This window comes from Schistocerca americana, chromosome 2 (genome assembly GCF_021461395.2).
Source record: "Schistocerca americana isolate TAMUIC-IGC-003095 chromosome 2, iqSchAmer2.1, whole genome shotgun sequence".
Taxonomy (NCBI): domain Eukaryota; kingdom Metazoa; phylum Arthropoda; class Insecta; order Orthoptera; family Acrididae; genus Schistocerca; species Schistocerca americana.
This window is the reverse complement of record NC_060120.1, coordinates 537,748,701-537,820,789: the sequence shown is the minus strand read 5'-3', so window position 1 is coordinate 537,820,789 and position 72,089 is coordinate 537,748,701. Positions and strand designations below refer to the sequence as shown.

Here is a 72,089-nt window from a genome sequence, read left to right as displayed (position 1 = left end):
CATTTTCATTTGACACATATACACCATCATCATTAGTAACTTTTCCTAAAGATGGATTTCTAACTATACAGCCATTAACCATGGTTTGTGGAGGTACATTTATGGCTTCTGATTGCTTGAAACCCAGTGGGATGGAACCATTTTCAACTGTGAACAGAAAGAAATATTTTTACTTATCTAAATAGGGCACTTTAGTATTACAAAATTTAAACTGATCACAATCTCAATGCACTTTTGCTTTTATCAGAATACTTCTATATTGTTTATAAAAACAGTGGTATAAAAATTACACAGTCAGCTACTCAATAAGAAGACTATACAGTCGTTAAACCAACTCGGGATCAGTTTCCCCTAATTTAAGTACAGTACAAACAGTTGGAAATATCAGCTTTTCAGTTTTTTCACCAATAAACCACATACATGCCTTATCCTGTGGTCATTTAGTGTGCAAAAGTATCCATTGTCTAATTAAGTATTGTGCAATGTGTACTTAAAAAACCATTTCCCACAGTATGACTGAAGGACAAACTGATTGCCCGGAAGATAATCCTAAAGTTTATATACAGAGCCCTGTTCATTGCACTTATAGTCGTCTATTTGTACATAAACTGACCTGTTCTGACACCTTTCTGCTGTTTATATTCTGTTGCCTACTTCATTTAAATGAGATTATTGAATGAATTTGCTTAGTTCTTAGCTTTGTTCAGGCAACAAAAACACCTCCTTTTATCGCAAACTTCCTCCAAACAGATTTTTCTGATAAAATATTGATGTCAATAGTCAAATCATGATCACCTGTAACAATCTGCGACCCTTACAGAATTTGATTAATGGAAGAAAGAGAAATTAAAACAGCATCTATGTGATTCATCATGGATTTGTTTAGCTACAATTAGCGTGCCATCGAAATGCTAAACAAACTGCAGTGAGAGACTGTTGCAAGAGAAATGGTGTGCATCACAGTGATCCTTATTCACAAAATTTCGAGACCATGTTCCAAACTGACTCAAGAAACACAATCTCTCATAATGACTAAGATGTTTTTTAAGGTCCTTCCTAAAGAGTACTGACAGTCAATCTTCTTGAGTGCCACCTGTGAAAGGGACAGTGGGGAAGGAGGGTGGGATGGGGGAGGGGAGGATTGATACATAGGGTATGACCTTCAGCATGCAACACACAGTGGCTTCCAGAATACAGATATAGAACAGTTGTTTTAAAAGTCAATTTTATAAAATCAAATCTGTAGAAACTGTTTGCTTACTTTTAAGATTTCTTTCATTGCAATGATGATTTCATGGACTTCAATTTTCTGCAATTCCCTATATCTACTTCCACATTGCTGTCACATGTGTGAAGCGCACACATGTTCATGAAATTCGGATAGCTACAGAACCAGATACGAATCTTGGTGCCTTGTCATATATATATATATATATCTATATATGCTCAAGTTGTACTTAGTGTGATTCATGGGACAGGCCTGCAGATGATGTGACTGAAATGTCAAAATTGGTTGCCTATAAAAACAATATCAAAATAATAGCTGTTGGTACAGTATTATTACATTTCATACACCAGCTGCTGTCCCATGCTACTGAGTCCAAGACAGAGTCACATTTACTTCTATATTTAGTTCTGAAAATAAAATACATCATGCTTGAGACTCATTTTTTCCTCCTTATGACACTGGCACTAGATACTCTCAATAGAACAGTTATTTCAAATTCTTATGCAGACATAAATTAAACATTACATTTGTACGCTTGCCACCATTAACAGATGAAAAATGCAGTGCAACGCCTACCAAAAATTGTTTGTGTGGCAAAAGGCACTTTATATCATCATAGTGTTTTAAACTTGTCAAATACTAAGTTACATATAATGGCCAGGTACCAACATTTGAGTATGTCTGTAGCATATACTTCAATACACACTTTAAATTGCTATCCCTAAAGAAACTGGGTAATCAGTATTTCTGTACCATAATGGTTGCCAGAATACACACACTTTTACTTATGGAAACGCTTGAAATCTAGACGCAGTTTTCTCAGAGCAACCAAAGATTTTAGTGACCAACCTGGATCTAGGGTGGAGAGATGGAAGCGGTCGGGAGAAGGGCACTGGATGGAACCAAAGGAAGAATTGGCACCAGGTTACGATGAGGACTGGGTGGTCTGGAGATCACTAAACAGGCTACGCACCAACACTGCACGGTCAAGAGATAACCTTCTGAAGTGGGGATATTCTACTACATCTAATCTCTGCGACTGTGGAGAGGTGCAGACGACCCAGCACATGTATAACTGCCCTGAATGTCCTTCACACTGCACTTTAGAGGATCTGATGTTGGCAACCCCAAATGCTGTCGACGTAGCCCGCTTATGGGCCAAATGCCTACAACATTTTGTTTCTGTGCACAGATATTTGTACATATATTTTCATATGCCTGTAATTAATTTTTGTTTTCCTGTGTGCTATTCACTTTTTTATATTCCTGTATCCATAGTGCTTCTGACACGAATAAAAAAAAACTTATGGACATATTGTGTGTGTGTAAATAATGGTTACTTGGACAATAGTTTGCTTTTCATGTTATCTCAAATTGGCAGTCAGCTTAAGTGAACACTAGTTTTTCCCACTGATATGATTGACACTCATTAACATTTAAGTTAATTGGTTGGTTGGTTTAAAAGGGTGGGGGGGGGGGGGGTGATGGGGGGTAAGGGGCCTAACTGCGGGGTCATCGGTCCCTTGTTCCCAGTAGAATAATTACCCAAGAGAAAGAAGAAAACAAAGAAGACATATGGCACAATAACAGGAAAAAGGAAGAACCAGAAGAATGACAGAAGGACAACAAACATTACACTGGACGAAACAGGACACGAAAAGCAGAGAGAGATGCAAAAAACAGGGAGAAGAGACTAAAAACAAGAAAGCAGATTACCATGGCTGGCTGACCATGAGAATAAAAAAGGAGTAGCCAGCCACTCTACAACACATTAAAACCTCTACCCTAAAACTCCTAAGGTGGAGGACACAGAGGGACAAAAGGACATGCACTAAAACTCAGATCAAATGATAAAACCCACCCTCACGAATAAAACTTAAAACTAAAGCTGTCATTGAGACATTGTTGCCCAACACCGAAGGTAAGGTGCTGGGAAAGTTAGAAGTCCGCCACAGGTAGGCTAAAAGTGGGCAGTTCAGCAAGAGGTGGACGACTGTCATTTGGGAGGCACAGCAACACTGAGGTGGATCCTTACGGCGGAGGAGGTAACCATGTGTGAGCCATGTACGGCCAATGGGCAGCCGACAAAGGACAACTGATTCCCTGTGAGAAGCCCGCAGAGAAGACTTCCACACATTCAGTCCCCTAATGACACATAGTTTGATGTGCATACTGTTACGCCACTCCCTCTCTCAAAGCCGAAAAACCTTGCGGCGTAAGACAGAACGCAAGTCAGTTTCAGAGATGCCCGTCTCTAGCAGCGGTTTCTGTGTATTCTGTTTGGCCAGCCTGTCAGCTAGTTTGTTGCCTGGGATTCTGATGTGTCCTGGGGTCCACACAAACAACACTGAACAGCTGGACGGTTCCATGGCAGAAATGGACCTGGACGTTTGCTACCAAAGGATGGCGAGGATAGCACTGGTAGATAGCTTGTAAGCTGCTCGGGAGTCAGAACAGAGAAGAAACGACTCACCAGAACAGGAACGGATGTACTGAAGTGCATGAGATATGGCCACAAGCTCTGCAGTGAATACACAGCAGCCAACAGGCAAGGAATGCTGTTCAATATGGCCTCTGTGGACATAGGCGAAGCTAATACTACCATCGATCTTGAAAGGGATGGGTAGTGTAACACACACACACACACACACACACACACACACACACACACACACACACACACACACACACACACCTTACAGATGACCCTTGCAAACAAGTGTGACTGATTCTTCACCATTTGCTGTTCCATAGGTGTTGCTAAGATTTTTCTTTAGGGGCTTCAAAAGTTAAGGTGAGAATGTCCGTTCTGCAAGAGACTTTTATCAACATACCTCCTCTGGCTTCTCACTCAAGTGCCAGTGAAGTAGGGATCCTGGGGAAGGGGGGTGGGAAGGGTTTTCGCTGTCTTTGGGGGCTATCTTCTTTTCCTCCTTAGATCTTAGCAACCATCTCTCTTTTTTTCTTTCTTATTTCTCATCTGAGTACCAGTTAATCTTTCCCTCTTTCCATATGCATATACTTCTATCGCTGAAGTCATTCTCTTTCCCTACAACTTATTTCAAATAAGTAGGCCGAAGAATCAGGCTGCACGAACACACATCAACACACACAAAATTACACTTAGATGCAAGCATGAAAATTACGGGCTAGAAACCTAAAGCGATGTCAGAACCGCCAAGGGATGGAGGGGAATAAAGACACATGTACATGTGGGTAGATGCACATATTGTATGGCTGATATATGACGGTTCTGCATCGCCCCTTTTTTTCTTCTGTCGCTCCTTATACATAGGTATAGGAATAGAGATGGTTCTATATCACACAAGGAAGTATGACAAATGAAGGAGAGTAGAAACTAAGGAAGAACTAATGAGCATAAGCCAGGGAGGAACTAATGGTGGTGATTATTTAGGAATATCAGTCAAATATTTGTTCTGATGACTCGCAGGATAGTGGGACAAGTATAGAATAAAGAAAGGTATGATACATTGAATTATATGTTAATATGAGGTCTGCTGAAAGCATATAAGTTGAAAAGTAGTGGAGGACTCTAGGGGATCAAATAAGGCACAAAGAAGTAAGAGAGAAGTGTGAAGTAGAATTGAATTTTGCCAGGTAATATTTAGCGACAGTACACACGAAGATGTACACTAGGGCAATGAACCATGGGGTATACTCACAAAGGATAAGGAGGGGGGGGGGGGGGCACCCAGCTTTTACTGAATGAAGAAAAGGGCGGATAAGCTGACTGAAGACAGGCTGACCTATACTGTGCGGGCAGGGGCACCAAAAAGGGGATTTACCTGTACCATAGAATATAGGAATAAGAAAGGGGAATACGTACCAAAACCAAAGGAGGTAGTGCATCCATAGGATCAATCCTTTAGGTAAAGTGTACGTACTGTACCTAAAGGGAAGGACAGTATTGTGACAGAAGTCATACAATTTTAGATAGATTATTCTGATAAGTTTAGATTCTTTACAACGACAACATTATTAGGAGTTATGAGTGTCGGAAAGAACACACTCAGTTTTTTTCCCAGTTTCCTCCAGACTACAAGTTACTGTAGGAAATGAGACTTAAGTACTAAAGAAAAAACAGTTTAGAGAATTATACTAAAGAATGAGGCAATAAAAGTCTATGCCACCTGGAGTTTGTGACTGGAAATCAAAAATGTTGTCCGCACGATTCATAGATGTAAAAGTACTCACTCCAACATTGGGTGAAATGCTTAGATAAGTATTGGCGAAATGAACAAAAACAAAAAAGGGAAATCTAGGTATTAAGTACACAAGGACTAAAAGAGGTATATTGTGTATCAATTTAAATATAAATTAGTGTTTCTTTTTGTTTTTGTTTTAGGGCGCAAAACTGCTACGGTCATTAGCGCCCTGTCTGTGACTTAGGAAAAGGTAAAAAAACGAAACTGGATACCAGCAGCAATGGGAACGAAACTCAAAAAATTGGAGAAACTAAAAACAGAAGGAAAGCTTAAAAAACCACTATAGAAGGGGGTTGGTTGGCCCCAAAAAGAGCTTCAAATGACTGACGTCATCTCACTGGAACTAATAAACTCAAGAACGCGATCGGCTGAGCGCGTGTCATCTGCTAAAATGGAAGATATATCATGCGACAGCAGTAGACGGGCGCGTAACGGAGTAAAATAGGGGCACTCACTCAAGTAAAAGGTGTCTTACCATCCACAGCTGAGAGCAGTGGGGACAGTGTGGGGGAGGACCGCCACTTAAAAGATGTCGATGGCTAAAAAGACAGTGCCCTATCCGGAGTCTAGTTAAAATTACCTCCTCCCGACAACGCGTTCGGGAGGAAGAGGTCCAAGCACAGGGAAGAGCAATCACGTACCGCAATTTATTATTGGGAAGTGTTGACCAATGTGCGTGCCATAAAAGAACAACACAACGACATAAAACACTCCGTAGATCGGCGAAGGGAATCGTGCGAATAGCTGGCCGAAGAAGAGAGACTGCAGCCTTGGCCGCTATATCGGCCGCCTCATTTCCACAGATACCAACCTGTCCTGGGATCCAGAGGAATGCCACAGAAACGCCCCCCAAGTGGAGCAAGTGTAGGCAGTCCTGAATCCGGTGGACCAGAGGGTGGACAGGGTAGAGAGCTTGGAGACTGAGGAGAGAGCTGAGAGAATCTGAACAGATAACACACTGCATCTGCTGATGGCGACGGATGTATTGGACAGCCTGGAGAACAGCGTAAAGCTCTGCAGTATAAACCGAACACTGGTTGGGAAGCCGAAATCGATTTGGGGTGTCGCCAACAATATAGGCACTCCCTACACCAAACGATGTTTTTGAGCCATCAGTGTAAATAAATGTGGCTTCCTTCATTTGTGCACATAGAGCAGCAAATGCCCGACGATAAACAAGTGAAGGGGTACCACCCTTGGGAAACTGGCAAAGGTCACGGAGCAGGCAGGTCCGGGGACGGAGCCAAGGCGGTGCTGTACCCCAAGTTGTCAATAAAGTTTTAGGAAAGCGGAAGGAAAGAGAATGGAGCAGTTGACAGAAGTGGACTCCCGGTGGTAGTAGGGAGGAAGGGCGGCCTGCATACCCTAAATCCAAGGAGGTGTCAAAAAAAATGTCATGGGCAGGATTTGCAGGCATGGAAGACAGATGGCTAGCGTAACGACTCGGAAGGACAGCTCGCCGATTGGACAGCGGAGGTTCAGCAGTCTCAGCATAAAGGCTTTCCACAGGGCTGGTGTAAAAAGCTCCAGACACTAAACGTAATCCACGGTGGTGGATCGAGTAGAGATGCTGAAGAATAGACGGCTGAGCAGAGGAGTAAACTATGCTTCCATAGTCGAATTTCGACCGCACTAAGGCCCGATAGAGGTGGAGAAGGACCACTCAGTCCGCTCCCCAGGAGGTACCATTCAGGACCCGGAGGGTGTTGAGGGATCGCAGACAGTGAGCCGAAAGATAGGAAACGTGGGAGGACCAGCACAGTTTTCTGTCGAACATAACACCCAAGAATTTAGCGGCGTCCGAAAACGGAAGGTTGACAGGTCCTAGATGTAAGAAAGGTGGAAGAAACTCCGTACGACGCCAAAAATTAGCACAAACGGTCTTACTGGGAGAAAAGCGAAAGCCTGTTTCGATGCTCCAAGAGTGGAGGCGATCGTGACATCCTTGAAGACGACGTTCAAGAAGGCTAGTACGTTGAGAGCTGTAGTAGATTGCAAAATCGTCCACAAAGAGGGAGCCTGAGACATCAGGAAGGAGACAATCCATAATTGGATTTATGGCAATGGCAAACAGTACAACACTTAGCACGGAGCCCTGGGGTACCCCGTTTTCTTGGGAGAAAGTACGGGAGGGAGTAGTGTTCACCCGCACTCTAAATGTGCGCTCTGCCATAAATTCACGAAGAAAAAGGGGCAGCTGATCTCAAAAGCCCCAAGAGAACAGTGTGCGGAGGAAAAATTAGTGTTATGATAGATATTAATGCACATGATGAATATCCGTAAAATATTGCGTGCTCGAGCCAAGGGGAGGGATATGTAGTGCTTCGAGAATTTTGGGGTAAATTCTAGAAACACCTGGCTCTCCGCAGTCTAGAACATCCGATATTTTAATGACAAGGGTGAGAGAGCCTTCTTACTGCGCCACACATATCTGCGTGTGCGGGAAGGACAGTTGTCACGAGAATCCAGGAGCTGCATCACACAAGCGGCCCCAACAAGTGGTTACCAGCAGCGCCTTGGAATTTATATAAAAAAAGTCAAATAGTGTTTGTATAATGTTCCGTGGTTTGTGGTGTCGTCAGGATTGGTAGAGAGACAGATGAAGTGTGTATTGTACAGAGGCTCTTACTCCATGTCTTGGCTCTACAAGAGGCAGAATGTATGTAATTGTATGAGTGTTTAGTCGATTCTGACATTTATCTTGGAACCAGTTTGCTTGCTGGAGTTTGTACAGAATAATTGTTACTTTGGTTGGCTCTGAGCACTACGCGACTTACCTTCTGAGATCATCAGTCGCCTAGAACTTAGAACTAATTAAACCTAACTAACCTAAGGACACGACACACGTCCATGCCCGAGGCAGGATTCGAACCTTCGACCGTAGCGATTGTTACTTTGGGATGAGAGTTGAAAATATATTGTTGTTGAACTGACAAGATTCTATGAGTACAATTTATTTCAAGAATAGAGAATTGGTTAATATTATTCCCTTTAACCTGATACAGTCTTTGGAGAAGACTTAAATGGTGAGAGTGACGTAGCTGATGACCCAAAGAAGAGGATCCGCTGCCCTCACAACGTATGAGTCAACTGGAAGAGAGATGTGAGTCGTCCAACCCAACACAGCACTGTCTCTTGTCATCCAAGAAAGCGTTAGAACCCCAGCTGGTGTTGCTCAGGCAGTGGAGAGCTTTGAGGTGCTGCCAGCACTCCTGCTGAAGTTGACAATGGTGAGGTAGCCACGTCAATCGGGTGTTGAAAACCAGTCCTAAGAGTCAATACGTCTCCACTACAGTAAGTGGATCAACATTAAGGTAAAGTTCAGGTTCCGGATGAATGGTACGACGCCGACAGAAGTGCATGAGACACGACTTCATGGCTGAAAACTAGAAGCCGTGGGCTAGAGCCCATGACTGCGCCTTGTGACCGGCTCCCTGGAAATGCAGAAGTCATCCGCATAAAAATAAGGGGAGACCAACGGCTCTACAGCTGCTGTTAGGCTGTTAATGGCCACTAAAAATAGAGATACACTCAATACGGAGCCCTGCAGAACACCATTCTCTTGAATATGGGGAAACTATGGGCGGCACCAACTTGGACACGTAAAGTACGGAGTGACAGAAAGTTTTGGATAAAAATTGGGAGTGGGCCCTGGAAAACCCGCTCATACAATGTGGCAAGGATATGATGTCCCTAGGTCATGCCTTATGCTTTACCTATGTCAAAAAAGATGGCAACCAGGTGTTGGCGTCTGGAAAAGGCTGTTCGGATGGCACACTTGGGGGACACAAGATTATCAGTGGTAGAGCGACCCTCGCGGAAGCCGCCCTGACATGGAGCCAGTAGCCCATGTGACTTAAGGAGCCAACCCAAAACTGCCAACACACCATACGTTCCAGAAGCTTACAGAAAGTGTTGGTGAGGCTGATGGGCCGATAGCTATCCACATCAAGTGGATTTTTACCGGGTTTTAGCACTGGAATGATGGTGCTTTTCCAACACTGTGATGGAAAGACGCCATCACACCAAATCCAGGTGAAGATGGTGGGGAGATACCGCTTGTAGTCAGACGAGAGATGTTTAATCATCTGACTGTGGATCCGATCAGCCCAGGAGTTGTGGCTGGGCAATGTGCAAGGGCACTGAGAAGCTCCCACTCTGTAAATGGGGTGTTGTAGGGTTCACTGTGGCTTGTAGTGAACAAGAGTACTTTCCTTTCCATCCGCCTTTTGAGAGTGCAAAAAGCTGGGGGTTAGTTCTCCAATGCAGAGGCTCGAGCATAGTGCTCAGCGAAGTGCTCGGCATTCGCATTTGCGTCGGTAGAGAACACGCCATTGATGTTAACGCCAGGGACACCTGTTCGGGTCTGGTACCCAAAAAGACGTTCGATCTACGTCCAGACTTAGAAAGGTGACTTATGGCACCCAATGGTCGACATGTACCTCTCCCAACAGCCCCACCTTTTTATAAGCAGGCGAACGCGGGCATGGAGTCACTTAAAGTCTATTAGGTGCTCTAGGGAAGAGTGGCACTTATGTTGCTGTAGAGATCACCGACACTCTTCAATCGCCTCAGCAACTTCCGACTACCATCAAGGGACTGTTTTTCGATGGGAACACCCTAGAGAATGAGGGATCGAATTTTCTGCCACAGAAATTATTGTTACGGTGACTTGCTCAATCACAACATTGATGGCACCACATGGGGGAGATTCAATGGTGACAGCAGGGGTGGAGGCTATCCAGTCTGCTTTGTTTAAAGCCCATCTGGGTAGGCGTCCATGGGCATGGCGCCGGGGGAGTTTTTTTTTTTTTTTTTTTGTTTGTGGTTTTAGGGCGCAAAACTTCTATGGTCATTAGCGCCCAGCCCGTGACGTAGAAAACAGGAAAAAAACGAAATTTAAAATCAGCAGCAATGGAAACATAGTCAGAAAATTGGAGAAACTAAAGGCAGAAGGAATGCTTAAAAGTCCACTATAGAAAGGGGTTGGTTGTCCACAAAAAAAAAGCTTCAAATGACTGACGTCATTTCACTGTCACTAATAAACTGTAGAACGCGGTCAGCTGAGCGCGTGTCATCTGCTAAAATCGACGATAGATCAGGCGATAGCTGTAGACGGGAGCGTAACGGATTAAAATAGGGGCATTCGATTAAAAGGTGTCTGACCGTCCACAGCTGAGAGCAGTGGGGACAGAGTGGGGGAGGATCACCGCTTAAAAGATGTCGATGACTAAAAAGACAGTGCCCTATCCGGAGTCGAGCTAAAATTACCTCCTCCCGACGACGCGTTCGGGAGGAAGAGGTCCAAGCGCAAGGAACGGCTTTCACTTCCCGCAATTTATTGTGGGGAAGTGTTGACCAATGCGCATGCCATAAATGAGTAACTTGGCGACATAAACCGCTCCGTAGATCGGTAAACGGAAGAGACTGAAGAGCTGGCCGAGGAAGAGAGACTGCAGCCTTGGCCGCTATATCGGCCGCCTCATTTCCACAGATACCAGCGTGTCCCGGGAGCCAGAGGAACGCCACTGAGACGCCCCCCAGGTGGAGCAAGCGCAGACAGTCCTGAATCCGGTGGACCAGAGGGTGCACAGGGTAAAGAGCTTGGAGACTTAGGAGAGAGCTGAGAGAATCTGAGCAAATTACGTACTGTATCCGCTGATGGCGGCGGATGTAGTGGACAGCCTGGAGAACAGCGTAAAGCTCTGCAGTATAAACCGAACACTGGTCGGGAAGCCGAAAGTGATTTGGGGTGTCGCCAACAATATAGGCACTCCCTACACCTAACGATGTTTTCGAGCCATCGGTGTAAATAAATGTGGCTTCCGTCATTTGTGCACATAGAGCAGCAAATGCCCGACGGTAAACAAGTGTAGGGGTACCATCTTTGGGAAATTGACATAGGTCTCTGAGCAAGTCGATCCGGGGACGGTGCCAAGGCGGTGCTGTACCCCAAGTTGTCAAGAAGGTTTTAGGAAAGCGGAAGGAAAGAGAATGGAGCAGTTGACGGAAGCGGACTCCCGGGGGTAGTAGGGAGGAGGAGCGGCCTGCATACCCGACATCAAAGGAGGCGTCGAAAAAAAGGTTATGGGCTGGATTAGCAGGCATGGAAGACAGATGGCTAGCATAACGACTCAGAAGGACTGCCCGCCGATTGGACAGCGGAGGTTCAGCAGTCTCAGCATAAAGGCTTTCCACAGGGCTGGTGTAAAAAGCTCCAGACACTAAACGTAATCCACGGTGGTGGATAGAGTCGAGACGCCGAAGAATAGACGGCCGAGCAGAGGAGTAGACTATGCTTCCATAATCCAATTTCGAGCGCACTAAGGCGCGATAGAGGCGGAGAAGGACCACCCGGTCCGCTCCCCAAGAGGTACCATTCAGGACACGGAGGGTGTTAAGGGAACGCAGACAGCGAGCCGAAAGATAGGAAACGTGGGAGGACCAGCACAGTTTTCTGTCAAACATAAGACCCAAGAATTTAGCGACGTCGGAAAACGGAAGGTTGACAGGACCTAGATGTAAGGAGGGCGGAAGAAACTCCTTACGTCGCCAAAAATTAACACAAACGGTCTTACTGGGTGAGAAACGGAAGCCGGTTTCGATGCTCCACGAGTAGAGGCGATCGAGACATCCTTGAAGACGTCTTTCAAGAAGGCTGGTCCTTTGAGAACTGTAGTAGATCGCAAAATCGTCCACAAAGAGGGAGCCCGAGACATCAGGAAGGAGACAATCCATAATTGGATTAATGGCGATGGCAAACAGTACAACACTCAGCACGGAGCCCTGGGGTACCCCGTTTTCTTGGGAGAAAGTACGGGAGAGAGTAGTGTTCACCCGCACCCTAAATGTGCGCTCTGCCATAAATTCGCGAAGAAAAAGGGGCAGCCGGCCTCGAAAGCCCCAAGAGAACAGTGTGCGGAGGATGCCTGTCCTCCAACAGGTATCGTACGCTCTCTCCAGATCAAAAAATATTGCTACCGTTTGGCGTTTCCGGAGAAAATTGTTCATGATATAAGTGGAGAGAGCAACAAGATGGTCAACAGCAGAACGATGCTTTCGGAATCCGCATTGGGCTGGTGTTAAAAGACTGCGGGACTCCAGCCACCAAGCTAAACGGTAATTCACCATACGCTCCAAAACCTTACAGACACTACTCGTGAGAGAAATGGGGCGATAGCTAGAGGGGAGATGTTTGTCCTTTCCAGGTTTCGGAACGGGAACGACAATAGCTTCCCGCCATCGCCTGGGAAAGGTACTGTCGGTCCAAATTCGATTATAAAGGCGAAGGAGGTGACGCAGGCTATGGGTTGATAAATGCAGCAACATTTGGACATGGATACCATCCGGTCCTGGGGCGGAGGAGCGAGAAGTAGAGAGTGCATGTTGGAGTTCGCGCATGGAGAAAACAGTATTGTAGCTTTCGCGATTTTGAGAGGAGAAAGCAAGATGCCGCACTTCTGCTGCACGTTTCTTCGGGAGAAACGCTGGCGGGTAATTTGAAGAGCTCGAAATCTCAGCAAAGTGCTGACCCAATGAGTTAGAAATTGCGACGGGGTCCACTAAGGTATCATGCGCGACAGTGAGCCCAGAGACCGGGGAGAAACTAGGCGCGCCTGAGAACCGTCGAAGCCGACTCCAAACTTCCGAGGAGGGAGTGAAGTTGTTAAATGAGCTAGTAAAGAATTTCCAGCTTGCCTTCTTGCTATCGCGGATGACGCGACGGCATCGCGCACGGAGCTGCTTATATCGGATACAGTTGGCCAAAGTTGGATGGTGACGGAAAATGCGAAGAGCACGTCGCCGCTCACGTATTGCGTCACGGCAGGCCTCGTTCCACCAAGGAACTGGAGGGCGCCGGGGCAATTCGGAGGTGCGTGGTATTGAACGTTCCGCAGCTGTGAGAATAACGTCGGTAAAATGTGTGACCTCATCGTCGACGCTGGGAAAGCGACGGTCATCGAATGTCGCTAGAGACGAAAAAAGTGTCCAATCGGCTTGGGCAAACTTCCAGCGTCGCGAGCGCATATATGGCAGTTGAGGCTGCAGTCGAAGAACACATGGAAAGTGGTCACTCGAGTGTGTATCATCAAGGGCGAACCATTCGAAGCGCCGAGCTAGCGGAACAGTACCGACCGCAAGGTCCAAATGGGATAAATTTGCCGTGGAGGCAGACAAAAATGTAGGGACCCCAGTGTTGAGGCAGACTAGATCCGCTTGGTGGAAGACGTCTAGCAATAGTGAGCCACGTGGACAAGGATGTGGAGATCCCCAAAGCGGGTGGTGGGCATTGAAGTCCCCAACCAGCAAATAGGGGGGTGGAAGCTGATCAAGAAGATGAAGGAGATCAGCTCGTGCCATTGGTGTAGACGATGGAATGTATACCGTACAAAGAGAGAACGTGTATCCAGAAAGGGAAAGACGGACGGCGACAGCTTGGAAGGAAGTGTTTAAGGGGATTGGGTGATAATGGAGAGTATCATGGAGCAGAATCATGAGTCCTCCATGGGCTGGAGTGCCTTCAACTGAGGGGAGGTCATATCGGACGGACTGAAAATGAGGGAGAACAAAGCGGTCATGGGGACGCAGCTTTGTTTCCTGAAGACAGAAGATGACCGGCGAGTAGGATCGTAAGAGGATCGACAATTCCTCCCGATTGGCGCGAATGCCGCGGATATTCCAGTGGATAATGGACATAGGGTGAACAGAAAATGGAGGAACGGCACCAAGGGTGCTGTCAACTCAACGACTGCTCAGAGCTTGCGACCGACAGCATGGAATGGCATTCAGTCGAAGGCAGAAGATCCTGATCCATAGGTTGGTCAGGAGCAGCTCCTGCCACCAACGATCGGCCAGTTGACCGGCCACCAACAGTGCGCCTCGGCGACACAGAAGATGGCCGAGGGCGATTTCCGCCAGGTGGTGCTGTAGATGGGACACGCCTTGGCGGAGAAGGAGAGGAACTGTGTTTCTTCGTAGCCTTCTTGGAGGTATGTTTAGATGAAGGAGGAACCGATGGTTGTGAAGTTGCAGTACGTAAAAACTCTTCACGAGAATGCTCTTTTTTTGTAGACTTGGCGTCTGACTTTTGGGCTCGAGATTTAGCAGAACCCGACGAAGGGTGAGCCATAGAGTGGGCAGGCGAAAGAGGTGAGGTTGAACGGGCGATCTTTGCGCTGGCCGATCTGACGACCGTGGTACTAAATGTGAGGTCGCAAGTCTGCGTGGCCGCCTCCTTTGTTGGCCGAGAAGAAGCAAGGACAGCGCTGTATTTTCCTTTCTGAGGCACGGTGGGCTGTCGACTGGCGAGTAACTTTCGAGCAGCAAAGGTCGACACCTTTTCCTTCACTCTTATTTCCTGGATCAGCTTTTCGTCCTTAAAAACAGGGCAATCTCGAGAGGAAGCAGCGTGGTCACCCATACAGTTGATGCAGCGAGGGGATGGAGGTGGACAAGCACCCTCATGGGCATCCCTGCCACACGTAACACATTTGGCCGGATTGGAACAGGACTGGCTGGTGTGATTAAACCGCTGACATCGATAGCAACGCGTAGGGTTTGGGACATAAGGGCGAACGGAAATTATCTCATAGCCTGCTTTGATTTTTGATGGGAGTTGAACTTTGTCAAAAGTCAAGAAGACAGTGCGGGTTGGAATGATGTTCGAGTCAACCCTTTTCATAACCCGATGAACAGCGGTGACGCCCTGGTCAGACAGGTAGTGCTGAATTTCTTCGTCAGACAATCCATCGAGGGAGCGTGTATAAACGACTCCACGCGAGGAATTTAAGGTACGGTGCGGTTCCACCCGGACAGGGAAGGTGTGGAGCAGAGAAGTACGCAGCAATTTTTGAGCCTGGAGGGCACTGTGTGTTTCTAACAACAGGGTACCATTCCGTAATCTGGAACAAGACTTTACAGGACCCGCAATTGCGTCGACACCTTTCTGAATAATGAAAGGGTTGACCGTGGAAAAGTCGTGACCTTCGTCAGACCGAGAAACAACAAGGAACTGTGGCAACGATGGAAGAACCGTCTGTGGCTGAGACTCAGTGAACTTACGTTTGTGAGCAGACATAGTGGAAGGTGAGGAAACCATTGCGGAAGAATCCCCCATGATTACCGGCGTCTCCGATGGCGCGCTCCTCCCTTGTGGGGGCCCTCACCGAGGGCACACCCGCCTTAGGTGATTGTTCACACCTCAGGTCACACCTCCCGACATACGGACGGAGGGACCAATCGGCACTTTCGGAAGGTATCAGCTCGGGTAATCACCCCTCCCTGGGCCTGGCCTTTACCAGGGGGTACGTACGTGTCCTACCTGTCTACCCGGGGCGGGGAATTACGCGTTACCCCGTCACCGGCTACGCATGGAAGTGCGTGGGTCGGCCTTCAGACACGCACAGGGAGGAAGAAAGAGAAAGGGAAAGGAAAGAAGAGGGGGTCTCAAACGCCGCAGCGGAGAAAAGGGTAAAGAGAAGAGGTAAGGAAAGGAGATGGACAAAGGAAGGAAGAAGACATACAAGCAAGGAAGAAGAATGCGGTACATTTACAAGCGTCCGTCTCCGGACGTAGGCGCAAACCATACTCCCAGAGGGGGAGAAAGTGAAGGAAAGAGCAAGAGGGGAGGGGGGGGGGTGAAGACAGGGGATGGGGAAGGATGCGGAAAGGGAAGGTATGCAGCCCGGAAAGGAAGGAAGGCCACATTAGCTCGGGGCCCCGTGCTCGCTACGCACGTATCCACAAAAGAGTTGTGGATCCCCTGGGGGGGCGCCGGGGGAGTGACAGGAAGATGGGGAAGTGGTCACTACCACACAGGTCGTCATGTGCTCTCCAGTGGGTAGATGGAAGAAGTCCTGGGCTGCAAATTGATAAATCAATGGCTGAGTAACTACCATGACACATACAGAAATGTGTGGCGGTCCCAGTATTTAAGAGGCAGAGGTCGAGTTAGAACAGTAAATTTTCGGCATCTCTGCCATGGCCAGAAAGCATGGTATTATCCCACAAGGGGTTATGGACATTAAAGTCTCCCAAAAGTAGGAAAGGTTTAGGGAGTTGAGCAATCAGTACAGCCAATGCGTTCAGGGGTACTCCACCATCTGGATGAAGATACACGTTGCAGACAGTAATGTCATGCGCCGTTCGTATCCTGAGAGCCATAGCTTCAAGAAGAGTTTGAAGGGGCACAGGTTCACTACATACCGAGTTCAGGAAATAAATGCAAACTCCACCTGACACACTATTATATTTGCTAGGATTCTTGTAATATCCCCTGTAGCCACGAAGGGCAGGGGTCCGCATTGTTGGGAACCAGGTTTCCTGGAGGGCAATGCAGAAAGCAGGTGTAAAGCTTAACAGTTGCCGTAGCTCAGCCGGGTTGTGGAAAAAAACAACTGCAATTCCACAGAAGGATCTGTTAGAGCGAACGGAAATCAATCCAGAATTGTTGAGCCGTGTTATCATTGGTGATGAAAATTGGTTTTTTCAGTACAATCCGGAGACAAAACGCCAAAGTCTGCAATGGTGCTCAAAGGGATCATCCAGACCAAAAAAAGCTCGCATGTAAAAGTCAGAAGTGAAATGCATACTTGTGTGGTTCTTTGATTCAAAGGGAATTGTTCATAAACTGTGGGTGCCTCTTGGACAAACAGTTAACCAATATTACTACAAAGAAATTTTAGAAAGACTTCGTAAAAGACTTCTTCGTGTCCATGCCAACATTGCTGATAATTGGATTCTTCATCACGATAATGCGCCCTCCCATACTGCTCTTTCAGTACAGCAATTTTTAACCTCAAAACAAATTTTAGTACTACCACAGCCATCTCATTCACCAGATATCGCTCCACGCGATTTTTTTTCTATTTCCAAGAGTTGAAACGGTGGTCAAGGGACACCATTTTCAAACAACACAAGATGTCCAAAAAGCTGTGACGAGGGTCTTGGAGGATATTACAGAAGATGAGTTCCAGAAATCTTACCATCAATGGCAGAAGCACTGGAAAAAGTGTGTGCAATAAGAAGGGAACTACTTTGAAGGACCCAATGCTAAACTTGACTAAAATGGTAAGCAACATTTTTTTCACATCAGTCTCATTACTTTATTGTCGCACCTCGTAGGGCTCAAATTTCCTCTTACCCTCACTGTAGGTCAATCGGTCCAGGGTCTTGTATTCCACTATTTTCCTTTCTCACTGTAAAATCCTGCTGTCTGGTGAGCAAGGGGATCCGATCGTAACCTAACCTAACCGATGCTCTCTGCAGTTGACACAGATGGGAGGTGGGGCACATGGAGTACTGGGATGGGATGGACGTCCACAATCTCAGCTTGTGATGCTGGAAGTACAGCGGGAAGACATATGCCTGAACTTCCAGCACTTAAAGCACCGCATTGGAGGAGGGATATAGGGCTTGACATCACAGCGGTAGACCTCACCTTGACCTTCTCGGGTCATGTGTCACCCTCAAAGGGTAAGATGAAGGCACTGGTGGAAACCTGATTATCCCTTGGACCCCCAATGGATGTGCTGGGTGCTGGATGAAATGAACTCCTCATTACCCTAAGTTGGCGCGCAGCTCGTCGTCAGACTGCAAAAGAAGGTCCCTGTGGAATATAATGCCCTGGACCATATTTAAGCTCTCGTGAGGGGCGATGGTAATGGAAACATCCCCAGCATGTCACAAGCGAGTAATGCCCATGACTGGGCAGAGGATGCTGTTTTTATCAAAACTGACCCTGACTGTGTTTTGGACAAGCCCTCCACAACCCCAAACTTGTCCTCTAAATGCTCTACAAAAAACTGAGGCTTCATCGAGACAAAGCAGTCCCCATCAGCTTCATACATAAGAGGTACTGGGCCGAATAGGTTTCGCTGCCATTCTTAGCCTGGCATTCCTCCCACAGTGTTGCCAGGGAGGAGAACAATTTAGGATCATACTTCCTTGCTTTGTACTGAGACTTGGAACACTTAGAGACTGCTGGCGTTTGATCACCAGCAAGTGAAGATGTGGCATACTTCATTGCATGTCATCTGCCCTGATGCCACCCACTCTGACCAGGGGCCCTCCACAGGGATGCCAACCAGTCGCAGCAAAGGTCACCTGGCAGGATGGACAATGCCAAGAGTCCTGATGTCCAAGGATAATGGTATCTACTCCTTGGCATACATGGGGAGTAAACGGCGCAGGCATCAGCAGAGCAATCCCTGTGTAGTCAGGGGGCTACAACCAACAGGGTACATAGTGGCCCCACCACAACGGACGGGCTACCGTGTTGGATATGAGGTGCAAAGAATTCCATGGTCATTGTCGGTGCAGAAAACAACACTGCATAGTGGGTGGAGGAAAACACATCCAGAAATGTGTCCTCGCTCAAGAGATGGAGGATAAGAAGGACTGCAATCCCATGACGAAAAAGTGGGCTAAAGATCTCAATGCATGATGCACCATGTAGGGTGCCCTTCCCCAACTGCCTCACTCTTCAAGAGAATTTTGAAAAATGGAGGTCAAACCTTATAGGGGACCATCACATAAAGGCTGAAAGGTGTGACACTCCTTTTAACCGTCTCTTACGACAGGCAGGAATACCTTGGGCCTATTCTAACTCCCCCGCCTGCAGGGGGAGCATTTAAGTTCAAACCAATGCATGCTCTCTGACATTTATATGCGCGGAATTTAAGAATCAGTTAGTAGAAAATCGATAAACAGCATCTGGGGGCGGGGTGGGGGGTGGGGGAGAGAGAAGGAAGATCTACATAAAATTTGATATTAGGTTGACATGTTTGTATGTTCTATTTATTATCCTATACTGATAAAATCAATATTTATCTTCTCAGGACTGTTACATATACACCCATTATACAGTCATGTGTACTTTAAGCCACTGTCATTTACTCTTTTCCTCTTCTGTATGCAAACTGTGGATGGTAAGTACATTAGCAGTAAGCTCACCGCGTGCGGTAGATGCGCGGTCTGAGGTGTCTTTTCACGGTCCGCGTGGCTTCCCCCGTCGGAGGTTCGAGTCCTCCCTCGGGCATTTGTGTGTGTGTGTGTGTGTGTGTGTGTGTGTGTGTGTGTCATCCTTAGCATAAGTTAGATTAAGTAGTGTGTAAGCTTAGGGACCAATCACCTCAGCAGTTTGGTCCCATCAGACCTTACCACAAATTTCCAAATTTCCAGTAAGCTCCATATAATCTGTTTTCCCAGCATGGTCATTTTGCAAGATGTGAGGGGACAAAGTTATATTTTGCTTGACTCTACTTGGAACATAATGCTTATGTTGTTTTAAGAGATTAGTTATCTGTGACACACAATGCCTCTTGTTTATACCACTGAAATTTAAATAACATCTCCAAGATGCTCTTGTACCTAGTACATGAATATGTGATGAACATCAACTTTCCTGGGGAACTTCTCTATCTTGTACCTGGTGAGGATCCTCCACTGATGAGAAATGCTCAATAACAGATCAAAGAACTGTTTTGTAAGCTATCTTTTCTGTGGGTAAATTACATTTACAGCCACATCCTGAGTCACTTTGACTTTCAAAGGCCACATCAATAAATAGAACTGTGGTACTGCCATAGGTACCCACATGGCACCATCCAATGTGAATTTAGTGATAGGCCATCTGGACGAATCCTTCCTATCCAGTCACCACCCAAAATCCCTTCCTTCTTTCACATTCATTGATGGCATTTTCAAGATCTGGACTCATGACAGGGGCAACGTTCGTTCACTCTTACCTCCATAATCTCTACACCTACTCTTAAATCCGCTTCAAGCGGTCCTTCTCAACCCAATGAGCCACCTTCCTTGATCTCTATCTCCACCTCTCAGATGGCGGCTTTCATATCAAGTGCACTAACCACATACAATACCTCCACTTTGACAGCTGTCACCTGTTCCATGTCAAAAAGTCTCTCCTCACCATACCTTTTCAGTCATGTTTTGTGTGTTGCTACTGTACTTTGTATGCAAGATGTGTTTTCAATTACCCTGTGTCAGCATATTTTTACTAATGAAGAGATTTTACATATTTTGGAGAAATCTTAAAGCGAACTAGAAAGTGGCTTACAGGATTCTGATTACGATTTTCTGTCAGATGCAACTAATTATGAAAATAGAAAATAGTGAGATAGGTAAGGTTATCATGCGTAGATATCTCTCCACAATAGTATCAGCAGTCAACTGAACCAACAGTGAAGCTGGTTGCTAGAGACGAAACGGAATGGACGGTCATTAACACGCTGTCTTCTAGACCTGCTTTGAACATATTAAAGGAGAGCCACAGCATATTCTTGCTACCCATGGGATAATTCCATTATCAGTGCTACCTCACTTCTTTTTTATGAACTGGTTCTCTCTCTCTCTCTCTCTCTCTCTCTCTCTCTCTCTCTCTCTCTCTCTCTGTGTGTGTGTGTGTGTGTGTGTGTGTGTGTGTGTGTGTGTGTGTGTGTGGAGGGGGGGGAGGGGGGCACACATAAGCTCAGAATGAAATAAAAATACTACTTGGGTCCTGTCGAAAGAGGAATTAAAGGTAATGAATGGTGTCATGTACGTCAGACATGCATTTTTTGCTAAAAATGTTTCCTTGGATGATCTTTGGACACATTCTTGAGGGCTAATTATACGACACAGTTTCAGTGAACTTATAGATTCATCTCCTTTGATAAGAAGTCATTCCAATTCCAGCACATCCCAACTGATGAGTTCACTATTATTTCTGAAACATGAAATAAGTTTCTTGAAAACTCTCTCTGCTGTTACTGCCCTGGTGAAATATTGCAACTGAAGAGCAGTTACTTAAAAAAAGGGGAGAGAGAGAGAGAGAGAGAGAGAGAGAGAGAGAGAGAGAGAGAGAGAGAGAGAGAGGAGGAGGAGGAGGAGGAGGAGGAGGGGGAGGAGGAGGGGGGGGAGGAGGGGGGAGGAGAAGGAGAAGGAGAAGGAGGAGAAGGAGGAGGAGGGGGGAGGAGAAAGAGAAAAAGGAGGCGGAGGAGAAGGAGAAAAAGGAGGGGGAGGAGAAGGAGAGAAAGGAGGGGGAGGAGAAGGAGAAAAAGGAGGGGGAGGAGAAGGAGAAAAAGGAGGGGGAGGAGAAGGAGAAAAAGGAGGGGGAGGAGAAGGAGAAAAAGGAGGGGGAGGAGAAGGAGAAAAAGGAGGGGGAGGAGAAGGAGAGAAAGGAGGGGGAGGAGAAGGAGAAAAAGGAGGGGGAGGAGAAGGAGAAAAAGGAGGGGGAGGAGAAGGAGAAAAAGGAGGGGGAGGAGGAGAAGAAAAAGGAGGGGGAGGAGGAGAAGAAAAAGGAGGAGGAGGAGAAGAAAAAGGAGGAGGAGGAGAAGAAAAAGGAGGAGGAGGAGAAGAAAAAGGAGGAGGAGGGGGAGGAGGAGAAGAAAAAGGAGGAGGAGGAGGGGGGGGAAGAGAAGAAGAAAAAGGAGGAGGAGGAGGGGGAGAAAAAGGAGGAGGAGGAGAAGAAGAAAAAGGAGGAGGAGAAGAAGAAGAAGAAGAAAAAGGAGGAGGAGAAGAAGAAGAAGAAGAAGAAGAAAAAGGAGGAGGAGAAGAAGAAGAAGAAGAAGAAGAAAAAGGAGGAGGAGAAGAAGAAGAAGAAGAAAAAGGAGGAGGAGAAGAAGAAGAAGAAGAAAAAGGAGGAGGAGAAGAAGAAGAAGAAGAAGAAGAAGAAAAAGGAGGAGGAGAAGAAGAAGAAGAAGAAGAAGAAGAAAAAGGAGGAGGAGGAGGAGGAGGAGAAAAAGGAGGAGAAGAAGAGGAAAAAGGAGGAGAAAAAGAGTAAAAAGGAGGAGAAAAAGAGTAAAAAGGAGGAGAAAAAGAGTAAAAAGGAGGAGAAAAAGAGTAAAAAGGAGGAGGAGGAGGAGGAGGAGGAGGAGGAGGAGAAAAAGAAGAAAATTGTTATTTTGCTGTCTCAGCTGCATCTTTATTTTTATGATGACTGGCTTGGGTCAAAGCTGATTGTCTTCAGATATATGTAGTTGCATGAGCAACCCATTATGTCCCTGTGGAATCATAGATTAAAACATAGATACTTAAAAAAAAGTTTATTCATCATACACCAAAAAAATCTGACAAATACTGACTCAAGTTTTGGACAGCTGCAGATGTGGGATCAAAGTAAATTTTCAATGTTTTTCCATGTACAATGTATGAACGGAAACTGACCAGTCAACCAGCCACTGATAAAGAGTTCAAATGGCTCTGAGCACTATGGGACTTAACATCTCAGGTTATCAGTACCCTAGAACTTAGAACTATTTAAACCTAACTAACCTAAGGAGATCACACACATCCATACCCGAGGCAGGATTCGAACCTGGGACCATAGTCGTCGCGCAGTTCCAGACTGAAGCACCTAGAACCGTTCGGCCACACCGGCTGGCTTGATAAAGGGTTTTACATTCTTTGCCTCATGGAACCATTTATAAATGAAGGAATGAACTTCACAGACAACTTTGTCACATCCCTTCAGCTTGCAAATAAACTTTAACAGACCAAAACATCACTAATTAGAGCAATGAACTAGATTCACCGAGAAATCCCCAACAACTTGAGCAACAATTCTGACACATTCCATCATTATCTTGAAACAACTGAAAAATCAGAATGCACCATACAGTATACCAAGGGAAATGGAATACAAATTTCATTATCTGAAATTAATCTGAGTCGAAACAAGGCCCCGGGAGTAGACAACATTGCATTAGAACTACTGACAGCCTTGGGAGAGCCAGTCCTGACGAAACACTACCATCTCGTGAGCAAGATGTATGAAACAGGAGAAATACCCTCAGACTTCAAGAAGAATATAATAATTCCAATCCCAAAGTAAGCAAGTGTTGACAAATGTGAAAATTACCGAACTATCAGTTTAATAAGTCACGGCTGCAAAATACTAATGCGGATTCTTTACACACGAATGGAAAAACTAGTAGAAGCTGAACTTGGGGAAGATCAGTTTGGTTTCCGTAGAAATGTTGGAACACGTGAGGCAATACTGACCCTACAACTTACCTTAGAAGCTAGATTAAGGAAAGGCAAACCCACGTTTCTAGCATTTGTAGACTTAGAGAAAGCTTTTGACAATGTTGACTGGAATACGCTCTTTCAAATTCTGAAGGTGGCAGGGATAAAATACAGGAAGCGAAAGACTATTTACAATTTGTACAGAAACCAGACGGCAGTTATAAGAGTCGAGGGACATGAAAGGGAAGCAGTGGTTGGGAAGGGAGTGAGACAGTGTTGCAGTCTCTCCCCGAAGTTATTCAATCTGTATATTGAGCAAGCAGTTAAGGAAACAAAAGAAAAATTCGGAGTAGGTATTAAAATCCACGGAGAAGAAATAAGAACTTTGAGGTTCGCCAATGACATTGTAATTCTGTCAGAGACAGCAAAGGACTTGGAAGAGCAGTTGAACGGAATGGACAGTGTCTTGAAAGGAGGATATAAGATGAACATCAACAAAAGCAAAACGAGGATAATGGAATGTAGTCGAATTAAGTCAGGTGATGCTGAGGGAATTAGATTAGGAAATGACACACTTAAAGTAGTAAAGGATTTTTGCTATTTGGGGAGCAAAATAACTGATGACGGCCGAAGTAGAGAGGATATAAAATGTAGACTGGCAATGGCAAGGAAAGCGTTTCTGAAGAAGAGAAATTTGTTAACATCGAGTATAGATTTAAGGGCCAGGAAGTCGTTTCTGAAAGTATTTGTATGGAGTGTAGCCATGTATGGAAGAGAAACATGGGCGATAAATAGTTTGGACAAGAAGAGAATAGAAGCTTTCGAAATGTGGTGCTACAGAAGAATGCTGAAGATTAGATGGGTAGATCACATAACTAATGAGGAGGTATTGAGTAGAATTGGGGAGAAGAGGAGTCTGTGGCACAACTTGACTAGAAGAAGGGATCGGTTGGTAGGACATGTTCTGAGGCATCAAGGGATCACAAATTTAGCATTGGAGGGCAGCGTGGAGGGTAAAAATCGTAGAGGGAGACCAAGAGATGAATACACTAAGCAGATTCAGAAGGATGTAGGTTGCAGTAAGTACTGGGAGATGAAGAAGCTTGCACAGGATAGAGTAGCATGGAGAGCTGCATCAAACCAGTCTCAGGACTGAAGACGACGACGACGTGAAAATTTGTGCCAGACCAGGACTTTAACCCAGATTTCCCACCTACCGCAAGCGGTCACCCTGACCACTTCGGCTAACAATGCAACTTCACAGACCTACCCAAACTTCCACATGCCATGCTGCCTACATCCGTATATCAGAGTGTTCAGTAAATTCACAGTCAGCAAATTAATTTTGAAGTATTTCACACACTTGTAGACTATCAACAGTGTTCTTTCAGACAATCATGTAAGCAATGTCATTATTCTCAGCCGACTGCATCCTGAAGCTGCAGTAAATGAAGAAGGAAAGAAACCAGAAATGGTTACCTTCTATAGTGCTGAGAAGGATGTTCAGATACTGTTTATCACATGTTTAATAAATGTGTCAGTTCTTCAAGCAGTGAATGAACTCGTGAATGGGGAACAACAAAGAACAGGACAACTGCTACAAAACCAATCAACCAAAGGTGCGACTGTAGGACCAGACAAATAAGTGTCAAACTGGAATGTGGAAAGATAGCAAGACCAATGACATCTGTGGGGGGAAAAACCTTCCTGTGGAAAATATGCACAAAAAGTACCAATAATCTGCTAAAAGTGGGATTCCAATGTTTGGAATCTAGAACTGGAATAAATGAATACATGTTTGAAACTTTATGAATAGGGTGCATTACTGAACAGATAAGCAAGAGTTTTGTATCCAAAACAGTAATCTAAAAGTGTTGAAACTTGACAAAGCTTTCACTGAAATTTATGCCTGTCATATACATGAATGGTAGTAAATGGGTCTTAGATTAACAATCTTTATTTTTAATGTGATACCCATATAAGGTTAAGCAACCCCTTCCTGCTGTTCTAGGGCTGTAACATTTTCCAGGGTCCTGGTGTCAATATTTTTCACTTAACGTATACCTCTGCTCCACAAAACTTTGACAACGTTACAGTAGTGTTACGACAAACAGAATAAAATAAAACAAACTAAATTAAAATTTTATTATTTGCTCTTATTTTTTTACAAACTTGTTTTATCCTCAACCTTACCTGTACGTGTGCGAGTCTGGGAGTTTGCCAGTTCATTTTCAAACGTAACACTCAGTGTTCCTTCTGGGTACTTTTTTGTGTTAACTCGTTGCCTGCCTATACGGTTATGTGAAATCCTGTTACAATCCTCGATTTCAGAAAACCTTTGTAAGGCAAAACACAAGAAATAGCATGATTACTCTCAGGAAAAAATAAAAAGTCCCAAATAATACTGTTTATGATGCTTTTAACAACTAGTGACATGAAAATCATATTATGTTTAACTCAAATCTAGTTATATCATACATATACTTATGCAAGATGAAGTTATGGACTTATGTTGCTGGTTGTAAACTGTTTGTTATTAAACATACAGTATCAGTTGCATAACAACAGAGAACTCTTGCCTGCACAGAGCAGATACTGCATAATGAAGAACTTAAAAAAAAAGATAATATTAAGTATCCTACTTGCACCCGTTATTCAGTTGTTAGGGTAACACACAAATCTGTAGCAGTAATACTACAAAAAACAATATATGATTGTATGGCATCCCTTGCTCGGAGACCCCGTTTGGGGTTGTTCGGCCGTGTGGTGCAAGTCTTTCTACTTCACACCACTTTGCTAAATTGCACATCAATGAATATGTGATGAAATGTTGATAACAACACAAACACTCTGTCTCCAAGTGAAAAAAATCTCTGATCCAGCTGAGAAATGAACCCTGTAACTCTTGACACTAATCCCTACCACTAACCCGTAGACCATGAACTGCAGACATTAGCAGTACAACGTGGTAGTCTTGATAAAATTTATGGATCTAGACATGGGCTTTTTAGCAGTCTACACAACAAAGTATGGTTAGAACAATGTTTAATAAGAGTTGCTATTAATCTTTTGTTATTTGGCTTTCAACCACTGATGGCATCTTTGTAGAAATTTTTAATGAACAAAATTATACTATAAAACGAATAATCAGTAGCCTCTCAGAACATGACATGCAGTTCCTTTTGCTGAACGTTACTATCGATCAGGATATGAATTCTACTTAATCTGAGTTCAAGAGGATAGTCAGTAAGCCAAATATTGATTATTTATGAAACTCCTCCAAGACATGAATAGGAGGATGCGTACAGTGCTCATAGCGTGGATGACAAATACAACAGTTTTATTAATAATGATGTTAACTTATTTGAAAACTATTTTCCTCCAAAACTGACTCAAATTAGACCAAAGTCTACAACAAAGCCATGGATTCATGGATTACTCAAGGAATAAAGGTATCCTGTAAGACAAAATGGAAATTGTACCTATCAGTCAGAAACAGCTATGATGTACATGATACAGATCATTACAAAGCATACTGCAAAATATTGAGGATACTAATATGGGTATCAAAGCAAATGCATTATCAGAAAAGGGTAGTCACATCAGATAAAATAAAGACAATATGGGACACAGTTAAGGTAGAGACTGATAGAACCAGAGATGATGAGGAGCACGTAGCATTAATAGTAAATGATACATGGGTATAGATGTGTGCAGTGTTGCTGAACTTCTCAATAAGCACTTCATGAGAGTTACTGAAAAGATGGGGTAGTCAGGTTCATTCGATGCTGATATGGAATATCTCAGATCAGTCACTACAAGTAACTATAATAATGAGAGTACGGCTTCCACAACGCCAGCAGAAGTAATGTCTACCATACAATCCTTAAAATCAATAAATTCTAGTGACTATGATAATATATCAACAAAGTACATTAAATAATGTGCCTCTGACTTTAGTGACATTTTAAGTTATTTGTGTAACTAGTCATATCAGTGGAACATTTCCCAAATGGTTGAAATATGCAGAAGTTAAGCCTCTGTATAAGAAGGAGATAGATAAATACCGTCAACGTCCAATTTCACTTTTGCCCATATTCTTAATAATTTTTGAAAAGGTAATATACAGTCATCGTCTTAAACATCTGACCACAAATAAAATATTATTCAAGTCACAATTCGGATTTGTAAAGGTTCCTATATTGGAAAGGCTTTCTATACACACAGTGAGAATGTACTTAATTCATTAGACATTAATTACATGCTACTGGTATATTTTGTGATCTGTCAATGCCATCTGACTGCATTGATCACAATATCCTTTTAAGTAAATTAGAATATTATGGCACAAACAGCAGATTCAGCAAAATGGTTGAAATCCTGTATCTCTGACAGAAAAACTACAACGAATGAGGAAACCTTTCTCTTTATCAGCAGGCTAGTTGGCCAACCTAATACTGCAACTGGTCAAATGAATAAGACAATGACAATAAATTTGAACATTCAGTATACTATGTTAGTAAAGGAAATGTTGATTTGTGGGTCCTACATAGGTGAGAAAACAGAATAAAACAGGATAATGTATGGGGTGTTAGCACTGAAATGGGTCCAGCTGAAAGTATATGTTTATAATGCAGGGAAGGCACTCCCCATGTGTCTGCTCAGGTGCAACAACTAGAAAGAACACTTAATTTTATTATGAAATCTGCTTTCTCTCAAATTCATGGATCTGTTTTGTTGTCTTCAAGTATAAGGTATAGGGAAGTGTAACGCTGGTTCCCTCTCCAGGTTGGCCAGGGTGGCATATACTGCAGTTATATGGTCCATGGTCAAGTCATCAGATTCAAACATGAGTTGAACCTCTTGTAATAGGATCAACTTATGAGAGTACTTCGAATAGCACATCCATTGTCTGCATAGCATAACTGACTCTGAACAAAGTCCTTGACGCAGTGGTAGCCTTCTTAATTTTTTGACAGTTTTTTCATCCCAAGCCACTGACATTCTGTGCCTTAATAGCAACCACAGATCAACCAAAGGGATTCTGAGATTTGATTATCTTCATCACAGCTTCCTTCACCTTCCGAACTGCAGATTCATTTTCCGAGATGTCAATGTGATTCAGAGTCCAAATAAATGTTATGACGACATGATGCTCGACCAATCTAACCTGGATTGTTTGATAACAGCGTGTTCAACAAGTAGCACTGATCAATAGCTGCTAGGCAGCTCATATAGTCCAAGCATAATACGATATCAACTTTGCAGTGAGAACACTTCACGCACTCTGCAGTTTGTGGCCTTTAGCACACACACAAAAACAGGGAACTCTAAACTGGCTCCAGAGTCATCTGTACATGTCTGTTCTGAACTGGGACACTCTCCGCATTTACCTGATAAGACGAGGTTTCCCCCCCAAATTCATCATTTGAAAAATATGAGGTCGTCTCATATTCATAGATTAAACTATTCCTGTTGAGATAAATGTTTTTACAATATTTTCGTCTTATATTTACAGGTGAAGCTTTGACTATTTATTTTGAAGAGTCCCAAAGAGTAGAGCTTAAGAAACAATACATCCGTTCCAATTGGCTCGAGATTTCCCAATACACAGAAGCACTCACTCAATGAAAACCTATGAACCAGGCATAACAGTCTCGTAATTTGGACATTTATCAGATTAGATAAATGGGAAGGTGAATAGTAATCTCTTTGGCTTTAATGTCAATTCGTGTGAATATTTAAATGCTTTACTGAACTGAGAATTTTAACCGGATTCGGACTTTGAATTGTGATAGTGGGAAACTAACTTCACCTGACTAGTGATCATAGTTAATGACAGTTTGCGGATATTAAATAGAAATAACTTATTTACTGAAAGTGACAGGATATTATCTAACATCTGTGATGCTAGTGGGAATCCTACTTAGACATCTAATTGAAGAACTTCTTTGAATGAGATCGTGTGAGTGAACCTATTTATTAATAATTCTTGTCAATAAACTGACATCATTAATTTGAAACATAATACAAGTCTTGAACATTAATTTAACTTAGATTAATAAACGTTAAGGTTACGCGATCTATGCCAAGAGCAAACTAGCGATTTGTAACTAAAACAATTGAACGAAAGGTTAAAGTATCGTCGTCTGTAAACATTGGTAGTAAAGCTACTAAAGATTTTTTCTCTCAGAGTTGGGAAGACTGTGTGTGTAGTGACCCACGTTTAACCTTGGGTCTCGAAAGTAATCAAACTGATACTTAGCCAGGACAATATTAAATAAAACGTTCAAGGACAGTCAATGTGTAAAAAATAAAATCAAACTTTCACCTATTAGATGAAAAAGTGAAAACAGAAAAAGGGCTGCTACAATGTCCATGAAAGAAGAAAATTTTACAACTGTTGAAACCATGGTTAAGGGTTGTTAATAAACCTTTATACCTGCAATTCGCTGGCTGATTTTCTCACATAATTCATTTAAAATAACACACATTAAATATTGAGCTGAAATTCATCTGCTTCTTCAGCCAAACCCTCCAAAGCCTTTACGCAGGCATTACACATTGTAAAAATGTTGCAATTTCTGATGTTTGTAGGTTGTCTGCCTTGGTTCTCCTGGACAGCACTATCTGAAAACCTGAACACTTTCTTATTGATGTTAGGTCCACCTGATCTCAACATAAGCCATTTATTTATGGACAAGTTGGCTTCAGAAACTGCTTCACATAATTTATGATGTAACACATCACTGTGAAATTTGCTGACTAAGAAAGCTGTTGAGTGATGTGTTGTTGTGCAATGCAAACTTCCTGACCTAAATTTAATGGCTGCCTGGAATTTTTTTATCTTTGATACTTTGGAGACCAAGCCAGAGCATTGCTCAGACCACAACTTTGTGTTAAAAAGACTGCACCCATGGTACAGGTCAGGAAGCAATTTTCCCAGTGCATGAGCCACCTGTGGCTTGAAAACTGCACTCATTTCGCATGAAAACAATGTACAGACATCTCACTACCTGTGCCTTGACTGAAGCTGCTTTCTGTTGTCAATTTCTAGAATTATTTCAAAAGAAAGATAAGAGAATGTCATAGCTGCTGTCAGTATGATCATATTGACAGAATTGTGCGTTTACTTGTTAGGTTTCACAGTTTGCTGTAATCCTGCTACAAAAAAGTCATATTTGTTGAATGAGCAAGAACTTTTGGAAGTTTAAGAGGAAGAAATTGCTCAAAAACTCACCCTACACCAAAGAACTAAAGTATATTTGAAAAATACATCTTGGAACTTGGCTCTTTTATTATGTATTACTCTTGGAGATACATCAATTACATATGTGCTAGTAACGCTTTAAATAACTGCATAAATGGCTGGTTTCTTAGGCCCAATATTCTTCCAAGTTTGCAGTTTTCCAAGTTTTAAATTGATACTTTCATCAAAACTCCATGTGTAATATGATGAACATGCTACTTCTAACATATATTCCTAGAAATATGGTGCCAGTCCATCAGTCATTAGGCATTTCATTTTCTTAGATGAAAGGGAAAAATGTTCAGGAAGAAGACAGGTATCATCATCATAAAAAAAGTTATAAATGTCATTTGACGAATCCATATACCAACTGGAAAACACTGAGTTCATTGTCCAAATCAATTTAATGGTGGTGGAACTATCCGTGGTACTTAACACATAGACTGTTGACGATGTATCGAACTTTAAGGTTGTGACTGATCTGAAAGTTATAATGTAACTGATGTTGACATTTAATTTTGAATTTACGCTTATAGATAGTTGAAAGGGAGTCATTAAAAACTGGCTGAAAACCTTTTGTCTCAAAATTAATAGAGCAAGAACACACACTGCAAAATATCTCACTTTCGCTAACTTTCCCCCCCATGCGGCACTTCACTTTTCAAACAGTCTTTCAAGCCAGTCACTATGGAATTTGGATTTTCCCACATCACAGTTTACTTTCAAAACTGAACAGAATATCACAGCAGCACAATTAGAATCTGGAACAAAAACAGAAGAAGGTGTAACAGAGGAACAATCTATACTAAACTGTTGTGCAAAATAAAAAAAATAAAAAAAAAACTCAAAAACTGAAAAATGAACAATCTATCTCAAATTTCAGAAGGCCCACAGGATAGATTTTATCTTCTATCATCATTGGAGTATTCCAAAAAGTTAAATGAAGGAACATGAATCCAGATACTCTGGAACAAAAGTAAATAACTTAATTCCTAAAAGGGCAAAAAGGTTGAAAAGGTGACTTGACTCTTCACCTTGAACTTCTGCTACAACACTGTGAAAACAGTCCATTTAAAATCAACAAAATAATCAGGAATATCTGGCAACTGACGTGTAAAACACTTCAGTAAAAGTACTAGAAACAAGCACATGAAAACAGACGCAGAATGTGAGCATACGCATATTTGAGCAAGGGTCTCCACATATGTAATTAGACTGCTATTTAAATGCAAACCGTAAAACTTTACAGGTCCATTAATTTTGAACATATGGCAGATGAGTATACGTACAAGGCTGGAAACTCTTGCATATTCTCCACTCTGTAGGGTGGCATCTGCTGGAAAAAAATTAATGACTTGCTGTAACATATCTTAATCAACTGAGTGTTTCTGTGTAACAAAGTAATGTAAGATTTATACAGCAAAAAACACACATTTGTTACAGCATAACTCAATAGTTTTAAAATATATAGTTGCATATTACACAGTAAAATTAAACACTAGAAAACAAATGAGAAAATGGATGGGTGGAGCAGCGAGGGAGGTGTGTGTGTGCGCGTGAGAGAGAGAGAGAGAGAGAGAGAGAGAGAGAGAGAGAGAGAGAGAGAGATTGTTTTCTATGAAACTGTGTCTATGCTATCCTTTATTTTTCAAAACACAGCAAGAACGTCCGACAATCATTCTGTGACCCCTCCCTCACGTATAAACTGTCAGTAGCATTGATTGAGTGGTTAGGAAAGGTTCATAAATAATACTGTCACTAACCAGGATGTCCCTGAAGAACTCAATGTCCTAGTTTCGAGGCCTGCTCGCACAGTTACTCAAAAATGTAGCACTTACTCTGATTTTATAAGGAAAGAGGAATGGACTGACATGTTCAAGTACATAAAATACCTCAAAGATTCTGTTCGTTACAAGGCCTTAGGCAACTAAATAACAAAACAGTATAGGCAACCAAAACATCTGCCATTGTTTTTCTTTACCCATATTACTCGGCAAGGTGAACAGGTTACCTGGCTGTAGTAAGAGCGAACTCCATCACATAACTAAGTACAGAATCTTGAGTACAGTTTTTATTTATATATTGTGTGGATAACCATCAATATGGTTCGATATACCTCTGCTTGAGTCATCCATACAATTTGGTTCTTATAGCATGACATGTCTTGAAACTGACTAACTCATTTATATTTTTAAAAAATGGGAATTTTTAAGTCTTGCCCCCTTTCGGAAAAATTTCTGTGGACACATATCTGAAGTTTACACTATTACTACCTCCTTTCCCTGGTTCTTGGATATATAAACTACACTGCTACCGCCGCAGTCCTGTAACCAGATGTTCTTGCTGAGTCATGCAACTACAAGAATGTCGTAGCAAAGCCATCAAGTACAATTCTTTAGGAGAACCAAAATTCAGCCCACATGAAAAATTTATGAAGAGACTCAATGTACTAATAGCAGAAAATCCTGATGCAATACACACAAAATGCGTAAAGGTAACCACCCACTATGTAGATGAATCATAGAGTAATGAATGGGCACATTAAGAATTAAAAACAGACGTGGAGAAGAGCACCCTAACATTTTGCATGGTTCATGTATAGTATAAAGAGATGCACAGAGCTGAATGGAAATTGTGAATGGAAAGCCAACTTTCTCACAATACTCTATTGTGTAAATTTAGAGAACCAATACTATCCAGTACTGTGTGCTACAGTTCTGTTGCCCCCATTGTATGAGGGCGTGCTGATAAGTAATCCTTTGAATCTTATGTGAAAACTAAGATTTTTAAATAAAACAATCTATATTAGCATTCTACATTTTTATTTTTCATGCCTGGATATTTATTTCTCAACACAACCATCTTGGCAACAAATACATTTTTACCTGCGAGAAACTAGTTATTTGAAACTGTCACTGTAGAATGTTTGACTTCGTTCATGGAGCCACAATATTACCTCTCCTTGCACTGCTTCATCACTGTCAAAGGGAAGTCCTTAAACATGTTCTTTAAGTTCCGAAAACAGATGAAAATCGGGTAGGACCAATCGGGAGTGTATGGAAGATGATCAATGACAGTAAACTCAAGGTTCTTGGATAGTTGCAGATGTCACAGCACTCCTGTATAGTCTGGCACTGTCATGCTGAAGGAGAGGGTGTTCCAGATGTAGATGAACTATTCGAATTTATGCTTTCCGCTTCCCGCACACTGACAAGGCTACGATACATGCCACCATGTTACAGGCTACCATTTGAAGCTCTCTAACAGAAGAGGGTCACAACTTGCATCGGTGAAGCAAGAAAGTAAACAGTAGTATGCATGGCATGCAATATCTCAACTGACATTGAGAACAGAATAAAAAAATTGGAGACATCACTTTTCAGAATACCCTCATATTTCGAGAAAATTGTGATCATGAAAATAAGGTGAGATAGAATAGGGCACGTATCAAGTCATACAGAAAGCGACACTGACAAAACTTGGTACATTGCGTGGAATGGCGAGACGGTGGGTGTTTGAGAGTGCACTGCCATTTCTGAAAATAAAATATTGCACTGAAAGCAAGGATCAGTTCGTAATGAGAAGACACTCCCTAAAGCCCCATTCATACTATTGTTGGATGATATTGTATCTCCAGATTGTGTCACATGCATTTATATAATAATAATAATAATAATAATTCTGCCACATCCTGGATCCTAGATGTATGTTAGAATACAGCCTTGTTGCTGTAAGGTGTCCAGTTGGCTTCTTCTAGTATCCGTTTAGTTAAGTTTCAATAAATGATGTACGCAGCCAATCGGCTGCATAAACTTTTGCATTAAGCCTTGACCAGGTTTCCAATACCACTATGGGTATCTTTGTCAGAAGGAATAAATTCTGTTTCAGAATTACATTCTGTTGAAACTATAAGCATACATTATGAGCTAAAATGCTCAAGTCAAATAGCAAAAGTCATGGAGGACTTAATCCATGCTTTCTGCTATTTGACTTCAACATTTTAGCTCATAATGTATTCTTATAGTTTCAACTCAATGTAAGTTATGTTACTCTACTCCTTCTGAAGAAGATACTCTTAGTGGTACTGAAACCTTGTCAACACTTATTACAATAAACTGCAAGTCTTTTGTCATCTCTCAAGGTACAGCATCAGCTATCATGAGAGAGCAGAGGGAAAGGTCAGAGCCTGTGAATGATCTGTCTACAGAGCTGAAATGTGTCTTTTTCCTGTATTGTGGGAGTACACACCATTTGACATGAGGAACTTCTCAACCACCTTATCACTGAAACAAGTGTATGTACAGTCCTCCTGCATGTGTTGCGCATTCACGTCTCAGAAGAGGGAAAAGGCTTAGGGGATATCATTGATGAAGTTTACAGGGTCTCATTATCCACATGTTCATGAGGTGGCTGATACAGGGAGCAACTATTATTCTTAATGGTGTATAAACTTAATCATTTCTGTTCGAAGGTGGAAGGTGATGGTATAGAGCAGCACATATCATGGACAAGTACTGCCACTCCACTCTTAGCCCTCCCACCATCTGTAGCATCCTTCCTGTGGATGCTGTAGCTTTTAAATACAATGTTGTCTGAAGGTTTGAAATACACCTTATGTATAGGCAAGAGGGTCTATTCTGTTTTAAACACTTTCCTTTTTTCACACGAGTTCTTAAACCATTCACATTCCATTGTGGTATAAAAGCCAATTAGATTGGTTTTCATTCTTCCCAGCCTTTTTGTGACACAAGCTGCATACTGAGAGAAGAGGTAGGCCAATCTCTTGCACCAGTCAATACCATCTTCCTCGTATCTGACAGTTGCCTGAGAGTTTTCTTTGGATTATGACTGTTTTGAGACGTGGAATCCACCTTTTTGGTGCAGGGCACGCAACATTGTAGTCATCAGTGCACTGATGAAAAGTCAGCATACCATTCTAGCAGGAGGCAGAGGATGTGTGTAGGCTATCCCCACATGCTGAGTGGTTTATAATTTTATAATGCATTAAAGTCCAACATTACAGGGATGAGGCACAACAGTTCACAAAATGTCAAAACTCATGTAATACAGATGTTAGTGTTGGCAAAGATAGTGGGCAGATCTCCAGCCAAACCGACGGCTGCCCTGATGTCAGTATATGACATAAATGCAACCAAAACAAAGTGGCACACCATGAACTTCACAGAGTGGTGGATCCTCCTGTCGAAGGAGGGAACCATGTGTTAAAGGGCAATGCCCTATTCACAGTCTGGTGAGCAGCACTTCCTTCCATCAGTGAGGTTGACACGAAGTCCACCATGCCTCAGTTGTCGATCTGAGTGACTTCAATTTGTTTTCCATCACCTCCAATCATTCAGTTTCAGACTGACACAGGATTTGGCTGTGAGATAATGAAATGATGGTATACAAGGGAATGGCACATCGATGTACACCACCATCCCAACGTGCCTCTTTGGCTCCTTTGTCGGCTACGTCATTTCCCTCTATCCTGATGTGTCCAGGAACGCAGCAAAATACTACTTTCTTGCCATGGTGTTCGAGCATTGTAAGGAGCCATGGATGAGCCGAATCAACTGGTCTACTGTATACATTTGATGGATCACTTGTAGTGTACTGAGTGACTCACAACAGACAACAAACCTTGTACTGTGAAGCTTGTGAATCCACTCCAGTGTAATCATAATGCCATATAACTTCGCATCACAATTTGTAAATTGCTCCCTGCCAGGGAAAACAGTTGAACACCTGGAGGTATTGTCTCACTGGGATCCATTCATACACACAACAAAGAAACTTTGCTATGTACTTAAAATTGAAGTAAACAGCTTTACCTTATCCCGAATGGCTTGATCACATGGGGGCTGATTCCTGAACAGCTGCTCAAAGCTGGGGGCAGATAGCTGCATTACATGCCAATGACTAAGGCAACGCTGAGATTTTTAGGGCCTGTCGGGCCAAAAGGAGGTGTTGCAAAATCCAGAGTGGTGGTTTACCAGCCTCTGCACACAGACTCTGAACTGGGATGATCCAAAAGCCTCCACTCGATATCTGAATGCCTTCATGGTGGACAGCACCTAACATCTTGAGGTACGACATACGGGCTGATCCATAAATCCTGATACCGTTATTTAACCATGATCTGACAAGTGGCATATAAAACTGAAACTGTCAGCTCTGCATACCATTCCACAGCTGCATTTCAAAATTTTCACTGATTTGAAGCCCTTTGTTTGCAGGTATTTCAGGTGCAGGAGCCAGGTTAACTTTGAGTCAAATAGTACACCCAACAAATGCAAATTAAACATATAATATAGTTCCCCAGTGTAATTTAAAATGTTGACGAGGACAGTTAAAACTGACACACAGTCTTCTATGCTAATGCCCTAAACCAGTTTTACTGGCCCAAGCTTTCAGCCTCCTTACAGACAGCTGTAGTTGCCACATATCTGTGAGATCAGACAAAGAGTAGAAGACTGAAGTCATCCACAAACAAAGAGCATTTAACAGTGCTTCTAATTCCGGAGAAGATTCCATTGATAGTGACTGCAAACAATGACACTTAAGTGCACTGTCTTTGGGGACCCCGTCCTCCTAAACAGAGCAATCAAGAAAAGCATCACCAATGTGGTATTGAAAGCTCTGATCCTCAAGGAAGGTGTGGGTAAGAAGTGCCAGATGTCTACATAATCCCCATTAATGAAGTTGTCTAAGAATGTTATACCCCGTATCACTTTCTCCAGTAGGATTAAGTTGTCAAGGGCGCAATGCTAGGGCACAAAACTGCACAGCGAGTGGGACAGGTGACATTGAGGAGTCGCACGAGGCAGCAGTTGACCATGCACTAAGGAAACTTACCCACAAAACTGGTGAGGGCTACACTTCAGTAAGTATTAGGATCAGTATGACCCCTGCCTGGTTTCTGTAATAGAGTTACTATTGCCTCCCTTTAAGTAATGAGGTACTACCCATCAAACCGGATCTGGCTGATACAAGGTAGGAGTTTGCCTTTGGCTCCATGGCAGATGCTGGAGCATGGCATAATGAATCTGATCCCATGCTGGATCAGTGTTTCTGGCCACAGACAGACCCGATTCCAATTCCCACATGGAGAATGGACAATTATAGGTCACCTCACTACACAGGAAGACGGAAAACCTGGAGTGCAGGGGTTTGTCTGGATAAAGTAGTGACTATAAAAAAGTGTTCAGCTACACCTGAGCCATGTCTTCAGTCGTGTCCCCCAAGACCCCATTTCTCCACAAGCCCGAAAGCGGAGGTGTACTGCCCTCAGTTGACATCTGCCTTATTGAGTTCCAAACTTGCACAATGGAAGTGGACTCATAAATGGAAGTTGCAGATTCCTTCCAGGAGTTCCACTTCATTTCTTTTTTATCACTTGTCTCACATCCCCAATGGCACAAACGTTTTCTGTAGATGCATAGAGTTTGAATTTTCGCAAAGCTGCATGCCTGTTTCTAATTGCTGAGTAATATTCATCATTTCACTAAGCAACAGGCTGGTGTCAGAGGTTGTTGCTAGACTGGTGAATAGATAAATTGTTGATTTTTTTGCCACAACGTAAATTTTACTTTACACGAAAACAAAACATTAATATTGGTTGACGTACCTCCTGTCAAGCACTGTACAAAATATGATAATTCCTGTAGCTGTTTCCATCCCCTATAAGAAAATTTCACTATACTACCAACTATCTACCAGGATCAGCAAGGGAAAGCTTACCAAAGATATGTGCCTGTTGAATGGATCACTAGCAGTGAAATTTGAATGGGAAAATTTGTGGTAACCATATTACAAGACTATGTTAAAGTACTGTGTTTTAGTCAATTACGTACAAAGGAATCTTCTAACACTTCACGTCTGTACTGTTGCAGCTGTTTGAGGTATGACTGGTGTCTAGCATTTAGTATATTTTTTGCAATTTGCACTCTCTTCTTTGCTAGCTGCAACAGCTGTAAAGATGTTGTTGGCCGAAGGACTGATGTACTGGAAGCAGAAAAACCCAGACTGTGTTTTCGTATGTTGACTCCCAATCCATTTCGCCACCCCATACGCTGCACAAAAGTTGGTTTCTAAAACAAAAATAATGACAGTGAGTACACTATGCACTGCAATTTATGAAATATTGGCTTTGCATATGTTTACTATAATCTGAAATTCAATGCAATGCAATTGAGATACAGAAGCTTAGTGTAAACTAGACAGTATTTGAACACCACAAATCCAAAAAGCTTATCAATTTTAGAAAATATTTACGGAAAATCCACCCTTAGAACTAGTCAGTGCAACATGTGTCTCAAGATAGAAGCAAGAAATAATGTTGAAAACTAGAGATGAGTTAATGTAATATGTTTAAAAAATATGCATTCGGAATAACTCATATCCACACAAAAGTACAATGGTCATACAGAAATTAAATATTATTATTCGAAGGAAAAAAAACCATAATTACAGAAAAAGGTTAATCTGTGGACCACCACAATGCCTGCACTGATCATTTCACACCTCTTGCTTTGAATGGCCCATCACAGTTTATGTAGTGTTTCATGGTAATGATCAACATTCATTTTTTCGCCTCTGGGGATGAGGTCAATGAGCAGAATGCCCTACCTGTCCTAAATCACTGTGCAAGTCCCTTTCTGCACGGACACAGTCTTTTAGAACTTTGCCTGGAGCTGTGAGGGCTGTGGCTAGGTAGACCAGTCCTCCTGAAATCCCTTAGCTTCAAGAGCACATATTTGTCACTAATTCTTCATTGATTGAAACCATTTACATGAAACACTTAAGACTATATGATGATAGCTATCAAACTTTTTAGTTTATTTACAGTTTCACGATTGAGATAACCATGTTTTCTAATGGGGAGATGAAACAGGGAGAGGCAGGTTAAGTTGTAATCAACCAGAGAGAGAGGAATGAGGAACACACAAACACACACACACACACACACACACACACACACACACACACACACACACACACAGGATTCCAGAGCATCCATTCTCTGGTTTTGAATGCAATCATCATCTACCTGAAAAACTGAAATTTTGCTATAAATGCAAATTCTGCCTCAAAATGGGAATACAAAAAATTACCTAATAAGATACTATTTCATAGCAAACTGTTCCAGATGAAATATTTTAACAGAGACAGTTTGAAATAGCTTTATGTTCTGCTCATAAATACATTTAAAATGCAAGTGATTTTCAGTTACTGGCATTGCACATCATCCGATGAAGCCCAGTTTGAAAAGGTAACTTGGGTAAGACAGTGTTTGCAAGATACGAAGTGCACAAACGCAACAACGTGTAAGTGCAATCAATGCTCTGGTACCACACCAATTGTGGGATCTGCATAACATACACACTGTATAATGCAAATCAGTACTCTGCAGTGGAACATAGGATCTTAGAACAAAGAAACATGTATCTTTGTCTGCTAGCTAAAGCCAAAGAGTTGGTGTCGAGTGGATATGTGATGGTTCTTTACCATGATATCAGGTGGCAAAGTAGAGACTGATCAGGAGGTACGACTTCCTATTTTTCAATCTTGCTCATCTTGTTATTTCACCACACTCGCCAGCTTCTTCTGACCAAACTTCATTTCACAAAGTGCTGCAGTTACTGCTGGAAGTGAAGAGTACAAACCCAACAGCCAATTCTTGAAATAAATACGAAGCTTCTCAGAAACAATTTATCATATATTGTACTCTTGTTTGAAATGACCAAGAATTACAAATTTGCTTCAATCGCAATTACACTGATAAGGAGTAATTTGAAAAATGGCTGGTTTTATTTAAAATATTCCAACTGACTGAGCCTATAACAAGTTTTCTCTTGTTCCCATGACGTCATAGGCACTATCATGATCGCTCTTCCTCTGTGATTCGCACAATATCTCCGAGGCAGGACCTGATGGCACAGAATAAACTGCCCAACCAGCAGGTACCGTGCATGTTGCACAATGTTTAGCATTGTTCCAGCTTGCATATATGCTGTGTCCACCCATTTCATAATACATGTGCATAAATGAAACATACATTCAAAGAGTAGGTTACTCTAATTCATTGTCAAAATAAACTTGATAGTGGAGATCACCATTTACCCTTCTGAAAAGTGCTTCCGCAACTCATCATTTCACTGAAGTGATATGTAACACTACAGATTTCTCCCCTTAGATGAATGATGTCGCTGCTGTGAAACACTAACCAAACCACAAATACTCAAAGTTCCAAAACTAGTTTTAACCTTTTTATCTACAACTATCAATATCTTGCGTCTATTTGATGTGCAATAAATATTCTTTATTATATTTGATAACTGTGAAATGCCACACACAATACATTGTAAACTATCAATCACAGGCATGTACTTACCTCAATTTCACTTTGACTACTTTTTTTAACAGTACTGCCTCATCCTCATTCTTTTACTATGGATATGTGAGCTCAGATAAGCAATATTTATTACCCCTATTGCATCTAATCAAATCAGGCTTTTCTAGACGTACTGTTAACACTTTGAAAAGGCACTGGATGTGTGGTGCACCATGGGTAAGGAAACCGAGAGTCCTTTAGGAAGAGTACATGAAACTCTCCAAAACTTATAGAGCGATACTGGGATATTGCCCTGTGTAGGTGTTACATCTCTTGTTATGAGGCCAGTTTCCTCACCAAACACCTTCAGCAATCAGACTGCCACTGAACCAGAGGAGTTACATGTTTTGAACAATTAACAAGCAGTTGTTGTTGGGCATTCTTAATCAGATAGCTATCTCTACAATAATGAAGGATAGCATGCAAAACTCTGACAAGAAACCCACGTAAATTCCACATCTTTGCTATTTTGGAGAAGCTTTGAAACTGACAGAACTAAATGATGTCAAGATACACCTCTTTCCACAGAAAGATTATCCTCAAATAATATTTTAATTTTCCACAGTGATAGTGTTCCTATTTGTGTACTTTCCTTTTTCTCTCATGTAAAGGTCACCTTTTTTTTCTAGGTCCATCTCTTTCCATCACACCATACTTTCATACAGATTAGGGTACAATATCCTGCTAATAGAATTTACAAATCTACCTTCTCAATTTTACACATATCGAGGTAACTTACTCGTACCGTAGCCCATATTCATGCCTGGATTTCAATCTGTCTTGTGAGATATGTTTTACTCCTCTTTACCTACTCATTCATTACTGTTACTCTGAATCCCCTCTTATTATATGGTTCAACAATCGTATGTGGTTACCAACGGCTGTCTGCAAGGCCTTGCCTTGTGGCCAAAAGCTCAAATGTATAGCAGTCTTTTAGCTGTGTTTTCTGCAACTCTGTCTCTCTTCCATATGCGGAGTACCAATATATCCTTTCTATAATTTTGATGGTATGTATGTTATAGAGGCTTTTTTTCTTTTTAACTTTAAGAATCTACTAAGAAAACAGCCTTAAGATGTGGAGTCACTATAATTTTGTAAGTACCTTCATAATGATGGAAAAACTTGCTTGTTTCTTTCTTTAATTGTGAACTGTGATTGAAGACTTTTGTGGTATCATCCAGAGATCGTGCGGAACACAAAAGATGGCAATGCCAATTCATACCTCAGGCATTACCGAGAGCTCACTGCAATCCATAACAACCAATGGGAGGCATAGCAGAAGAGAATGCCTCCCTCTCAGCAAAGCAACAGCCTCATGCTGAGGTCAGTCTAGTTTGAGTATGCAAGAGCTCACTCCAGTTCATCCCCTCATCTGAGGGAGTCAACATCACAGTATACGACTAATGAGTTGTTAAAGTTTCTTATGAATATGTACTTTGGTAAATGTTGAACATAATACCTCAAGAAAACAGTTTGCTACTCTGTGCACCAAGTGATGCTTTCACAGTCATTGGCAGTTTTAAATTATCAAGAAACCCCTCTGACAAAGACTTGTGTCAAAGTTAAATAAACCTTTTATTCATTTATTAAAATTATTTAATTTTATAGATGAAAAATCTACTCACCAAATGGTCGCAGAACACGCACATAAAAGACTGTTGCGATTAGTAAGCTCTCTGAGCCAGTGGCCCCTTCTTCAGGCAGAAGGGTTGAAGGGAAAGGAAGATGGGTGAAGAAAAAGGACTGTAGAGGAGCAGGGGTGGATTTTGGGAAAGTCACCCAGAACCGTGGGTCAGGGGATACTTACCATATGTGATGAGAAGGGAAGACTAAGTGTTGGGGACTGCATCGGATGAGATTTGAAAACCTGAGAGCTTAAAGGTGGAAGACAGGGATTACTACTAAAACATTTTTCACAAGTTAATAAGAGTGAGAAGCTAAGTGCATTGTACACAACAGAGGAGGGAACAGGTGGTGGAAAATAGATGGGAAAGACAATGAAAGATGCAGAAAACTAAAACGGAGTGAAGCAAAGAGTTGTTACAGAGAAGAAAAGCTGAGACGGAAGAAATTATCGAACATTAAGCACAGGTGGGTGGCGAGAACCAAGGACACATGTTGTGGTGCTACTTCCCATCTGCGGAGTTCTGAGAAAATCATGTCTGGGGGAAGAATCCAGATGATGCGTATGGGGAAACAGGTGTCGAGGTCACAAATGTCATGTTGTAGAGCATGCTCTGCAACAGGATGTTGCAAGTTGCCAGTATATACACTCTGCCTATGCCCAGTCATCTTAATTGATAAATTGGTGGTAGTCATTCCGATGTAGAAGGCTGATCAGTGTTTACATAATAGATGGTATATGACGTGTCGTTTCACAGGTGACTCTCCCTTTGATAATATATATTTTGCCAGTTACACGACTATTATAGGTGGTGGTAGGAGGGTGTATAGGGCAAGTCTTGCAGTGGGCACGGTCATGAGATAGGAGCCATAGGGTAGGGAGATGGGTGCAGAAAGAGTATGTGGTCGGACAAGAATACTGCGGAGACTGGGAGGGCAACAGAAAGCTATTCTAGGTGTGGAGAGCAAAATTTTTGACAGAATGGATCTCATTTCAAGGCATAATTTTAGGAAGTCATGGCCCTGTCAAAGTAGCTGATTAACACACCCCAGACCAGGATAATACTGAGTCGCCAATGGTGTCCTCCAAAGCTGTTTTGTGGAAGGATCAGCAGTACCAGGATTGGAAGTGATGGCCTGGGAAATCTGCTTTTTAACTAGGCTGGTGGGGTAATTATGAGCAGTGAAGGCTGATGTGAGAATGGTGATGTATTGCTGTAAAGAGTTTGCATCTGAACAAATATGTTTGCCTCAGAAGCCACGGCTGTAGGTCAGGGAACGTGTGGCATGGAAAGGATGGCAACTATCAAAATGTAGGTACTTATGTTTGTTGGTAGGTTCAATGTGGACAGAAGTGTGTAGCTGGCCTTCAGAATAGGACCATGTGAAATTTAACTGAGAGAAGGTATTAAGAGATTCCAGGAATTTTATCAGGTCAGCCTCACCATGAGCCCATATGGTAAAGATGTCATCAATGTACCTAAACCAAACCAGGGGCTGAAGACTTGTGGATCTCGATAAGCCCCTTCCAAGCAACCCATGAAAGGTTGGCATAGGAAGGAGCCACCCTGGTTCCCATGGCCTTACCCCTGATCTGTTTCTATGTCTGCCCCTTAAAGGTGAAGTAGTAGTTGGCAGTATAGAGCTGATTAAGGTGAGTAGGAGGGTTGTTACAGGTTTGGAATCAGGTGGGCACCGACTGAGAAATGTTCTGCAGCAGACAGACAATGTATGTAGGGGATGTTGGTATAGAGGGAGGTGACATCAACGGTGACAAGCAAGGTATGTGGTGGGACTGGGATGCGCACAGATTTCAGACGATCTAGGACAGTTGGTATCTTTGATGTAGGAAGAGAGTTTTTGTACTATGGGTTGCAGGTGTTGATAAACTAAGGCAGATATACGTTCAGTTGGTGCTTTTAATCCAGCAACTATAGGACGGCCATCATGCCTGGGTTTGTGGATCTTAGGAAGAAGGTAAGTGGTGGGGGTGCATGGTTTGGGTGGGGTGAGAAGTTCTATGGATTGAGGTGGTAGTACTTGTGAAGGGAATGAGGTGTTAAGGAGGGTCTACAGGTCAGTTTGAATCACATGGATGGGATCTTGATGGCAGACACTGTATGTAGAGGTGTCAGACAGCTTGTCTAGACCTTCACAAACATACCCCTTTCGGTCAAGTACTACAGTTTAGATCCTTTGTCTGCTGAGAGTATAATGATGGAGTCATCAACTTTTAGAAAATGTAGATCCTGGAGTTCTGCAGAGAACAAGTTAGGGTCATGTTGTAGGAACCTGAGGAAGGGTTGTGAGGCAATGCTCAATGTGAGGAATTCTTGGAAGGGATGATTTTGAGGTAGTCGTGGTGGATCAAGTTGGGATCATGGTCTGAACTGTTCAAGGCAGGGTTCAATGTCAGGTTTGCAGTTTGAAAGGTTTTGGGGTTGGGTTGCAAAGTGATATTTCCAATGGATATTATGTATGAAGGAATGGAGGTTCTTCACTAAAGCAGCATGATCAAATGCAGGTTTAGGGCTGAAAGTGAGGTCCTTAGATAATACAGATAATTCAGGAGGGGAGAGTGCTTCAGATGAGAGGTTAAGGACACTGTACTGTTGTCACTAGTCCTTGGGCTTATGCGTTCACGAAAGCAGCACAATTAAATGCTCGTTTAGGGCTGAAAATGAGTCCCTTTGAAAGTACAGATAATTCAGGGGGTGAGTGCTTTAGACAAGAGGTTGAGAACACTGTACTAATGTGACTGGTTTTTGTGCTAGTGTGTTGTTATTGGTCTGGAAGGTGGTGGAAAATGCTGGAGGATGTTCAGGAGATTGGCCAAGATTTTTGCCACCCACTTGGCCTTAATTTCTGTTAATTTCTTTTGTCTCTTCAGTTCTTCACAGCAGCTAATCCTTTCTTCACACCCTCTTAATTTTTTTTTTGCATTTTTCATTTCTCTATTTTTTGCCGTCTCCCTCCCGCCTCTATCACATACAATGCACTTAGCTTTTTGCTCTTATTAAATTGTGCTTTATGTTCTAGCAGTTCTCTCTGTATTTCATATTACCTACTCTTCCACTATTAATCTCTCAGCTTTTCTAATCGTGTCTGATGCAGCCTTCAACAATCAGTCTTTCCTTCTCATCTTGTCTGGTAAGTCTCCTGACCTGGGGTTCTGGGTGGCTTTTCTGAACTCTACCCATTTCCCTAAACCTCACCAGTCCTTTTCCTTCACCCCTCTTCCTTCTCCTTCAACCTTCCTGCCAGGAGGAGGAGCCACTGGCTCCGAAAGCTAGCAAATTTTAATACCTCTTACATGTGTGTGTTCTTGCGCTGCCACTTGGTGAGTAGACTTTATCTATTCAATTACTTATATTTTTTAATGTATTTTGTTGATATATTAACCTGTGTGGCCATCACTCCTTCTCATGTAACCCTCTCATCAATTTGTGTTGAAACTATCATCTGTTTTCTACCTGATGTGCTAGTTCGCATGTTTAATTATCTGTACCAGCTAAATTAGCCAACATCTGGCCCCTAAATCTTTTCAAGTAGTGATTTCCATGAACATAGGTGGGTTCATTGTTCTTTACATAATTGTTTCATGCTATTGTGGCTTTTTTTTTTTTTTTTTTTTTTGCCAGACCACTGTTATTGACTTTTACCACCATCTCCAATTTTAAGTAACATTCCAAACACGATAGATTAAATGTTCTCCAATGGCTTTCTGTTACTGTTAGTCCAGTTTTGAAAATTTTGCCTCTTCTCAAGACTTTCCCAATCATTTTTTCCCAATATTTTTTTGAGTATCATAATAGGGCACTTTTCTGTTGAGATATTCTCACCTGTTCATTAGCTCTCTTAACTCTTGTCTGTTCTCACAATTTTTATATGAATTTTTCCAATTTTTGCACTCTTTTTCCTTGCTTTCTTCTGTTTTTCTACGCTCTGCTTCTCTTCGTTGCCGCTCCCACCATCTCTAACACTCCAAACCAACCTCCCTCACAATGATGAATCCCATCACATATTACATCCATTTCTTTTGAAAACATGCATTTCCACTATTGGAACTAAGGTCCCACATGCTGTTTCTTGAAACCTGCTTGTCCCTTGGAGTGACTCCCCAAAGCCTAACATTAAAAGTCCCCATTTTTCTGATGTAATCCTACTCTACACCAGCCTTTTACAATTTCAAATACAGCAGTCTTTTGCACTTATCCTGCTAATCTGTGACCTGTATGTCTCATCTACCAATTTCCACTCCATCAGACTTCTCTCCTTTCAAAAAATCCTGCAGTGATCTGCCTGTCATGTTCCCTTATATGGCCTCATCCACCAAGCCAATTTCAGACTGCAACAAATGCCAGACTTCACCTCAAAAAGCTATCCCACCTTCTGCTAAACTACCTCAACTGTGGTGCTTCCCTTTTTGCCCCTCTGCAGCTTCCTAAACATTCAAACCATCATCCACCACTCCTCTCCTACAAGCCAAGCTTGGCCTTCACCACTGTCTCCCAGACCAATAACTCATGCAGTGATCTGAACTTCTCGTCTAAAGCACTCTCACCACTTTAATTATCTGCATGGGTCTCATTTTCAGCCCTAAACATCCATGTAATTGTGCTGTGTGAAGGACCTACTTTCCTTCACAAATAATGACAACTGGAAATATCATTTGTGGCCAAATCCCTAAACCATTCCAATAGCAAATCTGGCACTGAACCCTACCTTTAACAGTTCCAACCACAGTCCCAACTTCATCCACCACCACTACCTCAAAATCACCCCTTCCAAGAATTCCTCACATCCAGCATTGCTTCATGACCCTAATCCATCCTCTGCACAACTCCAGGCTCTTTGTTCCCTAAAAACTGATGGCTCCATCATTACCATCACAGCAGACAAGTGATCTACCACTATGGCACTTGAGCGACAGGATCTCTATGCCAGCTGTCTGGCACCTCTACATACAGCACCTGCCATCAAGACCCCATCCTCGAGATGGAAACTGACCTGCAGTACCTCCTTAAAACCTCAAATTCCTCACAAGGACTAACACCCCAGACGATAGAACCCCCCCCCCCCCCCTTTTACCTTCTTCCTAAGACCCACAGACACAATCATCCTGGCCATCCCATAGTTGCTGGCTTTAAAGCAACCACCACTCTTATATCTGCCATAGTCGATCAACACTTGCAACCCATAGTTCAAAGACTTCCCTCTTATATCAAAAACACCAATCATTTCCTAGATCACCTGAAATCTGTGTCCATCCCACTCCCACCACACAACTTGCTTGTCACCAGTGATACCACCTTTCTCTGTACCATGTACATGGTCTGTCTGCTGCTGAACATTACCTCAGACAGCACTCACCTCACTCTAAACCTATGACATCCTTCCTGCTCACCATAATCTAGTTTATACTTACCAACAACTGCTTCACCTTTGAGGGGCAAACATACAAACAGATCAGAGGTACAGCCATGGGAACCAGGATGGCTTATCCCTACACCAACCTTTCATAGGTCACTTGGAGGGGCTTTCCTGGTATCCATAAGCTTTCAGCCCTTGGTTTGTTTTAGATCAATTGATTGACATCTTTGCCACATGGACTCATGGTGAGGCTGACCTTTTAAAATTCCTGGAATCTCTAAATATATTCACCCAATTAAATTTCACATGGTCCTATTCCAAATCCCATGCTATTTTCCTTAACACTGGTCTCATCTTTACCGTAACATTTTGACGGTTGCCATCGTTTCCATGTCAAACGTTCCCTTCATACAGCCTTGGAATTCAAGGCAAAATTATTTGTTCAGATGTAGACACTTTACTGCACAACACAGCCGTTCTCACCTCAGCCTTCTCCGTATAATTACGCCACCGCCACCAGCCTAGTTCAAAAGCAGATTTTCTGGGCCATCACATCCAATCTGGGCACTGCTGATCCCTCCAGAAAACCTTTTGAGTACACCTCTGGTCACTCAGTACTATCATGGTCTTGAACATATTAATCAGGTACTTCAACAAGGCTATGACTTCCTAAAATCATGCTCTGAAATGAGGTCCATTCTGTCATAGAATCTACCAACCATATACCAGCTGTTATGTAAACACTGTGCGGCCTTTTATATCGGCATGACTTCCATCAAGTCATCAATTAGGACAAAAGGGCGTAGACCGAGTTTGCATGCTGGCATTGCACAATATTGTGTTGCAGAGCATGCTCTACAACATGACAATCGTGACCTTGGTGCCTGTTTCACCACACATGCTATCTATCTGGATTCTTCCCCAGACATCACTTTCTCAGAACTCTGCAGGTGGTAACTGGCGCTCCAACATGTCCTCGGTCCTTGCCTCACACCTGCCATTCTCTTAGGCAATGGAGACACAGAACCACAAGAGCCCAAAGCAAAGGAACAAAGTTTTGAGAAAAATAGATGTCTGTGAAAATTAACCATTAAAAACAAAAATAAAAGCAACACTATCTCCAAATATATAAGAGACACAACTCTGCCCTTTGGTGAATGACAAAAAAAAAATTTATCTGCTGCTGTTAAATCATGTAATGGTTTAGGAATCTCTGGATATGATGAATAATTTATCTATCCATTATTTTCTTTAACATTTTGACCAAAGTCACAACTTTTTAATATCATTTTTACTTCTCTACCTAGATTTCTAGAATAATATAATTGTCATAGCATACTCTTCCATATACCAAAATGTCCATACCCCGAATCGTATCCTCTACTAAGATTCAGTACACACAGTCTCCGAAATAATTTATCCACTCTGAAGAACCAGTTCTTTTTATCCTCTACTAACATCTTCTGTCCACAAATTTATTACTTTTTCCCAAATATTCATCAGTTTTCAGCCCATCTTTTATTTTCTGCAGTTTGCTAACAATACTCAGTGACACAAATTCATCTTAACAATATTCTTGCTATTCTTCCCCAACAATAAACAAATAACTGTGTAGATAATGCCACTGACTCAGGTAAGTAAATAAATTCATAAAATCTTCACCCACATTGAAAATTAAATCAAAATGTTTCTACTTCAGATACAGATTTTCAAGAGGCACACAACATGAGGCATGCCCTATGGTATCCCCGGCATGAAATAACTGAACCGGCTCCGGGATTTGAGCAATATACACATCTTAAATTTAGGCTTCTCACTCTTTCACCAAACAGTACACTACTTCTCTTCAGCACCAAGCACCTAGATAAAGTAGCATGTCTAAAATTACACAGCATATATTGCTTATAAACCTTACTGCTTCCACAGATAAGAAGAAGTGTAACAGCTTACATAATACACTTTCACTTTCATGGAATAATGCTCCATTCAAATAAATATTCTCCGTCAAATACTTCTTTAAAAAAAAAAAAGACACACTCAATGTGCTTTGGTACATCCGCTCATATCCCATTCTCCAATAAACCTGTGCTTAAGGCTTTAATCTTCATCAGCATACTCATTACAGTTAAAGTACCTTTCGAAGCTAGGTTTCCGTCCACAGGGTAGTTCAGTACACTTTCAGGAACACACAAATATTTGCTTGAAATCTACTTCTTAAGAATTTGTTATGTCATAAACTTCTGTCATTAGGGCACCAAGAGTTTCTTCCAATCCTCCCTCACTATCTGTGCCAGTGTATCATAGCTTAATTATGTACCTCCTCGAGTTTCCTTCCTTAGCTGAAGTCAACTCATCCCAAATTTTTGGTAGTTCACTCTCTGTTCTACCTGTTTCTGCATTAGAATGAGCTGTATCTACAGACAGTTCACTCTTATGTCTTACTTTATTACAGACTATGTCAACTACTGGCACATCCAAACTAACAAGTGTGGAGTCTGAAATTGTGGCCACATGTGAATCTTTGCTTTATGCCAACACTCTCAACATTACTTGATTGCCTGAGATTTGTACATGTATTGTGTTAAATGCCTGCCCAGTTAATTCTTTTAATTGTTTCAATTCCTTGTTCGCATCTCTAAATTGCTCATTAACTTCATTTTGAACTAAATTGCAATGTTCCAAATTTAGCTCCTCAGTGAGGTAGAAAGTTTTGTCTGTAACTGCAATACGTTACTGTGGATCTCTCGCTTTTCCTAACATGGCTCACTGATAGGCTGTTTGAGTTCGGCATTTGTGCAAGTTTCTTTTTTGTTTTTTTAATCTCATGTTTTAATTTGGTTTTAGTGTTGTCTCCTGTCACATTTATTGCTTCTATACTAGCAGTTAGCTCCTTGTGTACTTAAATGTTCTAAACCACATAGGCACATACACAACCATTTCTCTTGTTGCCACAGACAAATAACATCTACAATAAAACATTTATTTACCTTGGTTTAATATCGTAACAAAGCTAGGTATGATGCTGTAGTACAGCCACAAACTCTGGTTGCAAAATCACTTGCAGTATGCCGCCCCCCCCCCCCCCAAACACAAACACAAACACAAACACCACCCCCAAAAATCTTTTGGAAACTAATCAACTCACATTTTATACAGTTCATAAGAATCTAGCCATGTGTAGATGCCGACTGGAAGCTGAATCCATCTGTAGGTTGTGCTGTGTCACCAAATGTGAGTGTGCTGTTAACACTGCTGCCACTGCAGGCTGATGAGCTGCAACTGCAATCCACAACTGCTCTTGTAGATTGGTCGTGGGATTAATATGACAGAAGCCTTCTTTAATCAGTCAATATCTTCCATCTCATGGACTAGTAATTTTCCTCTCTGTTGTAATTGTAGTTAAAAACTGTTCATCGACTACACAAACATCTTCAAAATTCTTCATTCTCAGTGTTAGTATTTGAGTCTAAACGGCAGTGTAATCTTTGCTGCTGATCTTCATAACTATTGACAACAGATATCAACTCCAGTAAATCTTTGTACTCAAAATTCATCAATTCTCTTTAAAATTTCTGTTTACTATTCTTGTTATTTACTATTCTTCATAACTTCTGTTTACTCCCAGCCATATTTGTTCTGGGTTGTTGTCACCAGTCACTATATGCGATGTTCTGCTGGCTTCTTACCGTGATATTGGGTAGCGAAGTAAAATTTGATGGGGAGCTATGACTTTCTATTTTTCTATCTTGTTCAGATTATTACTGCAGCACACTTGCCAACCTTCTCTGATCAAACTTCGTTTATCGAAGTGCTGCAGTTACTGCTGGAAGTTAAGAGTACAAAACCAATATCCAATTCTCAAAATAAATACAAGGCTTCACATAAACAACATATCAATATGTAGTACTCTCACCTACAATGATCATGAATTATAAAATTGCTTCAGTATTTGGAACATCACATTTACGTCAATAAGGACTAAGTCCAGAAATGGCTTGTTTTATTCAACTGATTCCAACTGTATTTATAACAGGTTTTCTCTTGTCCATGTGATGTCACAGGCATTTCCATGGCCACTCTTCCTACATGACTCACACCACATCTCTAAGGCAGGACCCAACAACATGGAATAAACCATTCAACCAGCAGGTACCGAGGACGTGGTACGATGTTCAGTGTCATTCTGGCTTGCACATACACAATATCCATCCATTCGTAATACATGCACATCTATGAAACATGCATCCAAACAGTAGGTTATAATAATTCATTATGAAAATAAATTTTTATAATGGCAATTATCATCTGTTTTTGGTTCGAAAAATGCCTGTGCAACAAACCTCTTCACCAAAGTTGTGTGTTACTCTACAACATCTCATTTTTGATACTGTCAACCTTAGCAAGCAATTCCCTGGTAACTTACCAGGTGCTTTGAGTTGTGCATTACTTGATATTTTCTTATTTTTAATTGAGTGAAGAGACTAATCCTGGTCCATCACAGAGTCTGATCATGATCCTCACAATACCAGAAGAGACTGACAATGATCACTATGACCATGTTCCAGCTTTGCCTTCACAGAAATACATTACATTGTTGTAGGCTGGCTGCCCTGAGACTGGGAGGTGGGGCTTATTTCCAAGCGTTGTTCCTCACCCCCTCTGGCAATCTCAATGCTACCTTTGCTCATGTTTGCTGCCAATTGCCAGTTTATAATGTTTGTGTTCTGCACTATAGTGATCAGAAAACAAAACCTGTCAAAATATTGTGTCAGCATCTAAATTCTTCCCCTGACATGCGAACAGAGTTATTTTTGGTTCTATTTCTATGCTAAGTGTCTTATCATTTTCATCCATAGCACTGGACAGTATGGGTTGCACGACTATGAGTGCCTACAAAAGGTTGACATTGATATTCTGCAGAGTTTGTAATTATCAAACTGGTTGGGAAAAGAAAAAAAAAAGTCAAAAAATGCCTTCAACCAGAAAAGCATTCAGTTCACTGGCAGGAAAATGCTGTCATTTCTCATCTGATACAATCACTTGTTGAAAGCTTAAATAGAGCCGAAAGTAGAAAACTAACAAAGACCATTAAAAAAAAAGCACTGTTGTAGTTTTCGTAAAAGCAAAATTTACAAAGCTCCACAATCACCAATTTTTTGTAATAATCAATTTTAAAGCATTAAGGCTTTATCTTCAGGCATGTAGTGTCACATCCTCTTAAATTTGTATGTCCCCCTCTTTCAAACACAAAGAAAATTAGATGTGAATTTTACAAATATAAATGAAAACTATTTCATAAATAATTGCTTCATTTTCAGGTCCGCAGTGATTACGGTCTTGGGATTCCTCATGGCAAAAAAGTTTTCCCATTTGTTGTATTGGTCACTATATGATTCATAACGTTCAGAATTTAGGTGTAGATGAATATTTCTATTCCACTTTCATGGCAGTGGAAGGCAGTTCCAGACACCGAAGCTGAGGCAAAGTGTTTTGCTAGTTCTTCAATAATTATGGTGGGGTCAAACTGAGTTATGTTTAGTCACAAATGATATCACAGTAGAGGTGCGTCAGAGGATACGTTCACTTCTACTTGGGAGGGAAGATCAGATTAGAAGAAACAATGAAGGTATGCCAATCGGTATTCTTTAAATTTCTGGATGAGATGGATTGCGACAGGTATTAGTGTGGCAGAGGAAGAACAATTTTAAAAAAGTGGCAGTGGTCACATAAATCATGAATTTTGTAATAACTAGGTATGTGAAAGAAATGAGCTACAGACTGACAGAGGGATGGCACAGTGGATGCTGTATGCTGGACTGAAATCAATGGGAGACCCCGGGTTTAAACAGACAGAGTGAAATTTGAAACATACTTGTTCCAGTAGATTGCCCTATTTGCGAGTTTTTTGAAATGTCTAGCAAATGGTTGTGGGCATTACGAGGGGCTACTGAGATAGGAGGAAAGGACAGTGAGACAGAATAGGTGACGAGTGGTAACACTAAAGAGAGCATATGAGAGGGAGTGAAGGCTGGAGCGGTATCGTTTTCATGGTTTCAAGAGTGACAATAAAAAATGTCAGTATGCAGTCACTAACAATACATTGTTGCCTTTATAAAGAAGCAGACATGCACCATACAGATGTATTGCAGAATGAAAATTATTTTAACTAACCTGACTGCAAAATGAATAATTTTGACGCGGTAGACTTCTGCCCCGGGGTGGAACAAATGGTGCAGAAAGCAGCGATGGAACTGGACTGTTACTTCTGTATGAGGCCTGGCTCCTGCTTCTTGATCGTGGGGGCAGATCATCAGTTAAATGCTGCTGTCGACCTCGTTCTAGACGCCACTGCTGGCCTCTATATGTGTTGCGACTGTGACTATGACTGCGGCTGCGGCTCCTACTGCGGCCTCTCTCATCTTGTGTACATTTTCTGCTGCCATGCGGTTTAGGATGGCACAATCTGCTGGTACGGATTATGTCATCTGTTCAGGAAGATTATTAATGACTGTAAGTAAATTATTTAAATTACTTATACTATTCAATTAATTACATAATTTCTGAATTTGAAGAAATGACACACACACACACACACACACACACACACACACAATATGGATGTCATTCTTGATAAGAAATGGAATTTCTCAGCATCACATTAAATTTTTTAAAGCAGTGGTCAGCTTTGCAGAAAGTGCATGAAGCTCATAGACAGGAATATCGCTCAGACTGAAAGGTGCTTGAAGGATAGTGCTTGTAAAGTTACTCCAGGCTTTGTTAATTATTTACCAATCAACATCCCATGTATATAGAAACCTGTCTTTGGTTGCACACAGGTAATCTTGCAAAAGTACAAGAGTTACAGGTCAGAATTTTGCTGATAAACAACTACAGATATGGATGCATGCTGAATGACAACAGACAAGAGAAAAACAGTACAGTAAGTGATGGACTTTTCCCAAACAACCTATACAGTTGGAACTAAATCATATAAATCCCTCTAAATGAGGACACATTTTTAACAAGACATGGTCTACAATTAACAAGTTCAGGGCACAAGTTTCTGATGCAGATTCGAACCCATGCCTAACCTTGTCTAGTTTAAATGTGACAAATATACTACATTTGGACAGTGTGTGGACATAAAAATCGATAATTGTGTCTGTTATAGCCCACAATGAAGAAACATGGGAGCATCTTTATACTCTTGCAAACAATGTATAAGAAATTGGATTACATAAATATCACACTACAAGATGTCTTCATAAACAAAAAGAAGCCAACAGCAGTTAAAACAATCCATGAAAACTAGACCAACCAGTTTCAAATACCACTGCAGAAAGAGAAATCACCTGTAGTTAGGGGTGCCTTCCAAACAATACCAGCTGCCAAGTGTTTACAGAAGACCAGATACCGAACTGTAACAGAAAACAATTTGTTGCTGTGGTCTCCCAATACATTCCACAAAACATTTGTTTCTTGATGACACCAGTGAGAATATGGTTGGTGTCTGATGCTGGCACTATGCTACTCTGATGCTTGCGAGGCAGTCTGAGGGTGCTGCGCTACCAGTGTCATACAAGGAGACTTTTTGGTGGTAGAGTGTTTGTATCACACTCAGAACAAAAATCATTTTGTCGTTGAGTTTCCCAAAGTGAAATTCCCTGCAGATTCCCCTATTTCCCAACAGAGTTTTAGCATTTTAGCCTAACAAATTTTGAGATCTGAAGGGTAAGTAAACAGATAAGATGACAAAAATTTAAGAACTTCTATATTTCTGAACATGTGTTAACTCAGAATTAGAGTGCAAAGAAAGTTATTGTCTCCTTTACAGGATTTATGATCTAAATAGTGAGTAAACAGATATGTTGTGTAAATAAATGATTTTTAGTTGAAGAATTTCTGTGTTTAATAATGAGTTAACTCGAGCTCTGAATTTTTGCTCCCCCTGCCATACAGGATGCATGAACTTTCCAGATGCATCAGATTGGCAACAAACATAGCAGCAATATGTTGTATAACATTAAAGTTTCGAAAATAAGAACACCACCAATGGGGTATATATAGTGACATTTTCCCTACCAAATCATACTCAGTGCTTTGTCAAACAAACAATTAAAATAAATGAAAACCGGCCAAAACTCTTTTGTGATAGAAGTGATCTTTTCATCATTTACTCAGTTCCGGAGCTCTCTCGCACATTATCCACAACTTTTTGGCCTTCAGTTCATTAACTTGCTTGACAACAGACATTTTCTGTCTAGCTCTCTTGTTTCTTCATCTTCTTCACATTGCTTGTTCTTTGAAGTCTCATCATACCAATTTCCAGCATTGTGATAGTCCAGAATCATTCTCTTGTTAACATCACTCTTTAAGACACCGACTGAGATTTCAGGCCATTATATACTTGACTATGGCCACCAGTGGCTTGGTTGACTATCATGCACTCTTTATTAATGGAAAAGCCTTTCTCTATGGCAGTTTGACCATGGCTCAGAATGAAAAACTTTTGAAGAAAGATATGCAAATGCTGACAAGTGGTATCACCACCCAATAAGCCTCACCGAAAGTGATTGATACTCTTCTCACTTCTCTTGGGGCTTGCACAGAGATCCAAAAATTGGTGACCCAGAAGTTGTGTGAATTCTTTTTTAACTTTATCACGGCCTTTAGCACTCATCCAATTCTGAGAACAGAGTTTCTGCAAGGCATATGAGATTCTGCTCTTGCTAGTCCTTGGCCTATTGTTTATCACGGCTGGATCACAAGAGCTTATGTATCTATAAATGCTGTACTTCAAAGGTGACTAGGATGTGGTTTGAGCACATTTTGATCACAAAGCCCTGCGCTCAGTCCGGAAAGTTAAATATATTCGGCAAGCAGTTTTATCTTTTTCAGCTCAGACAGCACATTACCTAAGTTAATTTCTTTGGTAGGAATAAGACTAACTTTGTCATCAAGTTTTATATCAAATATAGATTTTGCAGATAATACATCAGGCTTAACTACTATTGACATATCAGCATTAACAGAATACAAGCATTGAATGGGAAAACTGCCATGGGGATCACACTTTGGAATTCCCTAAAAAAGGTCATTACCTGCCCAAAACAAAGCCGAAGAAGGATTTTTTAGCTGGCAGCTCAGGATCTTCAAGTTACTTCAATATTGTTCAACAGCCATAAGTATCTACTTTAGTCTTGTGCTTTTTTACTTTGTCTGTGCAAGTCTTCAGAAAGGGGATTGTGGTGTCACCGCCAGACACCACACTTGCTAGGTGGTAGCTTAAATCGGTCGCGGTCCATTTAGTACATGTCGGACCCGCGTGTCGCCACTGTGTGATCGCAGACCGAGCGCCACCACAAGGCAGGTCTCGAGATATGGAATAGGACTCGCCCCAGTTGTACGACGACATTGCTAGAGACTACACTGACGAAGCCTTTCTCTCATTTGCCGAGAGACAGTTAGAATAGCCTTCAGCCAAGTCCATGACTACGACCTAGCAAGGCGCCATTAACCGTATCTGAAGATAGTCTTATTTGTATTATCAAGAGCGATGTACCACAAGGATGGAATAAAGATAAGTATTCGAGGAGCTGCATACTTTTCTTATTAGCATTCACTACTTATCCTGTTCCAGAATTCACGCCCGTCTGCGTTAGATAGTGTGCATTTCGGCCTCCTCTATCTACAAGGTGTTGGCACATTTGCCAACACATCAGGGATGATGTCTACTTTCCGATCAGCTACATCTTCATTTCCAAGCCAATACACAAATCTAACCTTTTTTAGGGAAGAGTGGTTTTCTGGGCTTAAACTTTAAAGACTTTTACAATTAGCTCTTCTTGCAGTGACATTCTTCAACACACTATACATCGATCTCAGAAAATGTACAACACCACAGTTAGTCTTAAGGCAGAGTTTCTGAAACTCAGGCGAACTGTAAGCAAACTACTAGATCCCATATCAATAAAAGTTATGCACTGTCCCATGAATTCTTTTCAGATCAAGACAAGTCCTTCAAGAACGCCCAGTTGACATTTGACCTATCCACTGATACTTGAGGCAGATTGGTGTAAGATTGAAGTCCGAAGCTTCTTTATTAACACTGTCCAACATATCGACAGCAGTGGTGTGACCTACAAATGCAGATGAAAAGTAGTGCATTTCAACTTGCTTGTTTACTTTGTACCAATATCAAAGCAATATCCATCTGCTGCAACACAGCTAGCTTGTTAAGGCTCTCGTCAAATGAGATTACGAATGGAACATTCCCTTAAGATCTGAGAGAATATTTTTCCTAAACTGAAGAGCCAACTCATAAACGATACCCTATGTCGTCCTGGTCCACCCAAGCTGTTTATTTAGGCTACAATATGATTGGGGAACATGGCCAGACACAAAGCAGCCTGTTTGCTTGCAGTAAAAAAAAGGGGGGAGGGCAGCTTTATTTGTGGCGACCTGCAGAATTCATAATATTTCCACCTTTGTAACATTATCCCAGATCAGGTACTTTGGAATACAATTCCTAGCCGATGTTGCAACAGTGGTAGTGTTGGAGGTGACACTGGGCTGACATTGCTGGGATGACCATGAATTGGCTGTCAACTGCAAGATCCATGATTCACGAGGCATTGTCATCTCATTAAGAGTCAAGAGATTGTCTTCATCATACCCAGTTATCTAGCCAGGCAACAGGAAGCGTGATCCATATTGGTGCCAGAGCTGTGAAGATAATCAAATATCCCAATAAAATGACACTACCTGTGTGATACTATCAGGGGAAGAAAAGTGATCGTCAGTAGATGGGTATGTCCAGTTTCAGTATGACTTGTGCACGCAATGAAGAGGGATTAGTGAATCCAATCCTTTTGTATAACAAGGAAGTGAGGACAACAAAACCATTGGAACATTTGAGTGTACCTTGCTTATCCTCCCTCTCAACTTCAAAACCAATGGCAAGTTTCCATAATGAATGCCAAGATTTCAAAAGGAAAGGGTAGGTTACATCAAGCGGCACAAGGGTACGTTGACAATGTTGACGGCTGGCAGTTACTTTGGAACATCACACTGTTTGCAAGAGTTCCCAGCTCTAGCGATGCTCCTATACTCCTCATTTACATTTTAAAGCATTATTGGAGTATGCTTTTAATGGCATAACGCATCACTAAAATGGCAAACATGCCATTGTCGAAAATGAAATTTACACAAGTAGAGGGCAATGCGAGGTGACAACCTTACTCAAAACATGTGCCCAAACATTGGTCCTGGAGTCAGATAGCTACAGAGAGGTGCTTTTACTTTCCTTGAACTTTTTTTAACACTCACTGACTGTAGGGGTTTTGTTAGATGGGCAGCCTCTAAGAGTCTACGCATCACTTACCGATCATAGCACTCCACTTATCTGACAAAAATGACAAATGTCCGCAGTCTTCACAACTGCCAGAAAATGTCATGAGATCTTGTACAGGACTGAGGATGGAAAGTTATTTGTTGATAATGCTACTGCAGAAAGCAAAAGCTAATGCACTATTGAAGGAGAGTCAAAACTCGAACAAGTGGACAAATAGCAATTACATTTAAGGGGAATACCCCCAGTGTTACAGAAAGCCTAGGGAGATGCAAGAACTACGGTATACATTACAGCCTACTTCCACATTAGCTGGCCACACATGAGTAGATTTTCTTGACATGCCACAGATATTTCTGTTAGATTCTTGGATACCTGCAGTCCCTTCCTGTGCGTTTGTGGAGGCCCAACTTTAAACTGTACCCACAGTTCTTGGGACTGGTGATCCAGCCTAACAGCCAGGTACGCACACTTGTGGACCTTGACACGACACAGTCAGGAAGTCTGCTTAGCTGGTCTCTGCCCACACACCAGTTTCTGTCAGACTGCACCACTGCGCTCATGGTGGCTACCCTGCAACTTTTCTCAGAAGAATGCTGTGTACAAAATTGAACTAATATAGTGAATTTTTCATTATACTTTGGAGATAAAGATCTAATTCCAATAGAGAAATTTGATTCTATACAGTATGTGGCCAAATTATTAGGGACAGTGCTCACATTTATGTAATTTAAAATTTACAACAACTGTTTGAACAAACAAAATGGTTTTCAAAGAGTTGTTTTATTTTGATACTGCTACTGGTGGTATTATTATTTTATATATATTCTTTAAGGCAGCAGCACTGGAGTTGTGTGCCATTCATCAATTATGAAATCTTTCTTCTCATAAAAAGTACAGGTTGCTATATTGTCATTTTTAGTATTGCCTACTTGTTTTTCACTAGTTTTTGTATATAAAATAATCAAAAAGTAAATGATACTTCTTATTACAACACTTTGACTAAGTTTTATCTATGGATTTAAATTTTTGTTCATGGTTTGACATAATAACTTCAAATTTTCTTCTTTTGGCATGGGCAAGGCTTCAGACACTTCTCCAAGAAAATGTGGAGAAATAGAAACACTGTTACTCCATTACACACATTCCCAGAGAGATATAGCAACTATTGCAAGATTTCAAAGTCTCTCATCAACCAAATGAAAATTAAAATTGACAATGAAAAACCTCTCTAAGCAGATACTGTAGAACAATGTGGCAGGAAAGGACTACACTCCTTGTACTGATTGAAAAATCAGACACATATGTCTCTAAAACCTGAGAATGAGTGTTGGTCATTTGACTACTATAATGAAAGACAAGGCTATAAAAGTTTAGAAAAGGGCAGTCTGGAGGAGACTGGTTGAATAGAATCTATTGGGTCGTTTGCCTACAAAAAAACCAGGCCTCACCGACACTGTGAAAAAGAAACAACTGCAATGGCTAGACAACACCGAAATATGACTGTTGCAGGATGGAGTTGACTAAGTACAGCTTTTTTGAATAGAGACAGTTATTATTGATCATTTCCTACTGTTAATTCTAATATTTTACAGATGTTCTTCTCAGGCGAATCGACAATACAAATTTTGGTTGATAATAGTTCTTTTATCAGATAATGTCCCGGAGAATAACTCCGTGCAGCTTGCCTTATGGAGAGGGTTAAACACTCAGTATCATGGAATGATCCAGAATCTCAGCCAAGAGCATGGGGCGCCTAATAACACCCTTTGTTTCCTGCCAGAGATATAAGATTTGAACCACTTCGCAGCATTTCCTGTTACACTATAATATTCTAATATACTTACAAGGATACTGTAATTTACACAGTCAAATGTCTTTGACAGATCAGAAAATATACCAGTTGGCTGCAATTTTTTATCTAATGAATTAAGCACATTTTCACTCTAAGTGTAGATAGCCTTCTCAGTATCAGTACTCTCTAGAAATCCGAACTGTGACTTTGACAGTATGTTATTTGAGATAAGATGGTTATAAAGCCAATCGTATATTACTTTTTCTAAAATTTTTGAGAATGCTGGCAAAAGTGAAATTGGACGGAAATCTGATGCTATTTCTTTATCTCCCTTCTTAAACAGTGGCTTAACTTCAGCATATTTCAACCACTCAGGAAATATTCCACTGATAAATGACTGGTTACACAGATAGCTTAATATGTTACTTAACTCAGAATCACATTCTTTAATTAACTTTGTTGATATTTCATCATACCCAATAGATGTTTTTGATTTTAAAGATTTTATGACAGATATTATTTCTGCTGGGGTAGTGAGGGTCAAATTCATATTATGGAAGTTACTTGAAATGTCTGGTCTGAGGTATTCCATAGCAGCATCTACAGAACCTGACAACCCCATCTTGTCAGTAACAGTTATAAAATGTTTGTTAAAAAGTTCTGCAAATGTCACAAATGTATCATTTACTCTTAATGCTTTTTGTCCCTCTTCATGTCTGGTTCTACCAGTCTCCTCCTCCACTATATCCCACACAGTCATTATTTTGTTATCTGATATGACTATCTTTTCCTTTTAATATATTTGCTTTGATGTCCGTATTACAGTCTTTCATATTTTGCAGCATTTCTTGTAATGTGCTATAGCATCAACATAGGAACTGTTTCGGATTGACAGATAGTTTTCTTTTTGATTTACAAGATACCCCTATTCCTTGAGTAATCCATGGCTTCTTTGTAGACTTTGCTCTAACCTTGGTAAGTTTGGGGGAAAACAGCGTTTGAATAAGGTAAGCACTTTATTAGAAAAAGTTTTATATTTTTCATTCATGCCCGTGAGCACTGTAAACATCAGTCCAGTGAATGTCTCTGAGGAGTGTCCTAAAATAATCAATTTTTGGCTTATTGATTCCCCTCTTGAGCTCATATTTAACAGATTTTACATCCTATTCAGTATTAACATTTAACAGAAGGAACTGCATGTCATGGTCTGAGAGGCCATTGACTATTGGTTTTGTAATATAATTTTGTTCATTGGACTTTTCTATAAAGATATTATCAATGGCTATTTGTGTGCAATTGGCTACCCTAGTGGGGAACTTTACAGTGGGAATTAAGTTGAATGATAGTGTTACTAACTCAAATAAGTTCTTATTGGGAGAGTCTTTAAGGAAATCTACATTGAAATCACCAGCAACCACTATTTCTTTGTTTTTGGTTGTTAAATGGGCCAGTATAGCTTCAAGGTGGTTTATAGACAGATTAAAGTTACCTGCAGGTGCTCGATATACACTTAATATTATGAAGGATTTTTTATGAAATTCTTCTTCTGTTGCACATGCTTCCATAAGCTGTTCTAGGAAAAATTTATGAATGTCTATGTTCTTAAATTTATGACAGTTAAAATGTTCAAATGTGTGTGAAATCTTATGGGACTTAACTGCTAAGGTCATCAGTCCCTAAGCTTACAACTACTTAACCTAAATTATCCTACGGACAAACACACACACCCATGCCTGAGGGAGGACTCGAACCTCCGCCGGGACCAGCCGCACAGTCCATGAATGCTGCGCCTCAGACCGCTCGGCTAATCCCGCGCGGCTTTATGTGATGAATATGGCAACTCGTCCTTTCTCCATTTCTGATCTACAAAAGTGAGATGCTAACCTGAACACTGTAACACTTAAAAGTTCTATACCAATGGTCACATGATGTTCAGAGAGGCAGATTATGTCAGCTGTATTTGAAGACTTAATTCATCTATGCAGATAATTAACTCATTAATTTTATTTCTTAGTCCTCGAATATTTTGATGCAATAAAGATAGCTGACATTTCACATTGACTGAGTTAAAATTGGGTAGAGTTAAAATATCTGCTGACTGTTGAAAATTCTTAACCAATAGCTGTTTATGCTCATGTAATAAGCTAGAATTATGTTTTTTGGTTTCTTTCTCAAACTGAAGGTTTGTCTCAGAAGAAAGGGTTATAGGAGAGTTGGTAGGAATGAGAGAGAAGAAAGATAAATTGAGTTCTACAATAAATTTCAGATAGTATCAGTAAATACTCTGTTCACAATTCGCAACAGGAGGATGTATACATGGAAAAGACTGGGAGGTTCAGGAAGACTTCAGTTAGATTACATAATAGTCAGGCAGAGATTCTGAAATTAGATATTGGATTGTAAGGCATACCCAGGTACAGATATAGAATCGGATCACAATTTAATAATGCTGAAGAGCAGGCTGAAGTTTAGGAGACTAGTCAGAAAGAATTAATGTGCAAAAAAGTGGGATACAGAAGTGCTCAGGAATGAAGAGAGATGTCCAAAGTTCTCTGATTGTGATAATGAACAGCTGAGTAAGCAGTTCAGTTGAAAAGTAATGGACATCTCTATAAAGAGCCATCACAGAAGTTGCAGAGAAAAACTTAGGTTCAAGGAAGATAACTGAGAAGAAATCATGGGTAACAGAAGAAATACTTCCACTGACTGACAATGAAGGAAGTACAAAAATGTTCCAGGAAATTCAGGAATCAAGAAATACAAGTCACTTAGGAATGAAACACACAGGAAGTGCAGGTGAGCTAAGGTGAAATGGCTAAATGAAAAATGTGAAGAGATTGAGGGAAAAAATGATTGTCAGGGCTGACTCAGCATACAGAAAAGTCACAACATCCTTTCGTGAAATTAAAAGCAAGGGCTGTTAACATTAAGAGTACAATGGGAACTCCACTGTTGAATGTAGAGGAGAGTGCGTACAGGTGGAAAGAGTACACTGAGGGCCTCTATGAGAGTAGGACTTTTCTGATGGCATGACAAGAAGAAGAAACAGGGAAGAGAGGGAATCCAGTATTAGAATCAGAATAGCTTTAGAAGACTTAAAATCAAGTAAGACAGAATGGATAGATAACATTCCATCAGAATTTCTAAAATCATTGGGGGAAGTGGCAACAAGACGATTATTCATGTTGGTGTGCAAAATGTACGAGACTGGTGGTAATCTTCAGACTTTTTTTAAAAAAAAAAAAAAAAATCCACACAATTCCCAAGATTGCAAGAGCTGACAAGTGCAAGAATTATCCACAATCAGCTTAACATCAAATGTATCCAAGTTGCTGGCAAGAGTAATATAGAGCAAAATGGAGAATCTATTGGAGGACAATTAGTTTGGCTTTAGGAATGGTAAAGGCACAGACAGGCATTTCTGATGTTGCGGTTGATAATGGAAACAAGACTGAAGACAAATCAACTTCATTCGATTTGTCACCCTGGACAAAGCCTTTGACAACGTAAATGGTGCAAAAGGTTCAAAATTCTGTGAAAAATAGGGATAAGTCGTAGGGAAAGATAGGTAATACACAGCATTTGAGACGTCTTACAGAAGAATGTTGAAAATTAGGTGAACTGATAAAATAAGGAATGAGGAGGTTCTCCAAGAATCAGAGAAGAAAGGAATATATGGAAAACACTGACAAGGAGGGGGGACAGGATGACGGGGCATCTGTTAAGAACCAGGGAAGAACTTCCATGGTACTAGAAGGAGCTTTAGAGGGTGAAAAAAGTAGAGGAAGACAGATTTGAATAAATCCAGCAAATAACTGGGGGCATAAGTTGCAAGTGCTACTATGAGATGAAAAGGTTGGCATAGGAGAGGAATTCATGGTGGGCCATATCATACCAGTCAGCAGACTGATGCTTCAAAAAAAGTAGTGAGAGGGGTAAAAGGATGACAGTGAGAGAGTTGTCCTGTCCAGAAAGCAGTTGGAGGCCGGAGGACATGTTATGTGACCGGAGAGATACCATCTGAATCTGACCAGTGCTTCCACAGCCTCCAATATAAGAAAAGTACCTATACAGGCAAGATAAAATCTCACGAAAGAGAACAATGATGATGAGTCTGCCAACCAATGACCAATGTAAAAGAATAAGAATAATTTAAAGGTGGGAAGGGCAGGAGCCAGACTGGACCACCAAGCAAGGGCAGCCATTAGCCCCTTGGGGCGCAGCAGGTGAGGGTGCACCCTTCCAATCCCACAAGCAGTCAACAAGGTTAATGTGCGCTACATCACAGACAGGAGTAAAAACCACTTTCAAGAGGAAAATGTAAAACCAAATCAGCTGCTATGGCAAAGTCCGCTAGCACCAGAGGTAGAATGTCAAAGTTTTAAGGTTTCGCCACAAGGCATCCAAATTAGGGCAGTCCAGTAGGATGTGAGCTGCCATGTGACAGGCACCACAACAGTGGGGTGGATCTTCACACTGGAGGATGTGGCCATGAGTCAGCCAAGTGTGGCCAATGCGAAGCAACAGAGCACAGTAGATTCCCAGTGTGAAGCCCAAAGTGAAGACTTCCACATGGTTGTGGTCTCCTTTACAGTTGCACTTTCTTCGGAGAAATCAAGGCACACCAATTTACATTCCAAGCCTCCAATAACTGTCGGCATAGTGTCAACCAAAGAGCCAACTTTGGTACACCCACCTCCAAAGTCAGCATCCAGGTAGCCAACTTGGCCAACCAGTCAGTATGTTAGTTCCCTGTGATCCCAAAGTAACCACAGTCCATACATACAAAGACCACTGAACATCCAGTGTGGTGGAGGTCCTACAGGAGTTCCTGCATAGGCACAACCAATGGGCATTTAGGGTAGCACTGGACAACATCCTGGAGGCTACTCAAGAAGTCATTGCCGACTGGTTCATCCAGTGGCCATAGAGCCGTCAGTGTAAACCACGTCTGAGCCTGAAATGTGTTAAGGCCGTCCAGGACAAGCGGTGAAACACAATGGGGTCTATTTGTAATTTATTTGTGTGAAACATGTAATTACATGCATAGCAACTGGTAGTACAATACAACAGTATACAATATTATTTTACTTTATAATAGGAACTTAAGAATGTAGTCCAAATTATTTGACATAAAAATATTTTAGATTTTAGTTTCTACAGTAGGCTATAGAAGCACTCTTCAATGATCCACGATTTAGGTGTTTTTTGAATGTCTCTCCAGATATCACCTTCAGTTCATTTGGCAGTGCATTGAAGTATTTTGCACCAATAATACATGGACTGTTTGGAGTTTTTTTTCAGTCTTCTGTGTACCTTATGGTAATTTTGTACTTGTCTAGTATTGTGATCATGAATTTCTGCATTACGACAGGTATATTTCTTATCTTCTACAGTTAATACTATTGTTTCAAACATATACATTGAATAGATAGTCAGAATTTTAAATTCTATAAAGAATTCCCTACATGATGTTCTAGCAGCTTTTTGCCTAATATCTCAAGGCTCTTTTCTGGAGTTTAAATACTCGTTCTACACGAGTTTTGGAAGCCCCGCCCGACAGTGCAAGACCATATGCTAGAAATGGATGTATTAAACCAAAGTAAATCATCCTCATTGTTTGGGTATTGACATATGGAGCCATTCTTCTTAAAATATACAGGCTAGATGATAGCCTTGCATATACATTGTCACTTTGTTGTGTCCATAGTAGTTTGCTATCTATGCATATACCTAGGAATTTACACTCACTACAGATTTTCCCTACAATATTACTATCTTGAGAATCAATACAAGTTTGCAAATCACCAACATTGAAGGGGATTATAATTGTTTTTTTGTAAGTTGACTTTCAGATTTTCATTTTCAAACTTTTCCTTTGCGATATCTATAAAATTTTTTACCTCTATGCTGAGATTAAGAATATCATTTCCCCAACAAAGGCCTGATGTGTCATCTGCATACATTGTAATGAAGGTATCATTTTTTACTATCTTTGGGAAGTCAGTGACGTAACATATAAAAAGGAAGGGACCAATTATCAATCCCTGAGGCACACCAAATTTAATACTCCTGACCCTTGATGTATAACTTTTTAATGTTTCTCCACTATTGTGTGAGATTGAAGTACACTGTATTCTGTTTTTTTAAATATGATGTGATGAGGTGCAATAATTTCCCACTTATGCCATCTCTGGCCAGTTTTGACAGAAGTACCTTACGATCAACCCTATCAAAAGCCTTTGCTAGGTCTAGGAAAACTCCAGCTACTTGCATCCTTTCATCAATTATGTCAAGAGCTTTCAGCATAAATTGAAGTGTTGCAGTCATGGTGCTACAACCACTTCTGAAACCATGCTGAAAATCTCCTAGGATGTTGTGCTAATTATAATGCTCTAACATATATTTCAGAATTATTTTTTCAATTAACTTGCTAAAAACTGAAGTTAAGGCGAGTGGTCTGTAATTTTCTAGTTGTTTATCACCTTTTTTGTAGAGAGGTTTAACAATGGCTAATTTTAGTATGTCAGGGAACACTCCTTTTAAGACACTATTTATTAGATGCACCAAAGGATATGCTAGATTGTTTTCGCACTGTTTAAGTAAAAATGGAGAAATTTCATCCCAGCCAAGGGATTTTTTGTTTTTACAGTCTCTGATGAGCTGCAAAATATCCTTGATTTCAAGTTCATGGAGTTGATTAGCTACAGAATTGTCCTCAGCAAGACTTCCAACAGGTACTTTATCTGTGGTACAAAAGAAAGATTCTATGATATCTATGAAATAGTCATTAAAAATGTTTCTGATCTCTTGAGGATTGGTGACAATATTGTTATTAGAAATCTGTATGTTAATATTACCTTTTAGTTTTTTTTTACTGTCTCTTATTTCATTTACTATTGACCAGCAGGTCTTGGAGATACAATCTGAATATTGTATTTTTGAGTTAATCTTTTCAGCCTTCAATCTTTTGACTTGCTTGTGAAACTGGTACTTGTATTGTTTGTATTTATCCCTGTGCTCATTGTTTTTGGTCTCTCTTTGCATCATATACATTTCTTCCATTTTTTCTTTCAGTTCTTTTGTAGAATTATCAAATTCCACCGGCCTTGACTGTCTTGCCTTATTCTTATTAATATTTATCTTTCTTATGGGAATAGTATTATTTAGATGATAATATAACGTATCTAGAAAGGCATCCCACTTATTATTCACTCCTTAGGTTTTAAATACTAGATGCCAACATTCATGACCAAGGTGCTCTCTCAGTTTGGCAATGTTGATAACAGAGAGATTCATTTTGTATTCATAAATTTTCTTTGGTTTTACACAAGGATCTCCATTTAGCACTAATAGTTGGCCTAGATGGCCATCAATTACAACAGCAGCTGAGGCAATATTTTCACAATTAGTAATAATATGGTCTATAGAGCTTATACTAGTTGGAGTGATTCTAGTGGGTATGTCTCCCAACAGATCTTTTGCGCCATAAGAATAGATACAGTCTTTGAAACGTTTGCTTTCTTGGGAATCTTTTAACGTGTTGACATTAATATCCCCTAATAATATAACATTTATATGCTCTTGCTTGGACATTAATTTACATAATACTGTATCAAGGGAATTAAGAAATAATTCAAAATTTCCATTTGGTGATCTAGACAATGCTAAGATAAAGTATACAACAGACAAGAATTTTAACTTAATTGCTACAATTTCACAGTGCAAATCAGTGAAATACTCTTTTACCCAAGTGATATTTTCATAAGATTCTACTAGGTTATTTGTTCTCAGGTAGTAGCCACTCCTCCACCTTTACGGTTAGAGTGACAGTAAAAATCAGTTAATGAATAATTTTGGATTTTAAATAGGTGTATGTTATCTGCAGATTTTTGGAGTTCACTGACAACTAGTATGTGTGTGTAATATCTGAAAGATAGTGGTCAAAAACATCAATCTTACTGCGTAACCCCTTTACATTATAATGAAGGAAAGAAATATTGCTTTCTTCAGGCACATTTTGTGCATGATCATTCCCTCTTCTGCTTTTTAGTTTCCCTCATTGTTTATAATGTTGCAAATATCAGTAATCATCTTAGTAATGATCTTGGAGCCTAGCCTGTTTAAGTGAGTACCATCTTTCCCCAGACATTTGTTGCTTAAAAACTTATTTGGATCAATAAATATTGCTCCTAGATTATTACAGATCTCATGAATATTACAATTTATCCTCTCTCTATAAGTATTGCTCACAGACCTTCTGTAGATTATTCCGCTGACTACAATTTCTGAAGACCTGTATAAGTTTCTTGCTGATCGGATTAAGTTTATAGTTTCACTGACAATCTCTTCCTCGGTGGTGCTGTATAGTGAATTTGTTCCTACATGAATGTAAACACCTTTGTAGATTATCGTGGCTTCACCTGAAGATCTCGGATTTGAATTTCGAATATTGATTAAGTGATTATTTAATTGATGAATCCTGATACCAGGGCAAACGTCGAGTCTCGATTTTGGCACATCAACATTTTTTAGTAGTGAGTCACCTATAATGAGAAAGTCTTCTTGATTTTCCTTTTCAGTACTGTGACAACTAATTGTTTTTTTTTCTGTATGTGATGTTGTTCCAGTGATATTTGTTTCTTGAATATGTGTTTTCACTTTGCACTTCTTCACAAGCAGTGGATATTAAAGGTTCAGAAAAATGATTATCGTCACTTCGCGAGTTTTCACTGTTAAGATTGCTTACAACACCTCTCCTGCTTTTGATAGAAGATTTTACAGTTTCAGTATGACCATCAAAAACCATGGCACTCAATGATTCAGTATACTGGATATCACTACTTTGCAAGTTTTCACCGTTAAGTTTGCTTACCACACCGTTTCTGCATTGGGAGGAGGTTTCACTTTCATCTTCTACACATATAGTGCAGCTAGAAGATTCCATAAACTGGGTGTAGTCTATTTGCGAGTTTTCACTATAACGTTTGTTTACAAATCTGTTACCGCTTTTGAGATGGTGTTTTTCATTTTCGCATTTTTCACAATTACTTTTTTCATCTCTCATCAGCTCACTATTTACTTGTTTCAGTAGTGCTATTTCTGATTTTAGATTGACTATTTCAGTTTTCAGAGATTTAATAACTCGTTCTTTTGTGTTAACTGGTGTTGCTAACGTTACATTTTCCGTATGTAAATACTCGAAACATGACCACTGAAAATCGTCGCTGATGAATTTTAAACACATTTTCTCACACTTTTCGTGTAGCCAGTAGTTGCACATCACACACCTGATTCCTTTTATAACACGTTTTTGACATTTTTTACATCCTGAAGTATTTAACTTATTACTTTTAAAGCTCATTGTGTCACTGCACTTGTCTACTGCCGCCATCTTGGAAATTCTATTGAGTCTTTTGGACCAAAGGAGAGGTTTACGTAGATCCGAGGATGGGATACGCACCGTGGGGGCATACTCGATTTCTCCCTGACAAGAGGCAGCAGTGAGGAAAGATGGAGTTCAGCGCAGAGACTCTGCGTGCTAACTGTGAATTGCAATCTTGACTCCAGACCTTGGTTGTGGGACCTAGATCTCCCTAGCAGGAAAAACGACACAGTAGTTCGAATGTTTAGGGAAGCAGTGAATATGTATTGCCTACTTCTAATTTTTTTTTCCGGTGTGCAGCCAGATACTGTCGACATTCTGCCACAATATTTTGGCTGTCTCTTCAGGTGAGTAGACAAGTAGAAATATCGTGGCAGAATATCAATGGGATCTGGCTGCACACCCAAAAATTAGAAGAAGAAGAAGAAGAAGAAGAAGAAGAAGAAGAAGAAATATGCCAGGAAAATTTCTGAAGTTACATGTATTGCGTAGCTTACTGGCAGTTGTTGGCACCTGATTTGTAGGGGAGGGATGCCAGCCTCTGCAAGTAGGTTGTTCACAGAGCTTTAGGTTCATCCACTATGCTGAAGATGGTGCTGAGCCATACACCAGGCTCCCACACCCACGATGCATGGGATCAGAGCTTTGTAGAAGCACGAAAGTGTAGAGTGGTCAGCACCGCAGCTGGTGTCACTGAGATAGTGAAGAGTAATGAAGATACTATCAATGATCTATCCTAATAATGTTAAATTTAGCTTATTTGTATCCCATTTTCTGAGGAACTATCAAAAGCAATAATAAAAAAACTTTGCCAACATACAGAGTCAAACCTAATACATTCACTGAGCTAAGTATCTTTCTTAGGAATCAAGATGTGAAATGAAGGTCTTAAATACTGGCTTCATTACTGCTCCAACAGGTTTAGGGATGGTGTTTCTATGGGTATATTTGGTTCTTGCTGCCTCAGCTTTGCAGTATTTACACCAGTTAATTGAATGTAGGTTGTTTAATAGCTTATCACTTTATGCCTTGGTGAAAAATGTTGCTCATATTGCTTCTCTCATTGCTATCAGATTTTTTGTATTCTTTCTAATGGTTTGAGCATAGTATTCACTTAGCTGGCTGACTGTTTTGTCAGTCAAACGTCCTAATAGTCTTGCCATCTTTAAGCTTTTTACTTGAAAAATTTTGCCAGTTTTTATGCAGTTGTACTGCTTACACTGTTGCACACTTCACTGATTCTTCTCCAATTAATTTTATTGTTTCCCCTAAAGCATAATTGTGTCTTGAAAAATCAGTAGGGGGGAGGGGGTCATGACACATTCGTAAGAGAGAACAAAAAGTTTTTACAGCCCTAGAGCCTTTACCGATGCATCTCAGCCCGCAGAAATATATGACTTGTCACAAAAAAGATTACTGTTTATATCTTTTTCAAATTTCCAAAATTCTTTCTTACTCTCACAACTCTAACAAGAGAATTCCAAACTATGGACAAAATCA

At 41.1% G+C, this 72,089-nt stretch overlaps 1 protein-coding gene across 1 annotated transcript; it reads right to left on the bottom strand.

Annotated features, from left to right (window-relative positions):
* Window positions 1-31,280: 31,280 nt before the first annotated feature.
* On the bottom strand, window positions 31,281-63,064 carry LOC124595661. The gene is made up of 5 exons (XM_047134505.1): window positions 62,932-63,064; window positions 54,231-54,544; window positions 38,524-38,760; window positions 31,960-32,006; window positions 31,281-31,431 (listed from the first exon to the last, which is right to left on the bottom strand). The coding sequence occupies exons 1-5, from the start codon at window positions 62,981-62,983 to the stop codon at window positions 31,425-31,427; spliced, it is 657 nt and encodes a 218-aa protein (XP_046990461.1). The 5' UTR covers window positions 62,984-63,064; the 3' UTR covers window positions 31,281-31,424.
* Between the last annotated feature and the right edge of the window lie 9,025 nt (window positions 63,065-72,089).

Bases quoted from the DNA above. Each gene is read 5' to 3' on its own strand.
- LOC124595661 (XM_047134505.1), bottom strand. From the start codon at position 62,983: ATGGACTGTGCGGCTGGTCCCGGCGGAGGTTCGAGTCCTCCCTCAGGC. The intron at 54,545-62,931 runs GTGTGTGTGTTT...CTTCCTGAACAG, and splicing joins GAGTCCTCCCTCAGGCATGG to ATGACATAATCCGTACCAGC. The intron at 38,761-54,230 runs GTTAGTTAAAAT...TTTTTGTTTTAG, and splicing joins ATTATTCATTTTGCAGTCAG to AAACCAACTTTTGTGCAGCG.